Here is a 60948-nt window from a genome sequence, read left to right as displayed (position 1 = left end):
GATTATCTGGAAGTGTAAAAGCAGAAGTTTTCACAGTTTGTGTTAAAACAATGCAACAGTCTGTCCAAGAGTGGATTTCCAGTTCAGACAGTGCAATGCTCAGAGAAACTGCCAAAAGCCCAAGACCTACTCTTCAGATTCTGCAGACTTCGGTTAACAAATTTAATGTTTAAGTTCATGACAGTACAATTAGAAGAAGACTGAACAAATATAACTTGTTTGGAAGTATTAACTTATGAATAAGAACTTCAGCATTCACAATTCCATGTATAAAATCTTTAATATTACTAGATAATAAGAAAAATACAAATGCATTTTAGCACAAGGCTTTCCTCAGCAGTTCTAATGCACATGTGGGCGCAGCCATCCACAAAACACTACCTAATCCCTAATAGGCACAGGTGGTAACAATTAATAGTTTGTCAGCATGCAACACTGGCTGTGCACTCCAACCACAGACCTAAATCATTGAAACGTGTACAAAACAACACGCTCCATTAACACTGTCTGAAACACACAGCTCCCATTAATTTTTTTTGAGGATGGAGGGGGGGGGGGGTTGTTGCAGTTGAGCCTGTTGGTTTTCTTATTTGCAAGGGCTGCCAGGAGAAAACCTCTTCTCTGTAAAAGGGTCATGGCAGCACAGCTTAGGCATTTAAAGAAACCACAAAACTTTTTGAACAATGTCCTTTGGACACACGACACCAAAGTGGAGATGTTATAATTTAATAATGCACACACAAGCATATCAGGACAAACACCTCATACCAACAGTGACAGAGGGCTGATGAATTGGACTTATTTTCACCTGGACATCACCTTCATGGGTACTTTGCATTCATTGCATCGACCATGAACTTCTCTGTAAACCAAAGTATTCTAGAGTCAAATATGAGTCCCTCACGATCCCAAGCACAGCAGAAAATCTACAGCCGAATAGCAGGAAAAAAAAAGAATCAAGGTGGTTCAAGGGCCCAAAGTCCAGACCTCAAGCTGACTAAATACTGTATAACGAACTTAAGAAAACTGTGCACAAACAAGTGCACACAGAACTCAATGAAGTGAAGCAACGCTGTAAAGAGGAGTGGAACAAAATTCCTCCACAACAATGTGAGAGACTGATAAAGTCACACGGAAAATTATTACTTCAAGTTACTGCTGCAAAAGGTTCTTCTTTAAGCTACTAAATCACAGGACTGCACAGTCCTCTGTTTTTCCACAGATCGTTCCATACCAGAGCACACCCACTGTCTACGTGCTAAATCATTACTATACATAAAAGTATTCATGAAAAACAACAACAAATACTTAAATCTGCATTAAAAACACCTCTATCGTGTTACCACTGTCTCACTGACACCAAAATGTTGTGACTACACCAAAAAAGATAATGTAGTTCTGATAGAAAGATTTAATTTGTTGTTTCCACGACAGAAAAAACAAATAGCCAGAAATGTTCCTATATTTATTTGATGTTGTTTTCACTTTGAGAGCACACTAACACCACGCGCTTGTGTGACGTTGCTCAACAAACTGAAGAAAACTGCACACAATAAAGCAAAGCGGACTGTTCTCGTTCAGAAGTCATTACAGAGCACTTCCTCCCCCTGTGGTTCACCCCTGGAAACACAGCTTCAGATACAAAAATGTTTTTAAAGAAGAAAACAAAATAGCGATAATAATAATATGATTGGATAAAAAAAATGCACCAGATTCTGTGAATTGTGCCACCAACACAAGAACTTTTATTGCGGCTGCTGAAAAATCGAGTATTCCCCCCAAGTTAGTGTTACTGTAAACTGACTCTGTTGCTTTACAAAACAACATAAATCATAAATCACTGTCTTTGGGTAAATATCTGAATCATAAACCCAGAAGGAAACAACGTGCAGTAGCACATTCGTGTTAAAAAAGTAGGCACCGTGTTGGAAGAAAGAGACCCTGCCTTAAAAAGCAGGAAACATTGCATCACGACGAACAGCGTAAACAACGTGCAGGGCCACGTTGGCTGGACGCCCACTAACCCCCAGCAAATCAGCGCCACGTCTCGGTTTGTGTCGAGCGCTGATTGGTTCCGAGCGACAAGCGCAGAGCACGGCTCCATTAAAAGTCTTTTACCATTACCGGGCACGGGTAATGCCTGCTCATCTTCAGCCCGCAGCCGTCATTTTTGGAGCGCACCGACATGAGTAACACGGACAAAAAAGAAGAACAAAGCGATTTATTCGCCGGTTTCCGCGCGGCTTATAAATCCTTCGCAACAGATGCCATACACGTCGGTCAGGAGCCGGAGCAATGGAAATCTATGGCTGTAGTGCCGCCGATTTCCCTTTCTACCACGTTCAAGCAGTACTCTCCAGGAAAGCACGCTGTAAGTACCCCGTTACTTTAGGCCAAGTTAGGATCAGACTCGTTCCAGTGTTATGGACGATATGAAGCCCGATGGTTTCTAAGTGTTTGTATATTTTTAGGTTATTCTTATTCTTATACTATTATTATGTTTTAGCTCTGTATGGAGGCGTGTCTTGTATTATTTTAGCATGTATAAGAATGTCTCTTTAGGTAAGTAAAGTTAACGTAAAATCTGTGAATGCAAGTGTTTTGAACCCACTGCACGTGACTGACTGCGCACTCTGTTAAATAAGAAACTGCCCTGATAACCAGTTCATGGTCATCCATTACTGGGAGTCTAGACTAGAATCCGCCTGTGTTAGATAAATATTGTTTTGTTTCCGCTTTAACATCATTATCTCTCCTTGTTTCACATAGTCGTTTTTTCCCCGTCTCATTGCTTCTGGCATTGATTGGCTTACAGATGACAGATTTCTAGCACTACACTGACAAAAAGAGGCAGGACGTTACATAGGAAAGAAATTCTCGAGGGCAGAGGTCACTAGTGTCAGTTTTCATTGCTTAACGTTTCACAGTTGTAAGACTCCTCATATGTAATGCATTACCAGTTAAACTTTTTTTAAATTTTTTTTATAGTTTTTGCACTCAGGTAAACTTTCTTCACACAAACCACTTAAAAACTTTGTTTAAAGCATTTGTTTTATTTCACAGGGAATTAATTATCTGATCACGTCCTTTTAATTATGTGTTTTGGAAATCACATAATTAAGCCACATACCAAGTCATCCCCTTACTGTCTGAACAGGTGCAAGCAAGTATTCTAAATGCTGACCGTGGTGATGAAATGTAAAAATCTTGTGTTGATGTAGGGGTTCGAGTACAGCCGGAGTGGAAACCCTACCAGGAACTGCCTTGAAAAAGCCGTAGCTGCACTGGACGGAGCAAAGTACTGTACGTCAGCCAAGCGTATTTCACAGCAGTGAATTTAAACAGCGTGTCATCGTTTTACTAAATGTTTAACACTTCAAAAATGACAGAGCCTTCCAATTTTAGGCTTCTCTGACACGATGATGAAAATAATTCCTGCTCTGGACAACTTCTCACACCTTTTCCTCTGCAGGCCTTGCTCTCGCTTCAGGACTGGCGGCCACAGTGACCATCACTCACATGCTCAAGGCAGGCGATGGAATCGTCAGCATGGATGACGTGTACGGAGGTGAGAAACCACTTTGCAACTTGGATGCAAATGTGTAAAACAAACTCTGTGAGCTATGAGACGTTATCTTGTTTCCTAGATTATGTTTAGTGATATTAACAGAGATTTTCTTTTTTTTAATCACAAGGCACAAACCGCTACTTTCAAAGAATCGCAGCTGAAGTCGGCCTGGATGTGTCTTTTGCTGACTGCACAAAACCACAATTGCTCAAGGCTGCCTTGAAGCCAAATACTAAGGTATGTCAAAGCAAAAATTACACTTCAGAAGATTTCAGAACATGTGTTGTTTGTTTTTGTTTTTGTTTGTGTGCACCTTTTAGGAGACGTTTCCATTTTACGTGCAAAATAAACACATGCTGTTGTACCGCTGTCTGGTTTAACTAGTAGGTTGCATAATAGGGCGTGTCTTTAAGCTAACTGAAATGGTCGTTGTGAATCAGCAGTTCAAGTGATTGGATGATTTCTCTTCTGGAAGTTACCCCCACCCCTCCCTCCGCCCCCATGTTTGGTTTGACTTATACATCATCTCTTTGCTCACGTAGCTGGTGTGGATTGAAACGCCCACCAACCCCATGATGAAGGTGGTGGACATCAAGGCCTGCTCCGACTTGGTCCACGAGCACAACAAAGACATAGTGGTGGTCGTGGACAACACCTTCATGTCGGCCTATTTCCAGGTGAAACTTGACCCACGGTGTACTTTGTGCGCCGTTGATTGTGTAACAACAGTTTGATAACCTCCTGCAATCAAATTCCAGTTCACGCTGGAATAATTCAGGAAATGATTTACTCTTGTTTCTCTTGTGCACCTTTAGCGCCCCTTGGCTTTGGGAGCTGATATCTGCATGTACTCAGCCACCAAATACATGAATGGTAGGTTCGATTTTACTAACCTAACATTTGCATTAGAAGTCGATGCAAACATTTTGTGATCTTAGTCACGTGATCTGTTGCACGCTAGAAGGGATTAATTACTTTAGTCCTAAAATGTCTCCAAAATGTACCAAAGTAAGTCTGAAATGGGTGAAATAAGATCTTAAGCTTAAATGAATAATAATTGTAAAGCGTTGCTAAAATGCTCACGTTGCCTATCTCTACGATTAAAACAGAGCAACACATGCGGGGATCACCAGTGAAGTTAGAACTTTTGTCAAGGTGTTTGAATTTGATGCTCACCCAGTTAGTTTTGGCCCACCATCATCACATAGCAAAGACGCACAAGCTCAAACACAAAAGAGCAACTGTCAATATAAAATTGTACTTAGTAGTCAGTATAATCTTTTTGTGATATATAAGTTTGCATGTTATAGAATACTGCATGATGACCCTTTTATGACTGTTGTTGGAATCAAGACTTGCTTTATAAATTCTTTCTCACAGTGATAATAGCTGAATAAGCTGTTATCATTTCACTCCTGCCAGGAAGAGGGGAGCTGGATGCTCTTATCTTCAAGAAGAGGGGCCACGTCCTTCAGAATAACACACATACACACACACATACACCTGAACCACTTTTATCTTCACTCCCTACATACTAACATTCCTCTGTTAATGAATAGACGTATTCACTGTTGTATTACTTTTGTATATAAATAAAGGCAGGTGCAGGAACAGAGCCCACATTCACAGCCCCCACTCTGGTGTGAGCGTTCTGTGATCATGCCCTTGCAAGTAAAAACTGCAGCGTCTGTGTGTTTCTACCTTTAGATTCTTAGCTGAAGAAGTGTCTTTAGAATAAATCTCTTGACAGCAACAAAGTCAACTCCAGTATAAACTCTCTGTGTTTTGGACTTCTCTTTATTGTTGTATAATCTGTTTGGCAGGCCACAGCGATGTGGTGATGGGACTCGTCTCCATGAACAGGGAGAATCTGTACGAGCGACTGAAGTTCCTGCAAAATGGTGATTAAATACAAAGAGTGCATCGAGTGTTTTTTTTTTGTTTTGGTTTTTTTAAAAAATGGAAATATACAATAAACCTCTTTATATGCCTCCATGCCACACACTGTATTTGGAGGCTCAAGTTCTGACCAGTTTAAATTCTCTTCAGTAGGAAAGTATTTGTTGATCTGGATTTTGGGAGGCTTTGTTTGTAACCTCTTTGGATTTTCCTTTTCTTCATGTGATCCCGCCTCCGCGTCAGCACTGGGTAGTGTGCCGTCTCCTTTTGACTGTTTCCTGTGTAACCGTGGATTGAAGACCCTTCACCTGAGGATGGAGCGGCACTTTAAGAACGCCCTGGCTGTTGCCAAGTTTCTGGAGGCTGATCCGAGGGTGGAGCGCGTCCTCTACCCAGGTGATTTGCTGTAAACATTTTAAAGTCACACATACCACAGACTTGTCAAAACATGCCCGTCATTATCTCCAAAAACTCTTGCTGATTTAGCTTTAAGCTTTTTTTGGAGGAGCCTGCAAAACCCAAGTTGCACAGTTTGTTGTACATTGTCTTTTTAGGTCATTTGAGTTCACACTGACCAATGGTGACCTTCCCCATTGAAACACTGTCTTTTTTTCACAACTCTGGTGGTCATACAGTTAAACTATAGAAGTCTGACCTTTCCTGGTTTCATCTCTTTATGCTTTGTTTGCCAGTTATTTAGTAGATCAATTAGACTATTTTTTATTTATATATTTTTAAAAACCTCCTACATTTGTGGGAGGTTTCCTTTATTGTTGTTTTCACTGACACGACAACATTGATCCAAAGAACCATTGTTCTTTAAACCATTGTCACTGTCGGTCACTTGAGTTCACGTTGCTGAGCGGTGACCCGTCACACGCTTTTTTTTGGTTTTCTAGCAAAATACAGTCCCTGGCTTGGTAATGTGTTGCCCTCTATTTCTACATGATAAGTAAATAAATAAATACTAGAGATGGACCGATCTGATATTACGTATCGGTATCGGTCCGATACTGACGTAAATTACTGGATCGGATATCGGAGAGAAATAAAAAATGTAATCCGATCCATTAAATATCAAAAAAGCACCTCACAAAACTTGCGACATGGCGTAACTCGGCTCATAACCGTAGCACGTTGCAGCAGTGTGGTCACGTGATAGAGCGGCTGTGTGTATTTGTAGCCTCGCTATCAAACCAGCATTTCATCTCCGAGGAAGTTATCTCAGAGAGAAGTAAAGCAAGTGTGTAAGTTCATCTCTGAATGTTTGTAAAGCATTCCCACATTAAGCTTAACAACCGATATATGGAGCAACTGCCTCTTCTCTCTCTCTGTCTTTGGCCCACTTTGCACCAGAAAGAGGAAACCAGCGGCTGAACAACAGCCGCACGTTTAAGCTTGATAAACTGTTGCTAGAATTTATTTAATATTACTTTTTACACCAGGATCTTTTTCTACGCAGCTGACAGCTGGTAACTGTGCAGGGGCGGATCTAGCAAGTTTAGCCAGGGGGGCCGATAAGGCATGAACAGGGAAAAGGGGGCACAAAGACATACTTTTCTTTCTTATTCTCATTTAAAATGTCGAGCTTTTAATAAATAATTATCCGAATCTTACACCCAAAGTTTTAATCTGATGTAAAATGTATAGAAGTCCATTACTGTATATAGTAACTGTTAAGTCTAATATACCCTAGTACTACTAGTACTAGGGTATATTACTAATAGTAATATACCCTAGTACTAGTATAATATATTAGTACTACTAATACTACTTTTTCCTTTGGGACGGTACCATCTGTGCAGTTCTGTTGAAGAAAGATGTTGAATCTATTTAATTATTCTTGAAAAATAATTTATTTCTGTGCAATTTTTTTCCCACTGCATCAAATTAAAGTTGATTATGTCAATTAAGCATCATGAGGTAGGGGGGGGGGGGGGGTTAACTTGAGTATGAACTTATACAAAAAGCAGCAAGATATTAAAAAAACAGTTTTATTGATTAAAAAGCACACTATATCGGATTCATATCGGTATCGGACATAAAAAAGTGGTATCATGCCATCTCTAATAAATACATGATTTTCTATTGAAAGTAGCCAACTGAATGTGTCTCATCCATAACATTTTTTGTCCCTCCTCTGTGCTAATTTTTAACTAAGCAAACTGATTAATCAGCATTTTCCTTCCAACTTACTTTGGTGCTCATGGGTAAATAACTAACTTTCATCTTGTTGTGCTGTTTTTGCAGCTTTTGCCTATAAAATATCATTTAGCCAGTTTTCTTATTTAGATTAAGCCGCACGTTACCAACTTTTTCTTTAAAATTAAATTTGAGATTTTGAAATATGTCTTCCCTCTTTTGACACAGGCCTGCCGTCTCACCCCCAGTACGAAGTGATGAAGAGACAGTGTACTGGGTGTCCAGGGATGATTGCCTTCAACATTAAAGGGAAACTTGAGCATGCTACTACCTTCCTCAATAACCTCAAAGTAATTTGGCTCAAAGTTTTCATTTATTCTGGCCTGTTTGATTTTGCATTTAATAAGCAGGTTGCTGGGCTTTAGGAAAACTATGTGAGATGTAGTGCTGTGAAAAACTAAATGCACCCTTCCTGTGTTTGTAGGGATTACAAAGAAATGGTTTAGTCGAGCTACTATCTCTTCTGGCTTCCTGTTTGGACCTCAGACACTATAATTTCACTTCTTATTTCTTGCCTTTCACAGCTTTCTCAGCTGCACCTAGAGGCAAACCTATTTCCTTATATAGAGAAATGTGGACGGGGTAGTGTGCAGATAGGTTGCAAATTGTATAAAGATTAAACAAGACTGTTGGTCATGAACGATGAACATACGCACTGTGGTAAGAACAAAATACGCCAGTGCGACTGTTTCATAAATCCAACTGCAATTTTGTGTGCAAACTATTATTTTGCACAAAATGAAAATGTTTATCACAACAACTGTCGGGCACGGTGGTGCATGGCGATGATTTGGTCTGAGCATCCTGCACGCACCAAGTCGACCATGAACTCCTATGTATACCAAAGTATTATGGAGTCTAATGTGAGGCTATCTGTCACACGGCTAAACTGAGTCATGCAACAGGTCAATGATCCCAAGCACAGCAGCAAATCTACAACAGACCAAAGAGAAGAAACAAGGTGTCGCAATGGCCCAAAGTCCAGATCTCAACCCGACTGAAATACTGTGGTGCATGAATGAATGTCTGCAGACCTCAATGTAAAGAAGCCATTTGGAAAACGATTACTTCAAGTTTCTTCTAAAGGTTCTATAACTACTGAGTCATGGGGTGGACTTAGTTTTTCATAGGACTGCATAGAGTCTGTATCAGGATCAGACGCCTTCACTGACCAGACGCACACAGACACAGTGACATTTTCAAACGTTGTTTTTCTACAAGACACATTACAAACTTTCCAAGTTGATAATATTTCACTATATTATAATAGCCATACAGTGTTGGGAAGGTTACTTTTAAAATGTATTCCATTACAGATTACAGAATACATGCCCCAAAATGTATTCTGTAACGTATTCCGTTACGTTACTCAATGAGAGTAACGTATTCTGAATACTTTGGATTACTTAATATATTATCATGCTGTTTACAATTACATGAATGTACTATTGCTGTGATTTATTACTGTTACTGAAGGTCCGCAGCTCCGAACCGTAGTAAAGGGACCTCTGGCTAATACGTCGGGTTCTGTGTCGGGCTCGTAGCTGAAAACTAGCTTTACTTTGTTGTCTGGGTCAACTTTGCTAGCGAGAGACAGAGAGAGGTGTTGAAAGGCTGCTCCAACGGAACTTATTGTTTTAGGAGAAAAACACGAACACGGCGTACTGTCGAGTTTTAATAGCTTACTTACAACTGGGCTCGTCAGGCTCTCTTCTTGGCTGCAGTGGTTATTATTATATTTACATGCTTCCAGCTCCGTTTTTGCTCGATGACAGCTCGTACTTTTCCTTTTTCTCCCTCCCTCGCTCACAGACACATAACGTGTATGGCAGTCCATTCTCCCTGCAGCACGGACTACACTGCCTATGATGCTACATTCTTTAGAGCTATACCTGTAGCATTCTGCCTATTAGCTTAGCACAACAACAACAAAAAGGCCTCTCTCACCCAGGAAACACACAGTCGCAGAGAGAGAGCGTCACCCTGTAACCATGGCAACCTTAACGCTGCTGCCTGGAACAACAGAACGTAGCTGTCAAACAAAACCCAAACAGTCCTGACCCGCCACAATATGAAACAGGGAAGTACCGCCGTGTAATCCATTTATTTCAACAAAGTAACTGTATTCTAAATACCACCTTTTTAAACGGTAACTGTAACGGAATACAGTTACTCATATTTTGTATTTTAAATACGTAACGGCGGTACATGTATTCCGTTACTCCCCAACACTGTAGCCATAATTAACATGTGACATCAGTTTATACTTGCTGCCAAATTCATTCATTTTTTTCACACTGTAAAAACATTGGTTTCATGTTAATTTGACCAGTTTTATCATAGTATTTGTTACAAGTGGACCATTGTGAAGCAGCATGATCCACGAAGAACAGATTGCGGATTTCACTGTGTGTATGAAAGGCCTATGTAAGCTTGCTGTTAATGTCTGAAAATCATCCAGACCACAAATAACAGCGAAGAGTGCTGCTTTGGCTTGTTTCCGTTGTTGGTTACTAATTGTCTTTTCCATTTTTTGTAATTCCCTTGAAACTTTTGTGCTTGCCTGTACACATTACGCGCCGTGCTTCGCTTCATCTTCGTGTTCTTTTCTGGTCTTATTTCAGATGTTTGCGATTGCAGAAAGCCTCGGTGGATACGAAAGTTTGGCAGAACACCCGTAAGTGTCACTGCAGTGTTTTTATTCTTGGTAGTGTTAAAAGTACACTCTTCTGTAAATTGTTTACTGCAAGCTATGCTGCAGTTTAACACAGACCACCACAAGGGGGCAGCAGAGACCAATAGATGAGCCCTATCAGACTCCCTCAAACTAATTGCAACACTTTATATGTCCATTATAAAGTCACTGTCTATGCTCTCCATTAGAATCTCAGCATGTTTTTCTGCACACAGCTCATATGTAATCCTTCTCTATCATACCGTTCAGGGCGATTATGACCCATGCATCAGTGCCAGAAAATGAGAGGAATGTGCTGGGCATCAGCGACACCCTGATCCGGCTCTCCGTCGGCCTGGAAGACGAAGCCAACATCATCGAAGACCTGGATCAGGCACTGGCTGCTGCTGTAAGTATCAGACATTAAGTTTTTGTTTTCTTTCTGTGTTGTGGTGGCATCAAGTTTACGGGAGACTTGAGTTGACTTCCTGAGAAGGTTAACTTTACCTGTTGGGCACTAACCAGTTTAAACATTTTCAGGGAGTTGTTAAATTATGGCTTGGACAGAATAAACTAGAGCACAACAACATGTAAGTTTATTTAGATATGTCTTCTGTCCTTTTTCTTTGTTTCTTTTTCCGAAACAAACATCCAGTGGAAATATAAACCAACTGAAAATGTCACGTTTCCATCCTCTGTTTTGTGGCTGCACTTGTACCTTTTATGTAGATTATTTGAGGGCTGACATTCAGAAGCATAACTAAGGGTTTACTTATCAGGGTTTTTCCTGTCTCAGGATATGTGGGTAGTCAAGCTAGTGCTTTAATGAATAAAATATTCACTTTTTTCTACTTTTGGATACCCTTTCCTCAAATAGATATTTGCCGTTTCTCAGTATATACAGTGGAAATGTTATTTTTAACTTCTTCGTTGGTTAAGCAGAAACATTGCCGTGTTCCCAGAATTCATTTTCAAGTTCATTACTCAGTTTTAAGCTGTCTCACTGCAGCGCTGTAGTGCATCGCTCTCAGACTTGGCAGGCTGTGTCCAGACATCTGCATCTTTATCGCATCTCGTCCTCTGGCGGCTGGTGTTGACGTCTGACGTTTTCGTACACCTCTCTGACTGTCTCTGGCACAGTGGCTGAGAGTTTATTAAATGTGCTTTTCTCCGATTCATCGTTGTTCTGGTTGGCGTGGATAGTTTAGGGATGTGAGTTCTGGTGTATTTTATGAATGGATGTAAAACTAAACACCAACAACTTGGCCATGATTCTGCTGCGTTAAAACTCCGAGCTCTAGCGCGCTGGTTCGGGATGATTCACCGCTAATTCCCATCCTCTAACTACGCTGTCATCAGCAGTGCATTTGAATTTCCTAAAATCTTGTTACGACCTCGTTTAGCTGTACCCTACATGGCACTCTGTACCTCCTGTCCTCAGCATTCAGATAATGCTGCTGCATCCTTCTGCTGCCCATCTGAAGAAAATGGATATTAAATGGAGACAAATCTCTCTAATGACTGTCTGTGGTCCCAGGAAAAGGCACCTCTGATTTGTGAAACATTTAATTGGATAGGATGGCAGGTCAGATGGGGGCAGACGGGTACATTTCCAGCTGAGTTTTATCAGGAAAAAGTTGGCTGTGGACATCGGTTGGTCAATTAGTGATGTAGTTTATGATGATATTTCTGTAAGATCCTGAGTTTGGATTAGTGACTGGTTTTGTCTTTGGCCTATATTAATCTAATTTGGGCTTTATTGCAGTCATTTTGGTATCCCGTCTAAGCTCATCAGAGAGTGACCTTTTTATTAAGCTGGATGTGGATTGTACATTTTATTTATGTATTTATTTATTAAATTATTTTAATTCCCCCCTCTATCTTCTGTTCTCTTTAATAGCATCCAAAGAAGTGAAATGTCTTCAGATGGCATCCTTGAGGGTGGTGGAGTCAAATTTGGGATGAAAGACCCGAATTTCCAACATGTGGGACCTCAGCTCAGTGACATTCGCCTGTCAGGGAAGCTTGTTCTTGGGGGGGCTGAATTTTTGGCTGGTTTTACTTTGTTTTCATGTTTGTTCTGTGCTTTGTTATAATTAGGATTTTTCGAAGGCTTTAATCAGGCAAATTCCTGCTCAGTTCAAATTGATGAAGCACGAGTTATTGCTGGAACAATGTCAAACAGACATTTTTCTGAATAACCTGGCTATGAAACTGTGTCTTCAGGTTGATTCGTGGTATCAATGTGCAGATTTTTAGATTACTTTATATGCACTTCCAACTCACAACGTAAGTCATCTACCTCAGGGCACTTTAGGTGGCAAGGTAAAGACTCCAGACGATCATCTGCAATCTGAGGCTCAGCTGCCACCTACTGACCAAATGTTAGAAGTGCTAGTGGCTCTCACAGTTTTGGACAGATTTCTTTTTCCTGTGCAGAACAATTGTTTTACTCAAACTAGAAGGTGAACAAAAAATGCTGCATGTCCTTTTTGTTTGGCCAAAACTTTGATATAAATGAACTGTCACTAAGAGAGGAGGCTAGTAAACGTGGGAGGGTTTGGTATGCACAAGTGAAGACGTTCCCAGCAGTGACGCCAGTTGAGGTCTGTGTAGAAATGGCTGAATGTTTTTACAGGAACATCTCTGAGATTTATGCTTGATAAAGAGCTTTGTATGTTTTTTAAACAAGAGGTTGAGACATGTCAGAACTCCTTTGGGGTTTTATCTGTGTGACAACACACACGCCATTTGTGCAACCCACTGTACTCCCACATCACAGCTCATCATTTACTGTAATCGAAAAAATCCATTAAAATCAGTCCAAGTACAAATCTGTGCCTGTGTCACTTCCTCTCAACCATCCTGCTGTACAAGCATAAGTCTTGTTGTGAGTTCAGCATCAGCAGTGGGGTGGGGGTGCACGGTGGGGCATGGGGTGGGTGAGGTAGTTGGCATCTTAAAAAAAAACAAAACTATTGTTAAGTTTCCCTGAGGGGTCTAGGCGGTGAGGGGGAAGTAACAAAAAGTGTCCGGGTCAGGAAAAGGAGTCAAGGAGGCAAAAGGGTTAAAATAGTTTTATTAAAGTAGCTCAACTAAAAGAGACGGACAAGCCGCTATCACCATTTAAGGAAAACAAACAAAACTCAAGCGTTGATCAATAAAGTAAAAAGTCAAAAAGAGAGAGCAGCTCACTAACTGCAAATACACCAAACGCACAGCTTGCTAGCTGCAAACGCACAGCTTGCTAGCTGCAGTGTTGCCAACTCCTCAGTAAGGAAAATCGCTATTGGTTGTCCTAAAAGTCGCTAGAAGTCGCTAAATGACGTCATCACCTAATTTGCATAATTGGTCATGCTAATGTAATTGTAACCTACGCTGCTGGAGAGAGAAATAACATCGTGGACGAGACATAAAGTTAGCAAAAAACGTCCTAAATGCATTTAGAATTTATTTAGAACTACAAATTAAATTTCTTTTAGCAATTATTGTTTTTTGTAATGTCACAATTCCAACCCTGCTCCTTTACCCGGGTTTGGACCGGCAAAAGTGACCCGAAATAGGCACTCTGGTGGAGTTACTTTGTGTGTGTGTGTGTGTTTATAAGTAGTTTTAAACCTGATCCACAAAACAGCAAAAGAGTAAAAGAAGAACTGACTGCGTTACAGCACCCGCTGCTTGTTGAGAGTAAAAGCGATATGCGCTTTCACGTCTTTTTTTAGCGACTTTTTCTAGAGAAAACTTTTTCTAGAGAAAAAGTCGCTAGTGGGTCTGAAAACTCGCTAAATATAGCGACAAAGTCGCTAAGTTGGCAACACTGGCTAGCTGCAGTGTTGCCAACTCCTCAGTAAGGAAAATCGCTATTGGTTGTCCTAAAACTCACTAGAAGTCGCTAAATGACGTCATCACCTAATTTGCATAATCGGTCATGCTAATGTAATTGTAACCTATGTTGTTGGAGAGAGAAATAACATTGTGGAAGAGACATAAAGTGAGTAAAAAACGTCCTAAATGCATTTAGAATTTATTTAGAACTACGAATTAAATTTCTTTTAGCAATTATTGTTTTTTTAAATGTCACAATTCCAACCCTGCTCCTTTACCCGGGCTTGGACCGGCAAAAGTGACCCGAAATAGGCACTCTGGTGGAGTTACTTTGTGTGTGTGTTTATAAGTAGTTTTAAACCTTGTGATCCACAAAACAGCAAAAGAGTAAAAGAGTAAAAGAAGAACTGACTGCGTTACAGCACCCACTGCTTGTTGAGAGTAAAAGCGATATGTGCTTTCACGTCTTTTTTTAGCGACTTTTTTTTAGAACAAAGGTCGCTACGGGGTCTGAAAACTCGCTAAATATAGCGACAAAGTCGCTAAGTTGGCAACACTGGCTAGCTGCAAACGCACAGCTTGCTAGCTGCAAACGCACTAATGGCACTCTGGCCCAGAGCTCACCTTTCCCTGGGTTTAAATTAGAGATGGACCGATCCGATATTACGTATCGGTATCGGTCCGATACTGACCTAAATTACTGGATCGGATATCGGAGAGAAATAAAAAATATAATCCGATCCATTAAATATCAAAAAAGCACCTCACAAAACTTGGCGACGTGGCGAGCTGGAGCAGTGTGGTCACGTGATAGAGCGGCTGTGTGTATTTGTAGCCTGCTAGCAAACATTTCATCTCCGAGGAAGTTATCTCAGAGAGAAGTAAAGCAAGTGTGTAAGTTCATCTCTGAATGTTTGTAAAGCATTCCCGCGTTAAGCTTAACAACCGATATATAGAGCAACTGCCTCTTCTCTCTCTCTCCTGCTGCTACTTCAATCGTGAAACTGCTTAATGATCAGCTGATCGGCTTTTCTGTCCCGAGTCCGTCTCTCTTCTTTGTTTTTGGCCCACTTCTCACCAGAAAGAGGAAACCAGCGGCTGAACAACAGCAGCACTATTAAGCTTGATAAGCTGTTGTTAGAATTTATTAGTGTGAATGCTTGTAAAAGCATTCACAGTATTGTTGTTGTAATCTTTCTTATTATCTATTATTCCATATTCCGTACGTTTTTTGGCATCTAACTCCTTCAAAACCGTTCAACTTAGAAAAACCATTCAAACACCGTTAGATTCCTCTTCTTTTGGACATGACTGCTTCTATTTTTCTCATTTTTAACATTTATATTTTTAATTTTATTCAACTTTTTTCAACAAAAATTTCCCATGTATTTCAATGGGGAGACCCTTCAAATCCTCATTCAACTTACTCATTTTTAAACTCTTACTACTTCCACATACATTGACATAGAGCCACCATTCAAACTTTAAAACGAAGACAAGACTTTCAACTATTCAACTTGTATTTATCTTTTCAATATCCATTATACTTTTTCTTCAGTTCCAGTTTAAGTTTCATGATGTTTTTTCACCCGTTTCAGAGTTTATAATGGGTGTGTATGGGACGGAATGTTGGGGCTAGAGTGAGACAGCTCAACTGCTAGAGTGAGAGGAGCGAAAAAATTAATCTTAAAATCTTTTTTAAAACTGCTGCTGTGTCCGCAGCGTTTGGTCTACAGGTATGATTTTACCCTCAAAACATAGCCATCGCTGTCCTCTTTCATCCAATGTGTTTATTATAGTAATAGGTGTTATGGTTCTTTCATAAATGTCACCGATGCACAGCCTCCTCCCTCCAACTCTTCCATAGACTCTAATGTTAAAATGGCTCCGAAGGTTCGTTTGAAAATCAGAAGAGCATGGTGTCTTTCCACTGTCACCACGTCAATGTAATAAACTCCACAGGCATGAAAACTGAGAATTCAGTAGACCAGACATTGCTGTCACTCACGGTGAAAGAATTTTGTCAATACGACTTGTACTTTTCATTTAGGAACAATTTGTTTTGGCCTGACTTTTCTGTTCATTTTAAGCATCAAAAGTGAGGTGCATGTCTGTGTGTATGGAGCCATTGGGTGCAGTCACTATAGCAGCCAGGCTCACACCTGCCTGCCTAACGAGCTCTCTCTCACTCTGCCAAGATTCATCTTAAACACTTCTCTTTCAACTACTTCTGTGTCCACAATGTTTGCTCTACAGCCATCATTTTACCCTCAAAACGTCGCCATCGTTGTTCTCTTTCCAACACTGTGTCTTTCAAAGCTCAGACATTTAAAATTTTTAAACTGTGTGGATCCAAGTGGAGGGATCACATTTTAGTCATTCAGTGATTCAGAGTATGAACTTTTAATATTCATTCAGATGTTTTCTGACTCTAAATTTCCTTTTCTCATTTCTTAGGTTTTTCTAATTTACAATTAAAACATTTTCAGCTATTTTCCAACTTCTTCTGTGTGAATGTCAGCTTTTAGCAGTTCAGCACTTTTGTTTTCAGGCGAAGATTTTTATATTTTTCATCTCATTCAAAATTTTTAACTTAAATTCAGCAATTAATTCATTTCAGTGCATACATTCAGATTCAAGCATTCACACTGCAGTTTCTTCAGAAAATGCACTTTCTAGTTTAATATTACTTTCTACACCAGGATCTTTTTCTATGCAGCTGACGGCTGGTAACTGCAGGGGCGGATCTAGCAAAGTTTAGCCAGGGGGGCCGATAGGGCATGAACAGGCAAAAGGGGGCACAAAGACATACTTTTCTTTCTTATTCTCATTTAAAATATCTAGCTTTTAATTATTTAATAATTATCTGAATCTTACACCCAAAGTTTTAATCTGATGTAAAATGTATAGAAGTCCATTACTGTATATAGTAACTGTTAAGTCTAATATACCCTAGTACTTTTTAGTAGTAGTACTTTTTCCTTTGGGAAGGTACCATCTGTGCAGTCTGCAATTCTGTTGAAGAAAGATGTTGAATCTATTTAATTATTCTTGAAAAATAATTTATTTCTGTGAATTTTTTTCACCCTGCATCAAATTAAAGTTGATTACATTGATTAAGCATCATGAGGAAGAGGGTGGTTCCCTATTTTCTTTTGCTGGGAGTTTGCAACCCTATTAGTTAGGTTGCTTAATATTTCTGCTAAGTACTCTGTAAAATACCAGAATAGGGAGGATGGGGTAGGTTTAACTTTATTAGATTGATCAGTGTTGCTGATCTATGAAATATTTTGGGTGCAGTGTGTTTTTTTTACATACAGGTATAACAGAATAGCTTTAGTGTTGTTGTTTTTTAACTTGAGTATGAACTTATACAAAAAGCAGCAAGATATTAAAAAAACAGTTTTACTTATTAAAAAACACACTATATCGGATTCATATCGGTATCGGCAGATATCCAAATTTATGATATCGGTATCGGACATAAAAATGTGGTATCGTGCCATCTCTAGTTTAAATACTTTTAATTACTGATGTGAGTCAGCTGTGTAAAAGGGAAAGGTGGCACCTCAGCCAGAAGAGGTGGTGGGACACGCCCACACAGGCACCTTCAGGAGGAGGCCCTGCTAGGGCCGTAACACTATTAATGCAATTTCCAACTTAAGGTGTCAGATCTTCTGCAGAAGACTGATCAGTACCCACACGTGCAGTCAGTAATTTTATGTAATTATTAAATGGAGAAAAATGTATTGTGTTCTTCAGGATACAAAGATTAGTGTGTGTGATTATATCTTCCAACAAATCATTGCTTTCTGATGAACCTATAATGTATCCATGGAAGTGGTTTGTGGAAACCACCATATTTGAAAGCAGTGGGTGGAAGCACCTCTCCAACTGTGTTTTACGTAAGTGGCTAGAGACTGGCCACATACGTAGGCGGCCGCCTGCGGTGGAGGGACATTTCACTTCATGCCTGCACCTTCAGACTTGAGATATGAAGCATCGTACCTGTGTTTTACCGTCAGCGATTAAGTCCCCCTCACCACAGAAACAAAAATGTGAAGAAAGTAATGCTGCCTCTTAATAAAATGCCGCGCTCTTCCTCCTCACCTCAAGAGTCATCTCCTGAGCTGAAGTCAGGGCTCTAACACGTGACAAAAAGTTTGCATAAAATAAACATGCTTATTTCTTGTCAGTATAGTCACAGCTAATTATTATCAGCCGGTAAGACACACGACTCTTCCGTCTTTGGGTAGCTGACAAGAGCTGTCTAAACCTGCGGTCCCCAACCTTTTTTGCGCCACGGACCGTGTTTATGTGCGACAATATTTTTACAGGTCTGCCTTTAAGGTGTCGTGGATAAATACAACATAATAAATCAGTACCGGTACCAGAAGAAGAAGAATTATTCATAACACACGGGAGAAGACCCAGGGAAACAGAGTTAACGATAAAAACGATAAAAAAATAAATAAAAAAAAAGCCTGAAAACCATGAATTTCACACCCGAGCCTCAACTCTCGCAGCCCGGTACCAAACGGTCCATGGCCGCTGGTCTAAACGAACATTATTCTAGCTAATGTTGCCAGCTAACACTTTCCCTCTGATTAACAGTTGATTATTCTCACATCATATGAGAGTTGATTCACTGTCAGAGTAACAGTGTTTCACTAACAGCAACACAAACAGCGGCCTTACTGACAAAGTTCAGCATATCCTCAACAACTCACTGCAGTATTGCTGTCATTGTTCAGAGGAGAAGTCGTTTACCTTAGTTTTATACCAGACTAAATAAATGTGGAAGCTTCTCACTGTCATTGACAGCGGTGGACTAACAGCCCACAGACAGGGATAGACTGTGGGGTCTGTCTAGCTTCAGTCTAAAGTAGCAGAAACATGCTGAGCAGCCTCGGTCATTATGGGGAACAATGTGTGTATTTACTGTTTTTGATCTCTTTCGGCTAACAAAAACACGTTAGTGCCAAAGCAGCTTTAACTATGATTATGAACTTGAATTGAGAGGGACAAGAAAACGGAACTCAGTTGACTAATCTACAGACATCTAGTGCTGAAGCTTTACACACTGTAAGGGTTTGTTTTGAGTATGAGAATATTATTTCTGAAGCAAGTATTTAAAATTTGCTGAAATCTTTAACGTAACCATCATCCTCACACAGAAGCCTCACAGAACTCGTTTAACCTGGCACGTCCCTTTAGCTGTACCCGTGTGAACTCAGGGCTAACATGGAAACGGGACAGGAAAACAGGCTTTGGATCAAAAGCAGAAGGGCTACTGAAGTGTTTTAAATTCAGCTCTGAGCCCTTTTATCCGTGACTTGGCTTGAATCTGTCACTCAGTGTGCTGTTAAAATGGAAAACTTAAGTACACATCTGAGGTTTTCAGCTTCATTCCCCCTCATTTAGACAGAGCCTTTTTTGGGGCACTGCTGATCACATCCACCTTAACCTTCAATAACAACCCTGGACTACTGTGGAAAGACACATTTCTGTGGCTCTTGGTGTTTATTTAACAAATATGACTAATGGATTAGATTTCCTGTTAAATATAGCATGTGCTGTCATCATTTTAAACAAATCGGGACTGAAAATGTGGACAAAGTCTTCACTGTAAACACTGTAAAAACGACTGACCCTTCCATTGTGTGCTTTCAATCTGTTGCACCACTTACGTGCCTTCACTGGAGGGTCTCTGCTCTTCATCATGTCTGACCAACAGTGCTTTCGTGTACACAAATCTGAGAGTAAAATACTTGAAGTTCAGATGTCAGCTTGCTCTGTTTTGAAATATCAACTCCAGTTCCCAGAAATTGACTACAAACTGCTCATACGTGTGTTTCAGTGTGTGTATTACGGAAAGGTATCAAAAAATGATAGAAGCAGAAAGACACAAGAACTGTTTGTTTATTTTTCTTTAGAAAGTTTCTGTATTTTCTGATCTTTGATGGATTCTTTTCACCTCCAGTAACCAGTAGCCTTTGAGCCATTTAAACTTGGACCATTAAATGAACAGCAGCATGGAGAGTAGTGATCTTCAGTGTCTTGTCAGTCAAAAGTGATGTCAGGAACATGCTACTGTTAGCCAGGAAACAAACCAACACAAACCCTTCATATAAATGGAAACGGTTAGTCTTACACTTTGGAATCGTTACAAACAAGATGTGCTGTCATGAGTTTTAGAGGCGCTGGAACATCAAACTTATGATAGAAGAAGAAGCACTCCAAGAGCACAAACCTTCGCCAGGGCAGCTCACTCTGAGCGGTAAGGGAATATTGTCATATTTTGTATATATTCAATTTGTTTTCTTTGTTGAAAGCCAAATTTTAATGGACTGTTAAAATGATCCCGTTTTACACTCATACAAGATTTTATCAGAATTTGTTCAAAACCTTCAAGCTATCGTGTTTACAGACAGAAAGAATGACATGCACGCACGCAAACATTACAAAAAACAGCATCTTTTGTAGAAATCTTGGCTATGTCTCATTTAGAGTCCAACTGTTGTTAGATTCTTCTTGCTGTAGCTCGTCTAACTCTGCACGAAACATAAATATAACCTGCCACCTCTCCAGCCTTACAGAAAGACCCTTTGTTCAAATTTCACATTAACAAATTTTATGTCTAGCAAGCCCAAAATAAGTCTGTGTTTAGTCAAAAAGCATCTGGTTTCAAATTTGACTTTGACTGAAAAGCAGCATTTAATTACACGTTAGCGTGGTCATTAAAATGTTGTTAGAGAAGGGTTTAAAGCAACCAAGTCACTGCTCTGCTCAGGCTGCTGCTGAGACAAAACACAGTAGTAGCTTTAAGCCAGACGTCCAGATGCCTTTTGACCTGCCTATCGGCCTATTAATGTGTGCATAATGATGATGAGGCTCACTTGGCATGCACTTTAAAAACTGACTGAATCCAGTCTGTTTGCTCTCTGTCTGGTCTAACATTAAGACATACTGTAAATCTGAACTGAACCAGTTTGTTTGTATGATGCATGTACCGTGCTGCCGTGCTGCCCATTTGAATTACTCTGCGTAAATGAGCTCGCTGGTAAAAACTGCTTTGTGGTTGATTAAAGCTCCATCTGTTTCCAATGTCAGCCAAGAGCTCTAGTGGGGAACAACTGCAGTCAGCTCTGGCATTTTTCACACTGAGAAGCTGTAAACACAAGACAAATTCTAGGCAAGTAAAGCTGGTTAGGACATTGGAATCATTTCCACACAGACTTCAGCACTGAAAACAAGAATGATTGTTTGCAGTGAGTTTGCATAGATTCTGGGAAAACTTAAATATCCCCATTTTTAAACAGCACAAACAATGACTTTAGTTACATTTATTTTTAGGTCCAACGCAACTAAAAGAATAAACTGAAGCGATATTGACAGTGTCTTTGAAAAGGAATAATTACGTGTCTGAAGGGTTTGTTGTCGCCATTTATTTCTCAGCCTCTGTGTTTGGCAGACAAAGAATATAATTACTCCTGTATTGATTTTAAATAATGTCAATGATGTTGCTGTTGTGGCAAAACCAGAAGCTGCAGCAACTGCTGTTGTTGTTGTTGTTATGCCAACAACGGAACTGCAGCCAAGATCTAAGGAAGAATAAATAAAAAGACAATAAAAAAACAATGCGGATCAATCAGCCAGCAGTGCAGTTTGGTCAGTCTGAGTAAAAACAGGCAGAAATTATTCTGAAAGGAAGTCAACAGATTAGTGCTGATGCATGCATCATTTGGCTGAAACGTCTGTCTGTCGTTGTTCACAGACTTCATAAAGTTATGCTCAGACAATTTCAGAAGCCGGCAGCAGACAGATTAAAGTATATTGCCTTCTTTTTTTAAAAGAAACTGATTTTCTTCATTTCTCACTCATGCGGATTGTAAAAGCTAAATAAGAACAACCATTTTCAATATTATTGATCGTTTTATTAAAAAGTAAATACATTTTGATTCTTTTTTTTTAAATACACAGACACAAACTAACAAACGTGTAAGCATAGCTGTTACACAAAAGCCCAAACCTTTATCTAAATACAGATAGCTGTTCAACATGAACATGTAGGGATGCAGTGTAGAAAAACACAAAACTGTTCTTTCATCAGGAGCAGTTTTGTTTGCATGTGCTGAGATTGCATGCATAGTCTAATTCATTTTATCAGTGAAAGGATTTTGCAGTTGTGGTCAGAAGTTTACATGCACTCAATCATAGGCATGGATGTCATAGTGAGTTTGGGATTTTTTGATTTCTTTGAACTCCACGTGGAATAATTGGGAAACATGCATCTTTAAAAAAGAAGAACTGAGAGCACAAGTTTGTATTTATTTGGCATTTTCTCTAATCCACACAGGGTTAAATGTATAAATATATCCCTAATATAATGTCCCTTAGCAAACTGCCACTCAGCGAGACCTATTTGGTCCTGGATTTAAGCACAGTGCAGAAATTTTCAATAGCTGGAGGTCGGGGTGAAGGTCATTCATGATGCTTAATATTAGCCTGCTTCATTTGAAAAACCAAGCTTAAATTGTTTATGGGATCATTGCCCTGCTGGATCACAAGTCTATGAACATATTTATTTTCTCTGTGAAGTTGTATAAAATACATTTTATAAATTTTTTATACAACATTTTGGTTTGTAGGAAATGTTTCACTTTGAGAGGCAATCTCAAGTAGCCATTTCATTAATAAAACATGAAAGCAATTTAATTTGTTCGTCTGAACAAGACCCATTTATGTCACAGCTGAAAGGCCAGACATAAAACCGGAGTGAAAATTGAGCCATCATTGAGCAGCGAGATGTGATGACCTTTATCGGTAAATACAGTCATTTCTGGAAGGTATCAATAGCACTGCATTCAGTTGCTCAAATTACAGAAATAGAAATATATCATAGTTAAGCTGCAAGTTCACACTGTGGTTTCTTCCCCTTTGTAACAACTGCCCACGTTCTGTGTAAATAGAAAGCAAATGTCAGCTTATCAGTTTGCAAAAGGTAGGAGGATGACCTCTTCAGCTAAAGGTTAGAAGGATGTAGGGGAAGAAATTATTCTACTGCCCAACAGTCGGGGGACTGAACTTTAGAAATCCATGTCATAAACAGCTGAACAGACGGGACCAAAGTGGAGACATTTGGCTACAAGGCACAGCTCCATGTTTGGTGAAAACCTGACAGAGCAGACCGGTGTAAACACCTCATACCAACTGTAAGCATGGTGGTGGAGGGCTGATGATTTGGGCTTGTTTTACAACCACAGGACCCGGGCTTCTTGCAGCTGACTGTGAAGGCCTCTGCTGAAGTCAAACTGGGTCATGCAGCAGGATAACAAGCAGGAGCAAATCTGCAAGAGAATGGCTGAAAAAGAGAAGACTCAAAATGTTACAAACCTCAGTCTGACTCAAATGCTCTGGTAGATAAGATAAGATAACTTTTAATAGTCCCACACATGGGAAATTTGTTTTGTTGCAGCAGAAAGCGGACAGTGCAAAGTCACATAGCAAAAACACTGGAATAGGATAAGTGCTGCTCAGTGCTGTCAGAGTCTCCCGCACGGGGTGGAGATGTTGTCCAACAGGGATGACAGCTTAGGCACCATTCTCCTGTCACTCACCACATCCGCTGCATCCAGAGGGCATCCCAGAGCAGAGCTGGCCCTCTTAAGGCCCTCTGGACCTAGAGAGTGAGACTGATGCATAAATGAATATCCATAAATTTCAATGAACTGAAGCAAAGCTATAAAGGAGCCTGGGCCAAAATTTCTCCACATTAACTTGAGAGATGACAAGTTATGCTGAAAATAACTACTTAAAGTTATTGCTACTAAAGGTGTTTGTATAAACTACTACATTGTGGTTTGTACTTTCTTTTTCATTACCCTTGCAAGGTCAGTGAGTGGGGTTACATCACTTGAGGCTAAAATCTATACCAGCATAGCATGACTTCTTGTCATCTACACGGCAATAGATCGAGCAGAAAATTGCCTCATTTTTTATAATTACCCTCCATCTGCTGCTTATTGATACTTTATATGTTTTCATAAGGAGCCGTCATTATATTGATGTTTGTGTTTTCTCTCCAAAGAGAACCTGGTTCAGCAGGAGCACATCACGTCACAGAATAGCTACTCCTATAGAGTCATTCCCGAGCAAGGAAATAAGTTGTCAGTGTTAACATGGAGGAGACGGTTGCATTGGTGGGCTGAGATGGAGGGAGTTGTTCTCCCCTCTCCTGACCTTGTCACGGGGAGGTATCCTATCAATTATTCATGCTCAGCGGTGTGTTGTGTTTTTGAGTGAACAGAACAGCTTATTTCTCTGGATCTGGTTCAATGGGATGTTATATTTGTTTCCCAGAAGTCCTTGCCTGTGCTGCTAGAAATTCATCATCTTGTAAAAAAGAAAAAGCAGTTTGAGTAAAGTGCACCCGTCTCTCTCCTCAAAGACTTTTTTCTCCTGCCTGTCAGATTTATTCTCACTTCACTACAGCTTTAAACGAGCCACGAAAAGGTATTCATCCCCTTCCTAATTTCTTATTTTGTTGTTTTGCTGTCACGCTTACATTTTTTAGATCATTAAACAAATGTTAATATTAGATATTAGACAACTTTATATTGTAAGATGCTGAAAAATTTCTTTTAATATTTTTTTTAATTTAATTCATTCTTTCTACCTTGAACTTTAGCCAAAAGTTTCTTTGTTGAAAGAAAATCTTTCGACAGAATCACTCCCAACAACTATTTTTGGTTCCAGCCAGCACCTTTGTGTTACCACAGTTCACTGGGACAGCAAAGCGTTGCACATCTCGATACCTTCCATAAAAACACATGTTATTCAAGGTTTGCTTGGCTCAGACATACAGAAATGGGCACCGACAGCAAAACTTACATAACAAATAACACCGACTGTATATTTCCTTAAAATCAGATTTAGCCAGGACATTTCTGCCTCTGACACATCTGATTTGTAGATGGATATCTTTAAAAAAAAAAACACATTTACATGACAGTAAAATCCCTTAAAACAACAAAGGTCAAATAGGATTAGTTGACATAGACGTTTGCTCTCATTATGCTGTAGGCCTCAGAGACATTTACCTTCATGTACCTTCAGGTGTTTTGGGTGACAGTCACCCTGAAATGCAGAATCACTCACTCATCATCGCTCTCTGCTTGGCTGCCCACATGGATTCATCTACAAGATCAATACAAAGGGAGTTTGCTGCTTTCTCCAAAGCTTGCCAAGAAGACAGTCCTTCTTCCTCTTATCAGTCTCCCATCTCTCTTTAATGTTTTTCTGTATATTGTTGGACAGTCATGACTTTATTTCCAATGTACTTTGTCCAATTCCTCATAAATTAGATAGTCTTAGTATAGGCTTAAGAATTTTTACTCCCTCTAGCAGATCGTTACACGGAGAAACCTTTTGAATACAAGCGAGCTCATCCACACAGGTGCACACAGACACAAACTACACCTTTCTTGGCTGTTACCTCAAAGCACATTGTGTGCTGTCATTCTTGCGTGCTGCACAATAACATTCAATATTTAGTATTTACTGTTAGTTACAGATTATTGCAATGGTGCTGTGTGAATTATGTTGCTCTCTCTTTTGCTCGTTGTCTCTTTTTTTCTTTTTTCTTCTCTCAACAGGTGATCCAGGAGATTTTTTTCTTTAAAGTGCCCTTTCTCACTCTCCCCCTTCCCCTCTGTGTTTCTTTCCTTCCTCTCTCCCTTTCCTATCCCCCAGTCCTGTCTGTCCTGTCTGTAACAACTGAAAATAAAATATAATAATGATCCACTTGGCAAGGTAAATCCGTAGGACATCTTTCTTGGCCTTCAGACAGTTCTGATGGCTAAAGAACCAAACGGGACAGGTAAAAAACGACTTTTCTAAGTTGTACCAAGTGTTTTCGTTTCTGGGGCTGTGGTGATTTTTCCTCTTCATGTGGTCACTGGATTGCAGGCAGTTGTGGCATGAACCTTAGCTTTCTTTGCCTTCTTCCAGTTTAAAAGGAGTTCTTTCTTTCTACTCTCACTGCGTCCCAGTTGGGGATCTTCTGATTGTTGGCGTTTTCTTTACCTTACAAAAGAAATTAAATCACAGTAACTGTGAACTGCTACTAGGTAGACCCAGATGCAGACACGGTGGAGACAAAACGTAGTTTCAAAAATAAAGCGAGCCTTTATTGGCTGATTGCAGAAGAAAAAACAAGGAACTAGGGAAACTAAGGAGGCTATGAACACTGTGTTAACAAAAAGGCTGTGACACTCAGTGAAAAACTGTGAACACTGAGTAAACTAGAAAACACAGAGAAACAATGGAGTAAACCTATGAAAACTGTGGTGAGGTTAACAGACGATCGGACATTGACTGAGTGGAAACACAGGACTAAATACACATAAGGAATGATCAAAGGAAGTAGAATCACATGGGGAAAACAGCTGACAACAATTAACATAATGACAGGACACAAACTAAACATAACACAAAACTCTTTCAAAATAAAACAGGAAACATAAGGAGATCCAGACATGACTTGAACTTGACAAACAAAGAAAACTTGGACATGAAACATGGCAGAATGTAACTAGATAAACCAAAATGAAACTAGACTAAAAAAAATAACAAAACACCAAGAAACTCAGAATACTGGGTCACATGACCCAGGGCCATGACAACTACATAAATAAAACTGGATTGAATTGAATGGAACAGAACAAAAGAAATGATCACGTTGTTTAATTATTCACTGTACACAAGACTTCCTGATTTACTTTTTATACCAATGTTACCAAAGAGCAGCTGTCAGATGCCCGTCAGAGCCATCAGAGCCACGTGCGGCTTCATTTCCATTAGTCTTGGGATGAGGCTTGTACACACGATGCTCCCGATCATGAAAGGATTTTTCTCTTGTACACTCAGGCACTCAAGGGGAACATTCAGTCCTTGGGTGATGGTGTTGTGAAGAGGAAAAGGTTCCTGATGCTGAGCTTTAAAGTACAAATAATAAAATCCCTAAAGATGTGATTTGCACCACTTTTTGCCACAAGCAAAGTGGTGGATATCTTCCCGAGGGAGCCCATTATAGCATCTGGAGCTGCAGATGAAAGGCTTGCAGGGGATGCGATGTGTCGTTACCTGCTGGTTACCTAAGATTTTGTCATTTATCTCAGCCTGTTTTACTATTTGATTTGTTTGTCACAAAAGGTCGATGATAACAGTGTTTTAATAATGGAGCACCTGAAGATGTAACCTCAGGCAATAAATTCTCCCAGTGACCCGAAGCAATCAACACTGATGATCGATAAGTTAAGGACACAAAACAGATTCAGGGGTTTGTTTGTCACTAGCTCATGCAGCATATGCATCGAAATCTCAAGCCTGACTTGTGAGGGAGTCTGGGAGTCAATGGCAAGACCAGGGTTTAGAAATACTGATTTATTGGTGGCTGTGCCAATATTGATTGATGATACTGTCAGAATGATTTGTGAGTCCAAGTCTCACCAAATCCTGAAAATGCTCTTGAGACTTTTCTAAAAATGACAAATTAGGTATGTGACCAAATTATGAAGCACATTATAAAATAAAAGTGATACATGTGACTCATACTGAAATATACTGAACTTCAGTATGAGTCACCGAGACTGTGGGATAGTCCACTGTGTTTAGTTGACTCTGTGGATTCTTTTAAAAAGCAGTTAAAACATTTTGGTCCCAACTGGGTTTCTGATAAGAATTTTTATTGAATTATTTATTTATTTTTTAAACTAAATGTTGTTTAGTTTTTATATGTCTTACTGTGTCTTTTTAATAGGCTGTTGTGGCCCTTAATGTTCTTATTTATTTCACTCTTTCTGTGTGTGTGTGTGCGTGTGTGTGTGTGTGTGTGCCTCACTTTGTGACTGTTTGTCTGTGAGAAGCACTTAAAAATAAATTTTACTTAATTGCTTTGCTTTACTTACACTTGCACCCGGTGCATTGATCAGGTCCTGTGTCAGCTCTTCACTGTGTTTTTTCTCCCTGTTTCTCAGATATTGTTCACTTGCTGTAGGTAGTTTTGTTTTCTTAGGCCTGCAGCTTCTTCTTTTTCTATCCACTTATCCAGTTTCCTCCAGTTTTATAAGCAGTTTGTCAGCTTTCTATGCCAATGTTCTTGGCTGATGGAACTTGGAGTAAAAATATCGTTTTATGCCTGTCAAAATGTGTCATATTTGGCATTTTTCATAGATTCAGTTTTTTAAAAAAATGAACCACATTACAGGTTTTTGTGACAGGCTGCTAACAACAAAGTACTTATGTGTAGAAGGAACATTAGTTTATTGCTTGAGTTCCTGGTCTTCTTTATGCTTGAAGGATTCATAGGTCAGGGTTAAGTGGCTCAACAAACAAACAACTCCAGAAAGCCTGAAGAGCTATTGCTCAAAAGCACTTTAAAAATGATTCCTGGCATTGGGCTCCGTGGAAACAAATTATAAAAGATATAAGAGAGGGTTCAAGACCTTTGCACATTACTTTTTTGTACACTTTATTGTAGATTTTCTGTTTTTGCGTCGCGACATAATGCTCTGGTCAGCCAGCAAGGAAGTGAGTGCATTAGATCCATGTTTTCACTTTCACAGTATGTGCAGCATTGTCAGATTACCCAAACCTCAGCACCATTTCCAGCACTACCTGTAGGTTCTCTGGTCTTCTTTTCCACCAACCGTATTAACAGCAGTTTGGTGGTCAGTATTGATGCTGAACACTTTCATTATTATATAAAAAATGTCATAATGGATGGTAAAATTTAAAAACCTGGCAAACCTCCAGATGTTAACAGTTGGATAATAATACACTCATTATCATAGGAACACATATGCTAATCCAGTTGTTTCTGTATGACATTATTATTTATAAACAGCAGCCTCACATTTGCCATGACGTTTGGAAAATCCATCAATAACCATGTTAATACTGCAGTGCAGTGTTCCTGGAAAAATCTTGGATAAATATGGTAAATGCAGTAAAGTGGGTCTATAAAGAGTCCTAAAGGCCAGGAGATCAGTCACTCTACAAGTGAACAAGTGGGAAATTCAAAGCACTTAATGGAGGAATATTGTTTGAAATAATAGCTTTCTTCTCTGCAGTGGAGTGCACCAAAGAGCAACATACATATTTATGCAGATTTTTATTGTATCTTGGTACCCATTCTTAACCCCTGTGTACCAAACCACATTTAAATCTGCAAATACAAACTTGCACTCGTGTCAGTGTGCTTTTCTATCTACTGAGGCAGACTGTCAGCTCACAGGACAGTTGAAGATTGATTTTTTTCTGCTTCGTGATTTTAAAAATATATGTGCAAATTAAATTTTAGGCTAGACCAAAGCCCACATTGACATTCAAGCCTTCAGGATGAAAAGGGCAGGTCTAATAGCGTCGTTCTTTCGTGACATTTCGCTGATGTGGACTTTTCTGCAAACACAGAACAGACTTTTTTTTACATTTAGCAGCAGCCACAGACCTTTCTCCCAGCAGACATGTTGTCTTGTCACAGTAGATGAAGCACTATGACAAAAATGACTTTAATTGCTGTAGTTGTTAATGTTTAAAGGAACAACTGTGATTCTTCTGCTGTGACAAGTCGAGATGACTGCTTTGAAACATCTGATGCAGTCGACAGTAGACTGAATATTGAAAATGACAGTAAATGTTACACATTTACAAACAGATACAAAACTGTTTCCAAAACAGCTGGGACCCCACATGAAATTTAATGATTTGAAAACCTAGAGACAAAACAATGAATATTTAAATAAAAACTAACAACACTGTATTTATCTCCAAGAGGGCAATTAAAAGAGAATGGAGAGCATCACACGAGACACAGAACACCAAACAAACACAAACATCAAATAAATCATTCTGTAAATAAACACAAAAAGTCAATATAAATGCGATCTAAAAGAACCAGTCATATTTCAGGAACAGTGTGCTGATCATTTATAAAAGAACTGACTTGAGAGGGATGTTGTCACGATCATCCCTGAGACTCGACCCTGTCTGCACACTCTTCTTCAACCCTCTTGTGCTTTGTCTGTTGCTTTGGTTGACTCCAGGTATTTAAACGTATCTAGCTTCAACACACCTTCTCCTTACAGCTTCACTGTTACACCTCTAACTCTCTCATTCACACTTGTTGTCACGATCCTGGGTCTTATGACCCAGTGTTTTGAGTTTAGTTTATTTGGATGTTTATATGATTGAGCTCATGAGTTCTTCTAGGTCTTTGTTATTAGATTCCCCTTGTGTCTTCCAACCCCTGTTAAGTCTCCCCTGCTCTTCATGTGTTTCATGTCTGTGTCTTACGTTGTCAAGTTCTGGTTGTCATGCCTGCATCTCATTATGTTTCCTATTTTATTTTGAAGAGATCTTGTGTTTTTATATTATGGATTATGTTTTGAGTCCTTTGTTGTACTGTTTCTTGTTTCCCTAGATTTCAGTTATGGTTATCATAGGTTTAGTTCTTTGGCTTTGTAATATGGCTTCCCTGCGTTCAATGTTGTGTCTACTGTGACCTTTTTGTACCATGTTTCTGGTCCCTATGTTCTGTCTTCTCAGTTGCTGTTAAGTTTGCATGTTTAGAGTTCAGTCAGTGCGTTTCCTGTTTTATTTTGAAGGGCCATGTCTCATGTGAGTGTTTCTAGTTTTGCTTCCCTTGTCTCGTCCAGCCTGATTACTCCCAGCTGTGCTCTCCTTCTGTGTCTCACTCCCTCGTTATCCCTCTGTGTATTTAAGCCCTGTGTTTCTCTTTGTCAGTGTCGTAGTCTCCCTCATGGATGTGTTTCCCTGCGTGTCAGTTTATCCATGTCCCAGTTTAGATTTCCATACCATTCTGCAGTAAAGCAGCTTTTTGAGTTTAATTTCGTTGTCGTGATTTTGCGTTTGGGTCCTTCTCCTGCCTCTACAAAGCCAAACCTGACACATGTATTCCCCGTTGCTTTTTACTGACTTCATTATTTTCCCCCCTGCAGCACTTCTTTCACTTTTCCAGGTTTTTTCCCCATCTGCTTCCTGTTTTCACTACAGATCACAATTTCAGCGACAAGCAACATAGTCCAAAAGATAAACCCTGTTTATTTTTGTATATATGCTACAGACTGGCAACCTGTCCAGGGTGTACCCTCCCTCATGCTGTGTGGTAGCTGGGATTGATGGATGGGTCATTTTGGACAATGACACATTTTTTTGTTGTTGAAAGAACAGCTTTAATTTGAGTATTTATGCATCAGCTGTTTAGGAATTACTGCTACTATTAAATAAATAATCCCCCTTTTTGAGAAGCGCTTATTCTGAGCATCCAAAGTCCTAAATCATGAAAGGAATGATTGGCTTTCAAAACAAGAGTCTCCTCCTGTTTTTAGAAGGTGTGATGCAACACAGCAGTAAGATGCACCTTTTGAATGGCATTACTTGTTGCTCTGCTAAACACCCAACACATTTCAGTCTGAAACGTTTAGTCGGGTGAGTTGATTTTCTTCACTGGTGATTTTCAAAATTAGTCGCACTTTAACACAAAATGGATCTGAGTAACATTTGCATTCAAAGATGCTTTTGTACTGAAATTAAACATGTGTTTGCAGATGAGTGCTGTACAAGATAAGACCAGACACAAACCAGCTGTCGCACACTCAGGCCTGTCACACGTCCACTGGCTGATGCAGATTTATTGTGGCCTCATGTCCTCCAAACTCTCCTTTGATGGGTTATTGGTCCATAAAAATGTGCGTGCATAAACGAAAGACATCAACACGATTTATGTTCAAGAGAGCTGAAGCGCTTGATGTTGGAGTGGACGAGGGTCAAAAACCAAAAACATCAAAGAGAATAAAACTGAATCAAATGCTAGAAAAAATAAAAACAAGAAAAAAAAGGCTTTGACAAAATGTGGAGCATCTTCCAGCCTCGAACATTTGATTAAACTGTACAAGTGCAAAAAAAAGAAGGAGTTAACAGCCTGAATGAAAAACCAATAATGGAGGAGAAATGATTAATTCACCAACTGCGTTTTGCAGTGGAGCAGGCGGAGGTGGGTATGGTGTCTCTGTGGGTGTTGATACTAAAGCAAATACTGCCAAACTCATAGAGTTTCAGCAAAATAAGAACAAATTAAACTGCAGCCTCAGGCGACGTCATAATTCATGGTCATGTTGAAGTTTAATGAACACAAATGAGAGTCCCTGACTTTCCAATAATCTACACAATGATTTGCATAAAATATGAACATAAAATATAGCAATAAAGTTTTTGCCATTAGTTGTCACTAATAAGTAGTGCAAAAAAAAGTAATGAAAGGTGTGCTGATGTTGTGCTGTACCAGGTTGTTCTACTGTGAAACCTTCCTTTTCACAGCTTGCAACACAAATCTTAAATCCCAACTTTAAGCCGAGAGCTGGAGAAAGGAAGCAGGTGTGAAGAGTCAGGAACATAAAGTCAAGCACTTGGACCTACAGGGCAAATTTCAGTTTTAGGGTGCTTTACCAAACAGACAGAGCTGCAGTGCTGTTCAGTTTGATGCCTGAGAACCCTCTACCCCATGAAAGCGTCCTAGAAGTGACCCTTGATGCTCTTTTCTGAACTGAGTGGTTTCTGTCACATTTCAGCCCTGCTTATGGAACAAAGTGACTGGGTTTGAATCAGAAGTTAGTGAGAGTGGTCTCTGCCTATACATCTACCCTGGAAAAGCCTGGAAAGTATTCCAGTGGTCATCAAGCCACATCTTTATTGATATATACTAAGGTGTCAAAACTCATTATTAAAGGTAGAGGTCGTCATTATGAGGGAAAGAGTTAAAAAGAGAAACCATGACATGTTTTAGTCACAACAGAAGCCATCGACTGGCATCATCTGGAATCTGGTGTTTTTCCACTGTCATCCTGTATGTCCACCTTGTGGGCGGAGCCTTAGTTCCTCACCTGTTCTGCTCACCTACCATCCATTGATAGCAATGAGTAATTGCTCTGCCCACTCAGCATCTAATCTCACCCTGTTTCAGTGCCTTCATGTCAGAGCTCCTGCTACGTTCCCAGGTCTTGTTATCTCGCATAACTGTTTGTTAAAAACTTATCACTGTCCGACTTGTGTCTGCATTTGGGTCCACTCCCACGTACTGGCCACGGCCCAGCTTGAAATCAGTAGAAATGAAACTCTTCTACAGCCTACATCTTGATCTTCATTTTGACTGTTATTACACAACTGTACAGTTGTGTGGCTATGTTGGTCGACTGGTCCTGATACAGACATTAGAGGTGATTTCCGTGACACACATATGCACACACAGACACACTGCTGTTGTGGCTGATAATGACTTTAATGTAGTTTCAGGTTGTTATTTAGTAAAAGCTCCACATCATGGTTTGATAAACTTGCTCGAAATAGGATCAAAAATTGCTAAGTGAGTATGAAAGCTGATATGTTGTCACATCGTCGGTGTCTACATACAAAGCAAAGGAATTTCGAGGATGAAGACTTGCGTGACAAATGTTTTATGTGTTTATCTTTTCCACATTAACCTTGTGACGCTTAAGATCTTGATTCATTTCTGTACTGCAAGGAGCTCTTTGCTCTGTGGGCGTAATGTTGAAAAAGGGCTGTTTTACAAAGATGGAAGACACAGACCATTAATGCCGAATTTGCATTCTTCATAGTTTTTGACAGCACCAATTTACTGCCTGTGACAGTGCCGCTTAGACTCCCAGACCATGCAGAAGTGGAGCAGAGAGGAGAGCTTACCACAGCTTTTCCCATTACACTATATGGGTAAGATAAATTACCAGCATGTTCTGCTTTTCGATTTACTTTGTTAGGGGACAAAATAAACATTTTTGTGCTGTAGATCATAAAACACATGGTGCATTAAGCCAGACTTCTCATTGCAATAAAGCATTCTAACGCTTCAGAGTCCAAATATGGACCACTAAGATTTATATTTATCTCTTAACCTGAACCAGCTTCCAGTTTGGATTCAGGAGACAGACACTATCTCTACTTTTAAGATTAGGCTTCAAACTTTCCTTTTTGCTAAAGCATATAGTTAGGGCTGGACCAGGTGACCCTGAATCCTCCCTTAGTTATGCTGCAATAGACGTAGGCTGCCGGGGGATTCCCATGATGCATTGAGTTTTTCCTTTCCAGTCACCTTTCTCACTCACTATGTGTTAACAGACCTCTCTGTATTGAATCATATCTGTTATTAATCTCTGTCTCTCTTCCACAGCATGTCTTTATCCTGTCTTCCTTCTCTCACCCCAACCGGTCGCAGCAGATGGCCCCGCCCCTCCCTGAGCCTGGTTCTGCTGGAGGTTTCTTCCTGTTAAAAGGGAGTTTTTCCTTCCCACTGTCGCCAAAGTGCTGCTCATAGGGGGTCATATGATTGTTGGGTTTTTCTCTGTATCTATGAAGCGCCTTGAGGCGACTTTTGTTGTGATTTGGCGCTATATAAATAAAATTGAATTGAATTGAATTGAATCTTAAGCCACTTAGTTTCCCTTTTTGTTTTCACTTTTGTAGATAAAATAATTTTAATGTGTCTGGCCACGTTAAAATTGACAAAAAAATCACAGGTGCACATTACATAGTGTGCAAAAGACGGACAGAGCAACTCATTTAATAAAACTTTATAATATCCATCAGTGAAAATTTATCAGTGGTGGTCAGCTGCTCACAAACTCATTACTGTCCATCCCATCCTTAAAGTCCATCGGGTCATTCACTTCCTCCACCCCCTCCTTCCTCCCTCTCCTCCAGAGTTTCCGTGCAGTCTAATCACCAGGGAAAAGACTTAGTCTATCTGTGCAGCAGCTCTGAGACAGCAGGCTGTTGCTGTATATACTCTCTCTTTGTGAAGTCAGAGTGCCGAGGGTGGAAAGTAACCCCTATGACTGACTTAAACCTGAACCGTGCTCTCTGCTCTCGCTCTGACCGATCTTCAGCCCAACAACCTGATTATTCTGTTCAGCCAGTATATGTTCTTCTTGTTGGTACCACTGCATAGAGAATCCTGCAAGCAACCACCAGCCGAACTCTGTAGCAGCTTTGTGCAGAAAACAAATGCTAGTCTCCATAGGAGGCAAAGCCCGGCCACTTCCAGTAGAGAAGATTGGTGTTCAGTTTGTGGTCGAGTAGGAGCCATAGGTACTTAGAGGACGTGAGTCTCAACCCCCTCGAGAAGACTGGCTGAGAAAGGGGCCTTTCGTGGGTAATCTAGCACCATCTCTTTGGTTTTTAATATATTCAGCTGCAGATGGTTGCACAAAGTTACTCACCGCTACCCTGTATTCCCCCGACTCATTTACCACGATGTATACAACTACGGCTGATTAATGTGGATATTTCTGCGAATATGGCAGTACTTGAAATTGTATTGGAAGTCATGAGAGGGTTGGGGACACTCATCACCATTTTGGTTTGCAAAACCTGACATGAGGAGAAGAAAAGACTCATCATACTTTGTTTAATTGCCTATTTACATAAATTAGGACCATCATTAACAAAATGAACACTATTTTGTATTAAATGAGACTTGAAATTAGCAAATAAAATCATAAAGTCATTAGGAAAATGAATACTGAGGTCATAGATCAAGTGAGCTTTCTGATCGATCCCTAAGCGTTTAATAATGGGCTATTTTTACAGCCAGAGGAGTCACCTTATGTCGGCCATAGAAACAATTTTAAGGCACTTCAGATTAACTTTCCAGAGGTTTGCCTGTTCTATATAAAATACAATGAAAAATAATTTGTCTTCTTCCTGATTTATTTTTTTTGCCTATTTGTCAACCTATTTGTCCCCCCCCCCCCCCCCCCCCCTCCAGAGATGAAGGTTGCTTGAATGGAGCCTTAGTGAAGAGAAGCAGTGATGGGGAGGAGGTGGGTTGCACGCAGGCGTCTGCATAGAGAATGACAGATGCACAGTGAGATTAAAAGTATGTGTCATGAATGCTGATTGGCCTGGAGAAGGCCGGGAGAAGGTGATTGGACCAGACCAGTGATGACATGATAAATGGTGTGATAAAGCTGTAGACAAAAGATGCAGACAAAGATAACAAAAGCATCCTTTAGAAAGTGAATTTTGTATTTACTCTGTTTTTTGTCTAATAATACATTTTATTTGATGATCTAAAACATGTAGCTGGGATAAGGACAGATGGATGTTTGACACGAAAACAAAGCAAATGCCTGCTGCATCTCAGACTGACAGGGGCTTTGCTGTAAGCTGCAGATATTTCACATCCATGAAACACAAATATGCATTATAGTGGAAAATTCAAAGATATTTATATAAATAAATAAAGACACAATCTGCTGTCAGACAGCATAACATAGACTGAGACTCTTTACTCAGTACTGATGAAAGTAGTAATAAAAATGATGCACTTGTCAATGCAAACCAAGCATTTTCTGCTGCTACAGCTTTACATTAAAAGGGTTTAAGAAGTCACAGACAATCATTTTGTCAGTGAATGTAACACTCAAAGTAAACAGTTAGGTCCTTATGTTATTGTACAATGACACTTGGATACCACCTTAGTGGATTTCAAGTCAAACAATCATGATATGATTTAAGAGCAGACTTTTTTATTATGGTGGAAGTGGATGATGGTTAGGAAAAACAACTTCTAACCGAGTCAAGAACACTCTCGAGGATTTATGGATTGCAAGAGACGTCTTCCTGAGTGTAAATGCAGAGGGTTTAAAAGCAAAGTTCAAACCACTGGTTACCCTCAAGAACAAGAAGGCCAGATTAGATTTTGACATAAAAACACCTGAAAGAGTCGTCTGAAAAAGAAAAGAATGTATCAAATAATATTTTCAGCCAGATTAAAACAAGATTAACTTGAAAGAACGATGAGAGTGATCCAAAATGAAAGGCACACCTCATGAACTCAAGCGTATAACATTATATTTTAAACATGAAGCAGACTACTTTGGCTACGTTCACTCTGCAGGTCTTAATGCTCAATTCCGATTTTTTGATCAAATCCGATTTTTTTGTCTGCGTGTTCACACTACAAATAAAATGCGACAGCAAACGCGCTCTAGTGTGAACGCTCAAAGCGGCCGCATGCGCAAAAGAAGACGTCACACACAACGCGCTTTGTTTAGACCCAGAGCAACAGTATTGTTTGACTGATGGTCGTTAATATAAAGACTTCGGACTTTACGTTTCCCAATTTTTGCTTTAAGTTATTTTGTTATTTACATAATAATGTAAATAACCTAATAATGATCCTTATTGCTGTTTTAGAGGAGCGCTGCTTCAAAGGATAGTTGCAGATTTCTGTCAGAATCTGCAGATTATACAGTACAAATAAAATGTTCACGTTTCTCCAAAGTTGTCTTCCCAACAGTTTCACTGACATCTACACGGGATGGGCAGGAAGCGTTCACGATGTCTTCTCCGGCGCTGATAATCGGCGTATGTCTTGTGTCAGTGACGTAAAAGACGGATTTAATGCGACATGACCGTTCAAACAGCAGTCGCTTTCTAAAACATCAGATATGTATCGGATTCAGTACCACATACGAAAGTGACCCAGATCGGATTTGAAAATGTCAGATTTGAGCCGTTCACACTGTCACACCATGATCGGATATGGGTCGCATAGGGTCAAAAAAATCGGATTTGATGCGCTTTCGCCTGCAGTGTGAACGTAGCCCTTATGACATGGGCATGTATGGGTCAGTGGAACTGGGCTACTACTGTTTATTGATGATGTGACTGCTGATAGAAATAGCAGGATCAATTATGAAGCAATATGCTCTCTGCTCAGCCCTTCACAGCGGGAATCGCTAATGGCCCAAAGCTTACTGCAAAACAAATACTTCTTAAGAGAAAGAACTGCAATATTCCTCAATGGCCACGTCAATCACCTGATCACAGTCCAGTACAGCAAGCTTTTCAGTTATTAAATAGAGAGACCTACAAACATGCAGCAGCTGAAGCTGACTGCAGTGAAGCCCTGACAGAGCATCCAAGCGAACAAACGTGATGTCCACGACCTTTACTTGATACTTTATACTTTTAATGAACTTCAGTCAAATCTTGAACAATTTAGTTAAAATCCAGCGTGGTAAACTACAAAAGTTTGTCACTGTCCGAAAACGTATGGGCCTTAATGAACATTGCAGGGAATGAACATTAATTCTGTGACCAGTCGTGTTAAACTTTATTTTTACCAGCAGTAACTACTACAACAGTTCAACCAGGACAGAAAACTTAAACTTAAACAAACAGTAAAACCTCTGCAAAAAACAGGATATCAGAAAATATTCTTGTTCAGAGTAATATTTCTGCCTCTAATCTTGTAACTTCATGGTTACTGTTTTTCCAATTTTCATCCCTGGCCTGCGGTCATTGTGAACGTGAGAAATTCATGGTCTCCAATTACTGCTGCAAACATCTGAGAAGAACAAAATGACCTGCCACGTCCCATCCAACGCCTCTTTTTACATTGTGTTTCACAGATGAGCATTAATCATGTCAGGCTCCTTCATCATTTGAAGTGGTGGCAACGTAATGAGTCTGGTTTAAGAGCTGCAGTGTTTGGTTTGGGCTTCCAGTCACATTTACGAATCCTGAATAAAATCACTATGATGTGCAGCTTCTAGATCAGCGGTCCCCAAACCCCGGGCCTCGGACCGGTACCGGTCCGTGAGTCGTTTGGTACAGGGCCGCAAGAGTAGTTACTTTTAAAAACACGATTTACAACCTGAATAGGTGATAAAGTGATAGATCTTTCAGCCCAATTCTACTTTTTCCATAATCCATCATACAAAATGTAATCAAATGGAAAAGTCTCTTTTTAAAACTTGTTTTATTAGTTTTAATCTTTTAACTTTATGCATCAAGCAAAGATTTAATTATATGCAACATTCTCTGACTGGAAGAATTTTTTTTGTGTGTGTGTGTTTACACTCAGTCTTTCAAATAGATGCAAGTAAAACACAGCAGAAAATAAATAAAGTCAAAGACTAGCGGTCCTGTTGCTCTATTTTCACCTGTAAAGCAGGAGTGGGGTAGGCGGAGGGTTACCCTGGTGCAGGTGTGCAGCGGTCAGTGGAAGAATCCGCGAGTTTCTCTGTGAGTTTCCCATTACGTTGTAGCTACTCGTGCTTGCTCGGAAGTTTAGGGGTTTTTTTTCGCTGTAAAAAGAAGTTTTCTTCCCACGCACAACGGACACTAATGTTTTTGTCACTTTTTATGGAATCAAACTCAAAGTAAGGTCAGTACTTCCACGCTTTAAACGCTGCACGCTCATACTCTCTCTGCACTCGATATATGATCCACTGTTGATCTGCACACAGCTGTTGTCACTAACGTCGCACTCGCTTACGTCACTGTCATGAGACATTCTCGCAAAAAAAAAATCACGGTTTTAGTAACGCAGTAACGCAGCGTTCCTACGGGAAAGTAACGGTAATCTAATTACCATTTTTGCAATAGTAATCCCTTACTTTACTCGTTACTTGAAAAAAGTAATCGGATTACGCGTTACTGCCCATCTCTGGTTATGAATAAATGTTCTTTTTTTCGGTACCGGTACTAGTTTTATTTTGTTGTATTTATCCGCGACAGCTTAAAGGCCGGTCCCTGAAAATATTGTCGGGCATAAACGGGTCCGTGGCGCAAAAAAGGTTGGAGACCGCTGTTGTAGAGTATTGGAAACACACCAGACCCCTTTGAGTTTACAGCTTCTGTTTAAAGGATTTCCTGTGTGGGTATTTGAATAAAGTCTGACTTTACACTGGGGCCTAACATGTTGTTAAGCTTTTATGCACATTAATGTTTTTTGTGCTGCTAAATAATTCTCATATTTACAGATAAACAAATGATCTTTAACTGTCTGTTAAATGTGGATGTTTGCAAAGCCACAGGGTTATAATGACCTGTTGAGTTTTCCCACAATACCACAGCTATACACTCATGGTCACTTTATTAGGTACGCTGTGTTAGTACTGACTTGGTGCTGCGTCACGTAGTCGCTGCAGATTTGTCGGTTGCAGATACAAAATGTGAAGATACAAAATGATACAAAATAGATACAAGATGTGAAGCACATCACAAAGTTGCGGCTTTAATATCTGGTGACTCTGGAGTCTATTTCAGAACAGAGAACTCACTGTGATGCTCAAGAAATCAGTTAGAGATGACTTTTTCACATAGTGTGTTATTATGCTGGAAGCAGCCATCAGAAGATGGGAACATTAGAGTCATAAAGGGATGGACAGCAGCAATGCTCAGGGAGGATGCAGTGTTTAAATGCTCAGTTGCTACTAAAGGGCCCAACGTGTGCCAAGAAAATATCCCACAGTGTGAACGAGGCAGGGTGGATCCAAGCTTTCATGTTGTTTATGCCAATATGTTTTTATGATTTTTATAATTAAAAAAATTAGTTTGTGAGTAATTAATTCACAGAAAACGATCAGCTGTTTCAACGCCAGCTTCACAATTACTGTCACGTGAATTTGCGCTGGATCTTTCCCTTGGGGTGAACTGTAGTAAATTTTGTAAAATACTTTGTCACAACATAAATAAAAATTTGCATTATGGAAAATTCAAAGATGTTCATTTAAATACATTAAGTCACTATCTATTGTCAGTTGGCACAAACACAAAAGTATGCAAAAATGAAATCAGATAGAGGGCAAATAGTTTTTCACAGCGCTGTAACTGAGAAAATTCCCTCAAATACGTTCACACATAGATATTAACATTCAACTTAAGATCTTTAAATGCAGCTGATGAAGACATGAGAAACTTTATTCCCTTAAAAGTTAATCAAATTAAACAAATAAACATTATTATGTATTTTTTAACAGCACGAACCAACATAGAGACTCACAGGCACTATTTGAATTAGAAATTAATTGCTTAAGTGATTCTTGACATTAATCTTGACTGATGCCAAACTGAAACTCAGGTGAAGATAAGAGAGAGGAGCTTTTATTATTAAACACAGTTGCTCTTGATATCAGATTAAAACGTGTTTAACTCTCCTCCATTATCTTTCACCTCATTAGGACACTCCTTTCATATTTTTCTGTTTCCTTCTGTTGTAAGTCACTTGAAAAGACAAGTTCCTCCTGCAGCCTCTTGATCACTCCTCAGTCGTCCTCCCCCAGATGTCACTGACTAATCAGCATGCTCTTTCAGCTCCCAGAAACTGCAGCACAGTTTCTCCTCCTGAGGATGATGAATATGCTGCCAGCATCCAGATGCATCCATCCACATGTGTGAGGTTCCCATGATCATATGAAAAAAAAAGGATTCTCTTGAGGACGAAGAAAAATTTATTCATTATACGGATGTGACTCTATTCTACTTTACTAAAGTTTATTTAACTTTTTAATGAAAAACAATAATAAAAGTGATGTTAATGAGTAATGCCAAATCAGTGTTACTCATTAGCAAAAATGAAAATATGATGCACAAACAGCTGTATATCGCACACAGGCTCTCACCGTGTCCTTATTTTCCATGACAGCTTCATTTGATTTAAGCTGAGCTGAAAATAAACAGAAGTTTATGGACCACTGTTCTTTGTGTTCAGTGAGTCAGTGAGAATTTAGTTTATGACTTCACAGAGGTTTTAATCTGACTCGGGTGTCGTAAATATCGACCATCTTCTGACTCCTGCTGACACAGGTTTCTGAGAAGATGAAACTCTTTATGTAGAATAGGTTTTAACAGTGCCTGTGCAGCCTGTGCAGTGACTGCATCAACCTGCAATGAGCTGTAGTGAGCAGGTGAGGGCTGGTTTATGCTACTGCAGGGACTCATTTGGATCAATCAGTGAGCATTTCTGAAAGAAAAACTGCATCCAACCCCCATCAGATAAAGAATGTTTCCACTTCCAGAGCAGACTCATATAGCACCTTTATTCCTAATAATTAATTACTGACTAATACAAAGTCTTCTATAAGCCAACAATAGAATTCCTGTATTGTTTGGAGTTTAAACACCTTGTATTTAAACAACACCTTGTATCCTTCGTGCTATTTTAACTATACATACTTTTCACATTCTTTGTTGCTTGTAAAGTTTCCCGTGAAAAAAAACAAACAAATCCCCCAAATCTATTGTGAGACAGTCTGCTGAAAGCAAGCAAAGGTGCAGAAATCCATTTGCTGCGATGGATGAAGGCATTCAGTTACCTGCGATTCCTCTCCACCAGCTTTGACCTTTCCCATAATTTCTCTTCTTGCAAGTAACACGGACACAGTCAGCCGTCACTATCAAAACAATAACTCAGACGCCACAAGAGGCCATTGTAGGCGCCACCACCATCAGTCACCATATTGATACATGCTAGTGTCAACACTACGTTATGTATTGAGTCATAAAGTCATCCGGCTGCAGATGTCGTATGCAAAGCGAATATTCTTTGGATTTAAAATATAAAACAACAGCAGCTAGATCACATCCCGTGTATTTCCTGAACAGCTGCTCTCAACCTGCTTCAAAGCTGCATCCCAAACTTATCATCTTGGGCTTTACTTTATTGTTGTTACATGGGCTTTATTGCTGTGTATTCTGTATGATTTACATAATTTTCCCAGCTCGTCCATGGTAACGGTATCATGATATCCACTATAAAAGAGAAACACAGCAGCATCTCATGACCTTTAATGTTAATTATAACCTATTATCTAAGGCTCTCGGTGAAAGCCTGAAGTTTTAAATGGCTAGGTGCACTTTAACAACAGATGTGAAGATAATGGAGCAACCACACACACATTTATATATATATTTTTATATTTATTTATTTAGGACAGTGCATGTTAATGAACATAAATGTAAACATTTTTTTACATGAATGTAAACATAACAGATTATAGCCAAGGGCTAATTTCCATCTGTTGTCCTTAAGCATAAAAAATAGACATAATAATTCATAAAAATTCATCATTCATTCGTAATAAAAACTCCATCACCAAACTTACACATACACACCATTCTGTTCCCAAATAAAACATTAAAACTATACAACTCATACATTATCACACACTTGATTTGTCCATAACCAGTTTTTAACCTTTGCCTTAAACAAATTGAGTGTAGAGCATCTCTAATGGGTTGAGGACGACTGTTCCACAGATGGCCACCCTTGACAGAGAGGACGTTCTGCCCAAACGCTGTCCGTCAGTGGGGTATAAACAAGTCTCCTCGGATTGTAGCTCGAGTGGTCCTGTCTGAGCTTTCTTTATGCCTAATGAACTGCTTTAGTGGTGGTGGAGCAAGGGAGTGTAAGACTTTATATATTAAACACACTCTTTTAAGTTTCACTAAGTTATTGAAGTTCAGTAATTTATGTTTTTTTAACACATGACAGTGGTGATGGGAAGTCGGGTTTTTTTTCAAGTAGTTTTAAACTTCTTTTATAAATGTTTTCAATGGTTTTAAGTGTTGTTGGACAAGCAAGTGACCAGGACGTCAAACAATAGTCCATATGAGAGATGATCATTGAGTAAAAATAAGTTTTTGCAACATTCATATTTAAATTATTACGTATATGATTAAAATTTCGATTATTAACTTTAAGTACCTGGGACACTTTATTTATGTGATATATCTATATCTATATATATCTCTATCTATATATATATATCCTCTTTCAAAATTTGAAATCATCAGCTGTTATCATCTGGCTATTTGTTTGTTTTTAATCTATCATTTTTTGTATTAATGTGTGTTTTTATTTAAAAGTCCTATTTGTTATACAGATATTTAATAATTACTCTCTTAGATTTACTTCTTATTTACTCAATTATTCACATATAGTGGTGGTTAGCAGGTGTTTAGACCATTAAACTAACCATAGACTAAATTTGGGCAAATGTGAGGAGGGACTGTGACGGGGTCTAAAAGTCTTGTTGTTTGTTCCTTGTATGAAGTGGTGAGTATTTACCAAAAGTTGTACAAAAAGTGGCAATATTGTCATCAGTCCTGAAAGCTTGATGAGCTAGCTATTGTGGTCTGTCCCCACAGGCAGTGTTGGTCAAGTTACTTGAAAAAAGTAATCAGTTACTAATTACTGATTACTTATCCAAAAAAGTAATCCTGTTACTTTACTGATTACTTATTTTCAAAAGTAATTAGTTACTTAGTTACTTAGTTACTTTTTAAAAACACAATTTACAACCTGAATAGGTGATAAAGTGATAGATCTTTCAGCCCAATTCTACTTTTTCTGCATAATCCTTCATACAAAATGTAATCAAATGGAAAAGTCTCTTTTTAAAACTTGTTTTATTAGTTTTAATCTTTTAACTTTATGCATCAAGCAAAGATTTAATTATCTGCAACATTCACTGACTGGAAGAAATTTGTTTAACATTTAAACCTATTTTCTGCACATTCCAGCACATAAAATAAAATATTTTTTGTGTGTTTACACTCAGTCTTTCAAATAGATGCAAGTAAAACACAGCAGAAAATAAATAAAGTCAAAGACTAGCGGTCCTGTTGCTCTATTTTCACCTGTAAAGCAGGAGTGGGGTATGCGGAGGGTTACCCTGGTGCAGGTGTGCAGCGGTCAGTGGAAGAATCCGCAAGTTTCTCTGTGAGGTTCCCATTACGTCGTAGCTACTCGGTGCTTGCTTGGACGTTTAGGGTTTTTTTTCGGTGTAAAAGAAGTTTTCTTCCCACGCACAACGGACACTAATGTTTTTGTCACTTTTTATGGAATCAAACTCAAAGTAAGGTCAGTACTTCCACGCTTTAAACGCTGCACGCTCATACTCTCGCCGCACTCGATATATGATCCATTGTTGATCTGCACACAGCTGTTGTCACGAACGTCGCACTCGCTTACGTCACTGTCATGAGACATTCTCGCAAAAAAAAAATCACGATTCTAGTAACGCAGTAACGGAGCGTTCCTACGGGAAAGTAACGGTAATCTAATTGTCGTTTTTGCAATAGTAATCCCTTACTTTACTCGTTACTTGAAAAAAGTAATCGGATTACAGTAACGCGTAACGCGTTACTGCCCATCTCTGCCCACAGGTCACCTACTAAAGCCCAAACTGCTAAAGCAGCCTTTGCAAACATCCATCCACCACCAACCATAACCTACAATCCACATCAAAACTTAAGCAAAGGTGGGGGAGAGACATAGGAGAGGTGGAGAATAAACTTAACCTGGGTGTCTGTGTCTTGTGTAGTCTGGGAGATGATTGAATGTTGGGGTGGGTACAGTTTCCTCTGCGGTGGGGTGGGGTGGGCTGCCCCGGGTCCTGTGGGGCTTGGCGGTGCTGCTGCCGTAGGCCCCGGTCTGGATGGGCCTGGGCTCCCTTGCCTTGGTGGATACCAGAGGACGGGGGTGCATATTGGGGTCAGCGGGGGAGCTGGCCCTAGGGAGGGACACCCTCCCCTCCCTTCTTTTCCTCCCCATCCCCGGCTGCCTCCCTCGTCCCGCTCCACCACACCCACCCACACAGGTAGGGCTTTGGGGTGCGGGTGTGTCACCAGGGTGCAGGGGAGACATTCCCCCCCCCCCCCCCCCCCTCTGTCCTCTTCTGGCCACCTGTGCCTCAATTTTATCTCACAACTTAGACATCCACATTACTTACACTCTCATAACACACACACATATACATATATATATAGGGCCTTGAGGGTGGGCACGTTAGCGGCGTCCAGTAGACGGTCTGTGTATTCAAACCTGCCTCTGGCGCCGGTGCCCACCTCTCAATTTTAAATCCATGTAGACATTGAGGGTTCTCGGGAGGGGCCGTGCTAACACCTGCTGCTCTCTGGCAGCAGCACCATGCTCTCCCTTGTTTTAAATACACTTTAGAGCAACACGCAGCAACACTACACTTGAGCGGGAGGAGGGAGGTATGGGGTCTTAACACACCCCCGTTCTCTGCTAGCCATCGGGGCGGGGGGGCTGGGAAGAGATGCTGGCTGTCCGATTGGCCTCCCTGCTGCTGCGGAGCCTGGGGCGGTCTGCTTGCCTCCACCCCGGAGGGAAGGGTAACATCTCTTGGGTCTGGGTGCCGTTTCCATCTCTGGGGGTGAGGATACCTGGACCCGGGGTATAGAGTATGTTTGGGGAGTGTGATTGTGTGTACATGTCCATTTACGTTATTCCTACGTTGGGTGAGTGCTGAGTGTTTGTATATGTGTGCATGAGGGTGGGAATGCATGTCTGTGTCTGTGTGTGCCTGTTTGTCTGTGTCTATATGTCAGGTCGGGTCTTAGACTCCACCTCTCTGGGAACTCCAAGGCCCTCCAAAGTGTGGAGGCCTATCTCCCCTCACCACACTCCCTGCCGGTGACTGATGCCCTCAGGGGTCGGTGCATTGTTGGTTCTTGGTGTCCAGGGCTGGGCGCTCAGGTCATGTGCCAGCTCACTCCCGGTGGCTACTTGGCGGGGCCTGGCGCCTGCTGCTCGGTCAGGCCTCTTCCGGGGCGCGGGGGGCCCTCGGGCCTCCGGCCTCTGTGCCTGCGGCTCGGTTCACTCTGGCACAGCTGGCTGCCGGCGGAGCCGGCGGGCACGCCGGTGCAGCCCCCTCTAGCTTCTGCCCGGTGGCTACTGGGTGACCCCTCATCTGGGGATCCTCAGCCCTTCCCATGAAGGTGGCACGGATGCCCCTCTGGTGGTCCTCCTTGGGCTCTTGCACTCTGGGGCCTCTGGATGTCTGGGGCCTGGATCTCCTCCATGCCTGCTTCATGCCCTGGGGGACGGGGCTATGGCTCTCTACATCCTCTAGCAGACCATTACATGGGGAAACCATTTGAATACAAGCACGCCGATCCACACAGGTGTGCACATGGGTGTTCACTGTTCGTAGACTTAAATCACACCTTTCTTGCCTGCTACTTCAAAGCACATTGTGCGCTGTCTGTCCTGCGTGCTGCACAACAACATTCAATATTTAGTATTTACTGCTGTTTACACTTAGCTAGATTAATGCGATGGTGTTGTGTATAGTATGTTGCATTGTTTTGTTTTTTTTGCTTGTTTTCTATTCTTTTTCTCTCAACAGGTGATCCAGGAGATATTTTTTTTTCCCCCCTTTCTCACTGTCCCTCTCCCCTTCTGTTTTTCTTTTCCTTCCTCTTTCTTTCTCCCTTTCCTATCCCTCACTCATGTCTGTCCCGTCTGTAACAACTGAAAATAAAATAAATAATAAAAACAAAGGTCGATCAAATGGACCAATATGGCAATGCCATGATGATCCATTTGGCAAAATAAATCCATTGGGTATCCTTGTTGGTCTTCAGACAACAATTCTGACGGCTAAAGAACCAAATGGGACAGGCGGAGAAGAAAAGAAAAAAAAAAAAAAAAAACTTAAGCAAAGGAAGAAAATGGTCTGATGTGATGAACTGAGGTTTCTTTTATTTCACGTTTGTTTATTGTTTAGTTGTGGAGAAGTGGGCATCAGCATGCACAGTGGGAAGAAGGCAAATGGACTGTGTGCTGCTCTGGGCAATGTTCAGCTAAAAAGTCTTGGGACCTTTGGGACATACCACCCACTAACACACTGCACATATGCACTTTCATGGAAATTATGTTTCCAGATGGTAGTGGGTTATTTCAATAATAAAAACAAACTGCAAAGATTCTTCAGGAATGGTGGGAGCTGAGAGTTTGTAGCATGTCATTTTGATACTTATATGTGAAATATAAAGCACAGAGACGTAACTGTTGTTGTGGAGTGGCAGTGTATATATCCATGCACATGTAATCTGTTTGCTTACAATTTGAAAGTTTATAGAAATCTTTGTTTTATAGCTTTAATAAGTACAATATAAACATGGCCCTTTCAGTAAGCGACAACAGCCATTAGTTAAGCTAATAGATCCCATTCATCAGGTCCTGTCCTACCTGACTGCAGCCATATGGTAGAAAATACAGATCAGGTCAGGCACAGGAACATTGATATGGATGATTTTATGAACACGTCTCTGCAGCCAGCAGTCAAATATTCAAGGTTTTCCTTTTGGCTAATTTGTTTAAACAGGAGCTCGAGCTCCTTTAGCCACTATCACCATCTGTTGTCGAGGCAGGTTTTGTCTGGGGGCAAAGGCACTAATCACCACACCATTCACTGTTGTTAGAGTGAAAACTGATTACAGGTGTGGAGCACGTGTCCCTGTGCAGCGTGACTTTAACTGAGCAGTTACTACACAACATGTGGGTGGGTGTATGTACAGCATATAGTTAACACAGAGTGGGAGACATGCTGATTTAGTTTTATTTTGGTTCAGTTACACAAAATATGTGACAAACTGAGGATATCTGTTTTTTTATTGTCTGGATTTCTGACAGTTGAACCACAGATACACTCTCTGTTTGAAGAGGTTTATTTTATTTGTTTATTTACAGTTTTTCCCAGGATATTTTCTGCCTTTCACTCATTTTTCAGGTTTTTATAGTTGACTTAACTCAAGAGATGACCCACTGTTGTGACTCACAGAACAAACAACTTAGCAAGGAATCAATTTAATTTTAAATTGTATCTTTTGGCACTTTGCTGCTAACAACTTGTCATAAAACACACAATTTGTTCCTGTTTCTTTATTTTAACTACGCCAAAGATAACATAGTTTGACAGGCATAAAATTGTATTTTGGCACCAATGCAATGATTCAAAAAGAGCTATTAGATGAAAAATTGTCAGAAAACTGCCAAAAACAAAATGTATTCAATGTGCAATACCATCTGGAAAGCATTTGAATGGTAAAAGATTCATTTTTCAGCATGAAACTGATCCCAAACTCACACCTAGTGCAGTAAAAAAACATACCTGGACCAAATAGCAGACAGTGGAGAACTATCATGGATCGGCTTCCCAACATACCTTATCATCTTTACAGATCAATCTGCAAAAGGAAGTCAACATTCAAAGAAGATCTTTGACTGCTGTTCAAGAAGCCTGGAGAACTATTCCTAAGACTGCTTACAGAAAACAGAAGGAACCTGATATAAGAGAGTTCAGGCTGTGCTGAAAAATAATGATCGTCGTACCAAATATTGTATGTTTTTCCTCATATACTTGATTTCCACAAATGCTTGTACATGTTTCAATGAGGAAAATATGGAAAAATGCTGAGTTTTTTTGTTTTGTTTTTTGTATTCAGACCACATGTGGAAAACTCTCAACTCTCTGTTTTTATATACAAAAAACTGGGAAAACATTTCAGGGCATGAAAGAATATTTTCTAACCAAATAAAGAAATAGCAGTTGAAGAGACAAGTTGTTTTGTGTCCAAGAAATACTAAAGTCAAATGTATTTAAGTAAGCAAGACACAATGGTACCTCAATGGTACGGGCGACCGTGGCTCAGGGGGTTGGGAAGTGTATCTGTAACCGGAAGGTCGCCGGTTCGATCCCTGGGCTCTCTGTCCTGGTTGTTGTGTCCTTGGGCAAGACACCTTGTGTCTGTCCCAGGGCAGCTGTGGCTACAACTGTAGCTGCCTCCACCAGCGTGTGAATGAATAGTGGCATTGTAAAGCGCTTTGGGTGCCTTGAAAAGCACCCTATATAAATCCAATCTATTATTATTCAAAACTGTTATTTATTTATTTATTTATTTATTTATTTATTATTTTAGCAGAAAATGTGTTATATTGTCCTGGTTCTCACAAACTCTGCAGGACAAATACAAAAATATATTGATTGTCACTTGCAGCTTTCAGCATGACCATCCGCTCACAGACTAGAAAATCAGATTCACTAATCAAAACATGCTTTTATCACACACCAGAGCATCTGACATGTGCAAGCTGAAGCAGTTAACATCCATTTGGTCCTGTGTAGGCCCAGTGTAACTCATTTAGGAAGAGACCCTTTACTGAAAAACTGTAAACACAGACAGAAACAAGTGAAATGAAATATCAAGGTTTATGAAAAGATCTCCTATAATTTATTTGGAATGTGCTCTGTGAATCAAGCTGAAATCTTTATTCCTAAGTGCCACTAAATCCCAGTTATATAAAATATATCGTACCAAGTGTGATTATTGTTGTGTCACTCACTCATTTTCTGTTTTGTTTATTTATTTATGACATGTGGACTTGCTTGGTATTGATTTTTAGCTTTCATACAACTACAGTGACAGGCTCTCATGAGATTGCTTGAGCAGCAGTGGTCTACCACTAATGGTAACACAATAACCAAAGTCAATGGCCTCCATGCACGAAGTCAGCCATCCATTTCAAAGTAATAGGTTTATAATTTATTTAAAGATACGTCACTAAGACTCATATGCCTAACGCTCTGTAATCGAAAGCCCTGCCCTCTGTTAGCACAATGGTTTCCAGCACTGACCGTTGTGCCTTTTTTATTATAAACTGTAAACACAGTTTCTAATCTGACCTTTACTGATTTATCGCTGTAGCCGCTCCATTAAATTCCAATTCCACCTTAAAGCCGGCTCACATGCCCATGTGCTTGGGTAAGATGTAACATGCTGAGTGTCTCAAAGGCTGAACTGTGTCCTCATAACAATTGTTACCATGGTTACAGAGTTGCTATGCAGGGCTTCAGTCCAGGAAAGTGCATATAAATCCTTGTATTCAGGCCACGTTCTGAAACGCTTTGGATGATACAGCGATAGTGCTTGTTTTTCCTGCAGTGAATGGATTCACGGTTAAATTTGACTGATTACATATTCTGATTTTTTCTCCTGTCATAACAGCTGAAAGAGAAAAAGGGCCTGTGGTTTTAATTCGGACATTAGTGAGCCCTTCTCACAGTGGCTCTTTCACACCATAGTGAGGCTCACAACATATAATCCAAAGGCACAGCTGATCTATCAGAAACACCCATGGCATTCAAGAAAGTCATCCTCTGATTTCCATGGAAACAAGAGCACAGCAAGTACAAGAACTGAGCTTGAGTCAGGATCCTGCTGACAATGGGCCATGACTTTCCTCCCTGTGGAGCAAATAGACATCAGCCAATCACAGAGTGCATTACTGACATGTCCACGTCCAACCAGAAGCTCATGCTAAACTATTTGATTACTTTATTGAACCACCTGCACAGAGACTTCACAGATTCCAGTGTCTGAGTACGAAATGTGCAGATTTGACTGTTCTGTTTCCACTTGTATGCCTAATGATATTAGCTTCTTCTAGCTACAAGACCCCTCATGATGTCATTGATGCTTGCTATAAAAGTGAATGAGTAACACTTCCTTGCTGCAAAACAACTGAGGCTGAATTTCCCCGAGTCAGGCTGCTTGTTCTGAGCAGCTCTGGCTGGTGTGTTGCTGTTTAAATATTAAATGCTGCTTTTCTGAGAAACTAAAGGCCAGCACACAGTTGTGTTTTTTTCTTTTAATGTAGAAAAGAAAATCTGACACATGAGACAAAAAGAAAAATGAACCATTTTATCAGACTGACATGAAAATATTGTAGTTTCTAAAACATGGAAAAAAATCAAAATCAACAGGTGTTATTTAATCAATTTGAACATTGGAAATTATGAGTGCTTGTGTGTATGCACGAATGGGGGAAAATAGTTATTAAAGCTTGTTTTCAATATGTAACAAAAGGTTTCCAGGTGTTCTCCATTTATCAGATGAGCCATGACAGTGAATCTTATTTTCTCAAGTCTTAGATCCAGGTTGAGGCGTGTTTGCAATCTAATCCAGTAACACAATTTGTGTCACGCAGATTAACTCTTAAATGGAAATTCGTCTATACCACAGAAACCAGGGATAACAAGTGGTGTTGAGGTTGGACGGGGTACATTGTAATGGACTGCTATTATTCCCATTTGTCTGTTTTACTCTTTTGTTTTAACACAGTGTGCTAGCTTTAAAGTGAACATGTGAATATTCAGACATTGGCAATGACACTCTAATCAGAGCCAGTCACTGTAATAAGAGCAAATACTAAACATTCAGGGAGCAGGTTCAGTTATTAGCCTGTACCGACTGACACTTTCACCAGTTAAATTACACACATTACACACTGTGTAATGGGCCAGGCCAATAAAGCTAATGTTTGCTTAGCAATATCATATCTAATTGGAGTGGGTAAAAAATATTGTAATATATATATAATATAATGTACCTGACATCACACTCAGTCAAACAAATGCTTAAAAAATAACAACAGGTGTACATTTTAGGATGTTCTCAGACAAAAAGCTGTCAGGTCCAAACTCAGACTTGAGTCCTGAGACCTGATATTTTTTTGAAAAAATATCAGCCCTGATGACTTTTTCTCCTGAGACCTGAGGCTGTCCTAAAATGTACACCGTACAACAGCGGTCCCCAACCCCCGGGCCTCGGACCGGTACCGGTCCCTGAGTCGTTTGGTACCGGGCCGCGAGAGTTGAGGCTCAGGTGTGAAATGTATGGTTTTCAGGGTTTTTATCGTTTTTATCGTTTACTCGGTTTTCCTGGGTCTTTTCACGTGTGTTATGAATAAATCTTCTTTTTTTCGGTACCGGTACTAGTTTTATTTTGTTGTATTTATCCGCAACACCTTAAAGGCCGGTCCATGAAAATATTGTCGGGCATAAACCGGTCTGTGGCGCAAAAAAGGTTGGAGACCGCTGCCGTACAACACACATCTCAAAAACACGAGGTTATGCAACAAACATTTACGTCAAAATGGACACTATTAGGTTGGCCAATCAGATCATTCACAGTTGCAGTATCCATGTCATTGTCCTGGGTCATTTGACACTTTTGTGTTTATTATTATTTTGTATTCTGGTTAAGACTTTCTACTTCTTTGGTTTTGGTTTCTGTGCTTCCTCGGTTTAGTAATTGTCATCCCTGCCCGTGTGCTCCCTCTGTTCTCTGTCAGTGTCATGTCTCTGAGTTCTGTTAGTGTATATTTCCTGTTTTACTTTGAAGATCCACGGCTGGTGTCGGTGTATTCAGTTAGCGTCTTCTGTCTCGCCATGTTAATTAGGTTCAGCCATGTCTCCCTTCTGTGTGCAGTATCCTCGGTTCCCTGTGTGTATTTATAGTGTGTGTCCTCTTGCGCTCGTCACGGGTCCGTCGGTGTGTTTCTCCCTCCTTGTTGTTCCCCGTGTTACCCTCTGCTCTAAATCCCCTCACTCTTTAGGTTTGTTACTTCTGGTTCCTTGTTTCTTCGTTTTCCCAGTGTAGGTTTTCCTTAGTGTCCGTCCATGCCTTCTCCGTTTCTGTTTGTATCCTTGCCTTGTTAATAAAGCTCACTCGCATCACAGCCGTGCCTGCATTTTGGGTCCTTCTCTCATAATTCCACACATGTGTTGCCGCAGCCATGACACATTCATACATGTGTAAGGATACAATCATGCACACTGACAAAGAAATATGAGTTCAACTGACTTCCTGTTATTAGAAAATGTTGAAAATATCAACATGTAAAATATCTTCCTTCCCTCTAAGCTGCTGCTCATGAGAGTAGACGTTACCCCTGGAGCTCCTGCTACGACTAACTTTTTAAGCTCTTTTCTAAACTGAATGGTTTCAGGCCTGCTTATGGGACAAAATGACCCTCTGCTCCACAAGTTACCTATGCAGCTACTCACATTTTCAGCAGAGCTTTTGAAGCATGGTTGCTGAGTGGTTAGCTGTCACCTCACAGAAAGAGCAGGGCCTTTCTGTCTGGAGTTTGCATGTCTGGGAAATCTAGTTTCTCCCATCATCCGACGCAGACACTGCCAGATTAATTCTCCTGTCACCGTGCCTTTTATCAAGGGACTGGCCTGTAGCTGGAGCGGGTCCCTCCGTGCTCCAAGGGGATGGTTTAAATGCAGAAAATGCATTTCCCTAAGGCGATCATTCAAGAACACCATGTTAAAATAAATTCTAGCATGCCAGCTTGCCAAGAATGAGACTTAGCAAAGCAAAGCTACACTGTGACGAAGCAGCTGGTGGCTGCTTTAAGAGGATGCTAGGAATAAGTAATTTAACAGCTTGATAGTGAGGAGCCTCAGGTTATAACATATGGGCGCATTATTATATATACTATGTCGATTAATATCACTGGTTGTTGCTCACAACAGAGGAGTGAAAAACCAAAGACTGTGACTTATATGAAAAAACTGCCTGACAAATAACTTCTGTGCCCTGTCTGAATGTGTCAGTCCTCATTATACACCACACATTTAATGTATCAATTTAATGACGGTACCTAATTTACTAAATCATTAGTAATTCAGGAAAGACTTGAAATTACAAATTTTGTTATGCATGATGGGGGCTATTTGAATAGTGAACAGTGTAATCCAGGAAGGAAGCCCTAATGTTTTTAAATAACCGGTTGTTTGTCATGACATCGTGGTTACCATGCAACATTCAGTCAGTGTTTCTCCGTGTTCTTCTTCCTGAGTGCCGTTGTTCTCAGCTGCTGGTTCAGAGAACATTGCATTTACGTTTTCTTCTTTTTTCCACATTTCAAGCTTCACAGGGTTGTCAGGAGAGGACACACTGTGCACAGTAGTAATCCATCGTTTGAACAATTGCCAGCATTCTCCGTGACAGCTCCGAGGCAGGAAAGCAGTTTAGCACTGCTTCAGCTAGATGAGCATCCATCCCATTTCCCTCTTGCATCTGATCCAGTTCAGGGTCACAGTGGAGCTGGAGAACACCATGGACACAGCTACTATAGAACCACCACACCCTGCAGAGTTTGACACCCATGCTGGCAAATTCTGCCCTCTTCAGGTGAGCTCCCTGAGAAAGAGTTCACTCAGAGTCATACTGAGCTGTCCAAACATACTTTTCACTTACATTTTCTGCCAGATGACGACAACTGTAACAACTATAGTTAAATATTTTCACATTTTCAAGCTTCTGTGTGTCTTATTAATGGTTTCTTAGGTTACGTCCACACGTACACGGGTATTTTTGAAAACTGAGATTTTCCGTTTTCGTTTTAAAAAATAATCCCGTCCACACGTAAACGCAGAAATGAAGGAAAACGCTGCTAGGAACATGCCAAAGCAGCACCTAACCGTGTAGAAATGTTGGCCAATCAGAAGTCTAGAAGCCTCAGTGGGAAAAAGTAAACAAAGCTGGGGCATAGAAGCAGAACCGAGTCGTATGTGTGGAGGGACAGTAACTGTGTGTGTATATGTAAGCATTTAAACACTGCAGAGAGAACAATTAACAGTAACAGTATTGTAGAAATTCATTTCACCGAAACAATAACGTGGCGCACAGTGTGACATCAAAAAAGGCGCACACCTTTGACGCTGCGTTTTCTGCGTTTTTCTCGTCCACACGTAAATGCAAAAACGGAGTTTTCGAAATTATCCACCCTGGTCTGAGTTTTTAGAAATCTCAGTTTTCAGTGACCAAAGTGTGGACAAAAGGTGCAAACGCATAGAAAAATCTGCGTTTTCAAAAATACCTGGGTACGTGTGGACGTAGCCTTAGAAAAAACAAAACAACCCCCAACCAAAATTCCTCCATTTATTATATATTTTGATTTTTCAGAGAGGTTGAGGTATTTTTCAGTTATAAATCTGACAACATATACGTTGACTGCATTTTCTATGAAGCAGTGTGCAGCGTGAACGGTAGAAAATAAGAAATAACATAGTGAAACAATGAAAATGAAAAGGCTCTAGAAGCAAGAACAAGTTTCTGAAAAACTGTAAAAGCTTTCAGAGGATCATTATTACAACTGGAGACATTTCATGTATAAAGGTTTTATATTATCAAGCTGTGTAGGAAATACAAACTATATACAACGCTGTTTTGTATTTGCTTGTGCTGCGTTCTTGTGTTAACTCTCGTTTTATTGCATCTACCATCTATCTACCATGGAGCTGTCCAAGGTGCTGACCCTGGTTCAATTACTCAGTAACAGCAACAGCAGGTGGAAATGTTTAAGCCAATAACGGTCAGTGTAATGCATAGACTGGCTGTCTGTGAATGTAATATGTATATGTTTGTATGTACATTACTAAATGTCATTAATTCAATTCAATTGAATTTTATTTATACAGCACCAAATCACAACAACAGTCGCCTCAGGGCGCTTTATATTGGACAGCAGATCGTACAATAATAGATACAGAGAAAAACCCAATAATCAAGCAAGCACTTTGGTGACAGTGGGAAGGAAAAACTAACAGGAAGAAACCTCTGGCACAACCAGGCTCAGGGAGGGGCGGGGCCATCTGCTGCGACCGGTTGGGCTGAGAGAAGGAAGACAGGATAAAGACATGCTGTGGAAGAGAGACAGATTAGACACATTAGATACAGATAATCTTCACAGATCATAATAAGGACAGGACAGAAATTTAGCTAAGATGTTCACTTAGGACACACACACACACACAATCACACACACACACAGTCTATGAAACAAAATTACTAAATTGATTGCACTGATAATAGTAGGAGCTTCGACGACGACTTCACAGTTGATTTACACATGCACTCAGCACATTATGTCCCCCATAATTTTATCTTGAACAACGACCCAAACTTAAGTATGTAGGTTTTTCTTGCAGCTGCCACTAAATTGAACCACAGAGATGACATATGGCTCTGGTTTGTGTCACTGCTAACCCTTGCTGATGGCTTCTAGGCTCTTTTCCTTCACTCCGTGACAAACGGCACACACATGAAGCGATAATAAGCTGCAGGCCACTCCTGCTGCCTGAATTTCACAAAGGGCCATTGACCTCATAACACGGGTGGACAGCAACAGAGGCTTTTCTACCTCGTTTCTCCGTCAGCGTCTCACCTGCTCCGGAGTGAGACATTCCTGGAGGGATTAAAGGAGTCCCTGCGGCACAGTGAAGCAAAGGAGATTTCCTTTTATAGTCTATCAGACATGAAAAAGTGGAGCATTAAAAAAAATGCTCTTGGTAGAGCACAAAGTTTTTCCAGCCCTGAGCAATTTTTAAGCTTTAGAAGCCACGGCCCCTAAAATAGCTGCATGATTTATCACTTCTAAAGTTATGGCTCATAATAACTATTCAGTTCAGCTAGAGTAGTCCCAGACACGAAACAGAATATGATACAATTAAGAAACCAATTACATTAGCAGATGGATACATGTATAGAGGAATAACACCGAAAAAAGGGTAAGAGTCACAAACTACGCTCGAAGCTTCAAAGCTCGAACTCTTGATGTTTCACAGGAATCAGAGGCATCATGGCTTGAATTGTACTAGACTGCAACTCACCAATATTTCACTATTATCTCCATCCCACTCTGACAAATGAGTACTTTCCACAGAGATAATTATGGCAGATCCAGATGGTTTTGAGTCACAGGAGGGCTCTGAGGAGACTGTGGCAGTGGCCATGGCTCTGTGCCATTTGGGTCCATCATCCTCAGAGTTATTGCAGACTGAAAATGCATTCTCATCTATTTCATTGCAACATCTTGCTAATGGATCCGAAGACTCATGATTACCCAGGAAAGGACCAGAGCAGCCACACACACACACACACACACACATTCAATAATGGTTTTACAACATTCAGATTTAAAGACGTTGGAGGTGTGAGTCTTCCATCTAATAATAACCCACAGACATTACAGCAGGTGCTGATTGGCTGTGGAAGGACTTTTCTTTTTGATTATTGAACTTGGACCAAATAAGGGGAAACTGATTCTTGTTCATCATTCAGGACAAATACTTTTAAGCTGTTGTGTGTTTGAGTTGCATCAGTGAAACTGAACTGAATCTGGTGCATCAGAAGTAAACATATTAGGTTGATGAGACTAAACACAAATGAACATTCTGCTTCAGAGAAGCCACAGAAAACACAGAGCAGGTTAAAACTCCACTCAGCAGCAACACCAAAATGCCCTCTATACTGAGCAGCAGACAGTGTTGGAAAGGTTACTTTTAAAATGTATTCCATTACAGATTACAGAATACATGCCCCAAAATGTATTCTGTAACGTATTCCGTTACGTTACTCAATGAGAATAACGTATTCTGAATACTTTGGATTACTTAATATATTATCATGCTGTTTACAACTACATGAATGTACTATTGCTGTGATTTATTACTGTTACTGAAGGTCCGCGGCTCCGAACCGTAGTAAAGGGACCTCTGGCTAATACGGTGGGTTCTGTGTCGGCTCGTAGCTGAAAAGTAGCTTTACTTTGTTGTCTGGGTCAACTTTGCTAGCGACAGAGAGAGGCGTTGAAAGGCTGCTCCAACGGAACTTATTGTTTTTGGAGGAAAACACGAACACGGTGTACAGTCGAGTCTTAATAGCTTACTTACAGCTGGGCTCGTCAGGCTCTCTTCTTGGCTGCAGTGGTTATTATTATATTTACATGCTTCCAGCTCCCGTTTTTGCTCGATGACAGCTCGTACTTTTCCTTTTTCTCCCTCCATCGCTCACAGACACATAACGTGTATGGCAGTCCATTCTCCCTGCAGCACGGACTACACTGCCCATGATGCTACATTCTTTAGAGCTATACCTGTAGCATTCTGCCTATTAGCTTAGCACAACAACAACAGGTGCTCTCTCACCCAGGAAACACGCAAAGAGAGCGTCACCCTGTAACCATGGCAACCGTAACGCTGCCACCTGGAACAACAGAACGTAGCTGTCAAACAAAACCCAAACAGTCCTGACCCGCCACAATATGAAACAGGGAAGTACCGCCGTGTAATCCATTTATTTCAACAAAGTAACTGTATTCTAAATACCACCTTTTTAAACGGTAACTGTAACGGAATACAGTTACTCATATTTTGTATTTTAAATACGTAACGGCGGTACATGTACTCCGTTACTCCCCAACACTGGCAGCAAATGCCTTCCTTTTATAACCTTGAGCTAGATGTCCTGGATATATATAGTGTGCATGCCCCTGACTAAATAAACAACTATAAAATGGATAAGGACTGGACATCATTTACAGTATATTCCTTCAAAAGGGCCAAATGTGGATCTTACTGTACTTGAATCCATGTTTCACTTACTCCCCTCTAAACAGAAGCAGGAAGGTAAATCACTGGTGAATTAGAGGAAAAAACAGCATGAACAGTTACTGCAAGAGCCTCTTTTGTCTTGCAAAGGCAGCCCTGTAAAGTTTTTGCTCTCCTTGATTTATTATTTTTTCAAACTCTTTTCTATCTCAAAGAGACACACAAAGTGTTTTGCTGCTAAAAACTGTGTGATGCAATAACATTTTCTCTCTTATCACGGCGCTGCACCTGCTCGCTGAATGAAAAGGAAATTAAAATGCTCACTTAATCATTACATTAACTGAAACTGTGCAACTTCTGCCAAACAATAATGAATTGGAACCTCAATATCTCCAAGAAATATCGGAAAGTGTAAGAAGGATCCACAATGCACAACAACAGAAAGGGGCTTTGCTCTTGTAGGCTGCGTTTGGCTGCAGCTTTTATAATACTGTAAGAGTCTTTGCATCATTGCCTCAACTGTCACTCAGACAGAAGTTCAGACTTCCTTCCTGTGGAGCTTCAAGAAAGTCTTCAGCTTTTTTTCTGCATTTTAATACATTTACTGAGCATCGATAATTATTTAAATGTAAGTTACAGTAGTGAAAATGCAAGATTATTTTCTTGTAATTATTATTATTATTTATCAGCTGGGGTCTCCAGCTGAATGAAAAAAAACCTCTGCATGACAGAAATGCAGCAGGAAGCACCCGTGTGATGCATGGTTCAGTCACACTGTTCATTAACTAGAGACGTCACAACACAGCTGAGAAATTTAAATGAGCCACATGAATCTGAATCTACATCCCACAGCTGAAGAAGACAAAGCCCAACCTCTCTGTCACACACTCCTTTAAATTCTACTTTACATGTGCTTAAGTTTTGTTTCATTTTCCTGACTTCTGGTGAATATTTATGCACTTTTCATGCACTTATTATGTAGTGAAAGGAGTTGATGAAACCAAAGATTAATGTCTCTGATCTAATATCCAAGCAAACATGTAAAACATGGTCCTGTTCTGTCCTTCTGAAAAGTCACTTTTTTATAAATGTCAGTTTGTTCATAAAGTTAAAGAAGAAACGTAAAGAAATGAAAAAGAGCAAAGAGGAAGAGACAAAAATGTGAAGAAATGTTTCTTCTGGAGCCAAAACAAAATCGTTAAGCTGCAGGATCAGACAACAACTACAAAGCCTAATTTGGTAGGAAAAACTTGTAGTTCTTTATTTTAAAAAGCAGAAAAGAAGATTCACCTTTAAAAAAACCCAACTCATAACGTGCATCTAACCCAGAGAAACAGCTCTTGGTGCTGGGACTTATAATGAAACTCCACTAATGAGCCAAATCTGCACCACACACAAAGAGAGTCAGCTCTCATAGTGGACATAATACTACTGCATGTGTCCAGTGTTGTGGTTATTGTGACTTTCTAAACCAGATAACGAAAACATTATTTAAGCCAGAAATCAAGCATTTGCAGATTTGAAAAGTCTGTCAAGATAAGTGAAAAAAAAGAGATATTAAAAAACAAACAAAATAAACAACAATAATGGCACTGATTCATTAAAATCTTTTAATTTGAACTTCCCTTACTTGGCTTCCTGGCAAATAATCGAGCTAATTCTTGAGAATCACTGTTCACTCAAACAGGTTTACAGCAGGTTTACTTATTCCTCATTTAAAGTTTACAAAATGTAAAAATCAAGATTTATTTATTTGTTATCAGTTTACTGGGAAGGCAACAAATGCTTAAATGAGCTTTTAATTGTTATTCTTTATATGTGAACATAATGTAAAATACAAAAAAAATAATCCAGTTTTACTTTGTATTAAAAAAATATTTCTGTACCTGCTTTAC

The 60948-nt window shown here is 40.0% G+C and overlaps 1 protein-coding gene across 1 annotated transcript; it reads left to right on the top strand.

Moving 5' to 3' along the window:
- Positions 1–2104: 2104 nt before the first annotated feature.
- Positions 2105–13177, top strand: cth (cystathionase (cystathionine gamma-lyase)). Its single transcript, XM_085132339.1, has 12 exons — positions 2105–2371; positions 3222–3303; positions 3473–3568; positions 3696–3805; positions 4111–4245; positions 4384–4441; positions 5392–5469; positions 5711–5863; positions 7838–7959; positions 10294–10346; positions 10614–10752; positions 12244–13177. Exons 1-12 carry the CDS (start codon positions 2186–2188, stop codon positions 12256–12258), a joined length of 1227 nt encoding a protein of 408 aa, XP_084988465.1. The 5' UTR covers positions 2105–2185; the 3' UTR covers positions 12259–13177.
- The last annotated feature ends 47771 nt before the right edge of the window (positions 13178–60948 follow it).

This window comes from Neolamprologus multifasciatus, chromosome 15 (genome assembly GCF_963576455.1).
Source record: "Neolamprologus multifasciatus chromosome 15, fNeoMul1.2, whole genome shotgun sequence".
In the NCBI taxonomy this organism is placed as follows: Eukaryota; Metazoa; Chordata; class Actinopteri; order Cichliformes; family Cichlidae; genus Neolamprologus; species Neolamprologus multifasciatus.
This window is presented reverse-complemented; position numbering and strand designations above follow the sequence as displayed.

Bases quoted from the DNA above. Each gene is read 5' to 3' on its own strand.
- cth (XM_085132339.1), top strand. From the start codon at position 2,186: ATGAGTAACACGGACAAAAAAGAAGAACAAAGCGATTTATTCGCCGGT. The intron at 3,304-3,472 runs GTACGTCAGCCA...TTTCCTCTGCAG, and splicing joins ACTGGACGGAGCAAAGTACT to GCCTTGCTCTCGCTTCAGGA. The intron at 10,347-10,613 runs GTAAGTGTCACT...CATACCGTTCAG, and splicing joins GAAAGTTTGGCAGAACACCC to GGCGATTATGACCCATGCAT.